Source organism: Capsicum annuum, chromosome 11 (assembly GCF_002878395.1).
Source record: "Capsicum annuum cultivar UCD-10X-F1 chromosome 11, UCD10Xv1.1, whole genome shotgun sequence".
Classification (NCBI taxonomy): domain Eukaryota; kingdom Viridiplantae; phylum Streptophyta; class Magnoliopsida; order Solanales; family Solanaceae; genus Capsicum; species Capsicum annuum.
Window position 1 is genome coordinate 144,124,620 of NC_061121.1, and position 67,227 is coordinate 144,191,846.

The 67,227-nt window shown below is 34.4% G+C and overlaps 1 protein-coding gene across 1 annotated transcript; it reads right to left on the bottom strand.

Moving 5' to 3' along the window:
- Positions 1-33,808: 33,808 nt before the first annotated feature.
- On the bottom strand, positions 33,809-36,151 carry LOC107848481 (blue copper protein). Its single transcript, XM_016693257.2, has 2 exons — positions 35,800-36,151; positions 33,809-34,443 (listed from the first exon to the last, which is right to left on the bottom strand). The coding sequence occupies exons 1-2, from the start codon at positions 35,999-36,001 to the stop codon at positions 33,938-33,940; spliced, it is 708 nt and encodes a 235-aa protein (XP_016548743.1). The 5' UTR covers positions 36,002-36,151; the 3' UTR covers positions 33,809-33,937.
- Between the last annotated feature and the right edge of the window lie 31,076 nt (positions 36,152-67,227).

Below are 67,227 nucleotides of genomic sequence, written 5' to 3' on the forward strand. Positions count from 1 at the left end.
AATAAATAGAAGGAATAAGTAAACTCATATTTGACTTGGAACCTAAAACCTTAAGAAAACAAAAACTTGGGAATTGAGATATTTTGGGGACTCAATGGATAGAAGAAATCCATTTATCAAATCCCACATACCTGGTGGTGGAAGCCTTGGAGAAATCCTTGGAATTTGAACTTGAAGTTGACAAACCCTAACTTGGTTTTGAAGAAGAAGAATCACCCTTTTCTTATTATTAATTAACTTTGTGACTTGATGGGGAATTTGGGGAATCTTAGGCTTAAATACGACCCTTGGGGAAGCCTAAACGATGTGGGTTAGGAGTTAAAAGAATGGTAAAAGACTAAAGAGCCCATTTTAAGATGTGCAGGAAAAAGTTGAAACCAGTCGTAATGAATTAGGTAACGACTCGTTAGGTCAGGTAACGAGTCATGTCCTGGAGTCATTCTCAGATGTTCTATAGCTTAGGCCCTTATTATTATGACAATGAATTTCTTTCTAATGACCCATTGGGTTTGATAATGGGTCGTTAGATGTAGTCAATGTCAGGGACTTGATTTATGGGTTTCTTTCTGGTGTGACGATGAGTCCACCTAATAGGAATGATAACGAATCACATGTTGGACTAATAACTACTGAGCAAAAATCTTAGATCCCTTACTATTGTGGTAACGACTACACATAACGACTACACATAATGACTTATTGTATCTAACAATGGTCGTAGCCAGATTCTTTGTCACTAGTAGTTGACATTCCCTTAGACAAATTTTCTAGAACTTCTTACTATGATATTGAATTGAGGTAAGACTAGTGGCATTAAAAAGATAATTCAATACCCTATACTTTGAGGGTCGAGAGCTTAAAAACTTGGGGTATTGTAGGCATTGAGATCTATTCCTCAAAAATTAAGGCAATCTAATAACTGCCTTCTCTAAAGAAAAAGAAAGAAGTCATGAGTTTCTTAGAAAGACTAAATTACAACAACAAGTTTATAGCCCAGTGAATGGTTATTTGTGACCTTATCCTTACGATATTAAAAAATTATGCGCTAAATGAATGGACCAAAGAATGTCAAAAAGCTTTTGAGAAGATCAAGGATTATCTATGTAATCCACTGGTACTAATTATTCCTAGAGAAGGATGTTTTCTGTTATTGTATTTATCGAACTTAGACAATGTATTTGGATGTGCCTTAGGTCAACACAATGAAACTTGAAAGAATTAAAGAGCAATTTATTACTTGAGTAAGAAGTTCACTCCACATGAGCCTTGTTACACGCTATTGTAAAGGACGTGTTGTGCATTGACCTGGGTATCCCAAAAGATAAGATATTAACTGATGTTATATGCATAGTATCTCATTTCTATAATGGATCCTTTGAGGTAGATATTCCAAAAGTCCATACCTATGGGGAAATTGGTAAAATAGCAAATATTGTTCAGTGAGTTTGACATTTTATACATGACTCAAAAAGTGATCAAAGGGCAAGCCCTAATAGATCATCTAGCAGAGAATCTAATTGTTGAAGAATATGAGCCACTCCAAACTTATTTCCCAAACAAAGAGGTATTGTTCGTAGGATAAGATATTGCTAAAGTATACTCTGGTTGGAGATGGTTCTTTGATGGGGCTATTAATTTCAAGGGTTCAAGAACTGGAGCGGTCTTAATATCAAAAATTGGTCGACATTATCTGGTTATCGCCAAACTGTGCTTTCCATGCACCAACAATATAGCTGAATACAAGGCTTGCATTCTCAAACTCAAATTTACTATTGATATGAATGTTCAGGAATTATTAGTCATTAGAGATTTTTATCTATTGGTTCACCAAGTTTGAGGGGAATGGGTCGTAAAAAACTCTAAAATTACCCTATATGTAGAATTAGTGTAGTAGTTATGCAAGAGATTCAAAGAAGTAGAGTTCAAGCATATTCCAAGGATACAAAATGAGTTCATCTCTGCTATGACCACTATATCCTCCATGATTCAACATCCAAATCAGAGTTATATTAATCCATTGGAAATAAGTTTATAGGATCAACCTACACATTATGCACAAGTTGAGGCAAAACCAGATGGAAAGCGGTGGTACTTTGATATCAAGAGGTATTTAGAAGTTGGGGCATACCCCGAAGATGCAACCATAAATCAGAAAAAATGATCCGTCGGATGGCCAACAATTTCTTTTTGAATGGGGAAGTCCTTTACATGAGGACCCCCAACAATTTTTTTTTAATAGGGAAGTCCTTTCCAGGAGGACCCCCAATTTGGGATTTCTATGATGTGTAGATTCCATTGAAACTACAAAGTTACTCAAAGAATTCCATTCCAAAATGTGTGGACCTCATATGAATGGGTTTACACTAGCCAAGAAGATCTTAAGAGCATGATATTTCTGAATGACCATGGAAAGTGACTGTAGCAAGATTTGTAAAAATGTCATAAGTATCAGATACACGGGGATCTAATTCGGGTGCCCTCACATGAACTTAATGTTATGAGCTTAACTTGGCCGTTTATAGCATGGAGCATAGATGTAATCAGCTCGATTAAGCCCCCAAATTCTAATGGACACAGATCCATCTTGGTTTCTATTAGTTATTTTATCAAGTAGGTGGAATCTATTTCATACAATGTTGTAACCAAGAAGGTAGTAGCAAATTTTGTCAAGAACAATTTTATTTGTGGATTTGGGATCCCCTAGTCAATCATCACAGACAATGGAGCAAACTTAAATAGTCATTTAATAAAAAAGATATGTGAACAATTCAAGATCACTCACTAGAATTCAACCGCATATCGCCCTCAAATGAATAGAGTGATAGAAGTTACCAATAAGAACATAAAGTAGATCTTAAGAAAGATGTTTGATAGTCAATGATTATGGCACGACAAGATGCCTTATGCATTGCTACGATATCACACAACAATCATAACTTTAACTAGGGAAACTCCTTATGTGTTAGTCTATGGGACAAAAGTGGTAATACCCACTAAAGTTGAAATACCATCTTTAAGAATCATCCAATAAGCAGGGTTGAGTAATGAATAATGGGTCTGCGTTCGAGCCAATCAATTTTGATGTAGTAAAGAAATACTATGTGTGATGTGGTCTTTATTTGTCCTTATTTCCTTGTAGCTATTTCCCATTCATTTGAAATAGCTTAAAAATTCCCGATCCTCTTGTACGAACTACGTTTTTGACCTAAATTTCTAAGAACAAGATTGATGAATGGTGATTTTGCCACTATTTTTCACTCAACATTCATGCATATTACCTTGTTTTGAGTGAATAAATGAGACATAATTGTGAATAAATACACTAATATCCATATTGTTCAAGCAAAGAGTTGATGAGATAAAAAGATGAGGATTAGAGCTTAAAATGATCAAAACAAAGCAAGAGAAGTGCAGTTAAAGACATGGAGCAGTTCAGCCTCAGTTACCATAATTACGGTTTATAGATCATGGTCACCATTAGTTAAGATGGTCAGGAGACCATGGCCATAAAGTGCAACTGTGGTTGTTTTGGCCACGATCATGGACACCCTCACGTATTCGCGACTAAGTAGGAATGATACCCAGGGCAATTTTGTAAATTCACATGGACGAATCCCAAACTTTATATAGGCAAAAAACTCTTTCTTCTTTAGGTATTGCTTACCTCATAGACATTTTTGAATTTAAAGCAAGAACCCTAATTTGGGCAAGATTGTAACTAATTTTGGAGAGATAAATTCTTGGTGTTTTGTGAAGAATGAATGCTTTAGATAATCCTTATGGTATATATCTTTTTGCTTTCTTCATGAGTATCTAAGTAATTTGGTTTTGTGATTATGTTGAACTAAAGTATATTTATGTGCGGGTGTTGATGGGTTTGCATGATTTTTAGTTGTTGATTATGGATTCCACCATTTCTTGAACTTAATAGTTGGAATTTGTGGGTAAAACCCCGAATCTCCAAATGGGTTTGATAGGTGAAAACTCCAAACTCTAGAAACCCTTTATCATTCTTGAAAGAGGGATACAGGTAAAGCTATGGGAACCCATAGCATCTTTGAAAGAGGACTATAGGGTGACAAGTCAATGGTTCACAATCAAGCCTATGGTTTACTACCTCTTGTAATCTTAGAAATAAGTGTGATTAGAATGTGAATCATGTCGAGGGCATCATATTAGAAATAGGGATACCCAATTGAGATTTTGGGTGATTATGAATTGCACACTTGTTAGGTGCTCGAAAGATCCAATGGGTGAAATCATTGGGGTTTAGTTGAAAGACTAACTACAAATACCTTCGACCTAGCCTATCTTTTACTCAACAACTAACTTCATGTTAAACTCTCAACAACCCATGCACTCCTTACCTTTAGGTAGACATAATCCCAAGATCTTCTCAAATCTTGATTCTAAATCAAAAGTGCTAAATTAGTGTGTTGTTAACCAAAGATTGTTGTAAACAAAGTTCAAATCGATTCTACCCACTTCATTAAACATGTGGTGTTTGTTAGCATTTTGGTAACCTTTTAGTTAGTAGAACAACCATAGGATTTGAAATTTATAATTCCCTCCTTATGGATTCAACCCCAAACGACCGCCTCACCCCTCAAACGTAGGAGTGAGTTAAGCGTTATCAAATTGGCGCCGCTGCCGGGGAGTGAAATATAGGTTTCACTTGTGCAATGTAATTCTTATTTGGGTGTACCCGGGGTGGTGTAATTTACTTTATTTGTTGTTTTTGAATTTTTTGTAAGTGATCGAAGTGTTAATGGAATGATGAGTGATAATGCAAGCAATATGAGCCCCTTTGATGGTCCCTTAGATGATGAGGGCCAACTAAATGAAGCGGGCCAAATAAGTGCAATCAGTATCCCCCCAACCAATAGAAACAGAGTCTTCCATATAACTAGCATCATGCTTCACATATTGCAAATGAAAGAGTTGTACGAGGGTCAAGCTTTTAAGGACCTGAATGTCCATTTGTAGAATTTTATGGAAGTGTGTGCATCACTCAATATAGTACACATTGCTCAGGAGTCCATCTGGTTTTGCCTTTTCCCATTCTCACTAAGGGACGAGGCGATTTTATGGCTCCGCTCTCTCCCACCCAGCTCATTACATCTTGGAAAGAGCTTAACATGGTGTTTCTTGATAGATACTTCCCACCATCTAAAATACTTCAAAAGTGGGATGAGATTGTGAATTTTCAGCAAATGAATGGAGAGTCATTGTTTGAAGCTTGGGAATGACTTAATGGAAAATTAGCCCAATGCCCAAATTATGAAGTCCCAGAGAAGATACTTCTTGAGATCTTCTACCAGGCACTTGATCTATTAAACAAAACAGTGGTGGATAATGTGGTGGGTGGCTCCATAGTGAAGATGCACCACCATGTGGCCTTTCTATTGATAGGAGAAGTGTCAAAGCAAAATTGGGGTTGCCATACTCGGGATACTGAATTTCCCAAGATCCCTTTCACTACTTCCATGGTTAATAATGAACAAAGAAAGCAGAATAAATAAAAGGAGGAGATCATGGAGAAAATGATAACCCAACTTTAACTCTTGACAAAGCATGTTATGGGAACACCCGCGAAATCGGTAAAAACCTTAGCATCAAAATCTTATGAAGATGATGAAGAAGCAAAGAATATGGATGAGGAAATCCGATATTTGGCTAACTATTTGGGGGTTTGCCGCCTCGCCTATCAAAGGTAAGGTAGGAATCAAGGTTAGATAGACCACGAGAGAGATAGAGATTGGAGTGATAGGAGGCGTGATTACTACCATTATGTTCCCCCTCATGATCGAGCTAAGACCAAAGAGTCAAGTGCCATCAACCCCAAAAAATTCAAGATCGAGGATGTGTTAGAAAAAATATTGAATAGAATGAAAGGTACAGACAAATTATCCGTGAGTTGAAAGGTGACTTCTCTCAACTCTCTCAAACTATGGAATCTCACACTATCAAGAAAGTGAATACCCAAATTAGGGAAATCTCCTTACAACTAAATGTTAGGCTTAGAGGTGGAATCCCCAGTGACATGATTGCTAATTCAAAGAATGATGCTCAAGTTCTAGCAATTGTCACAAGGAGTGGAAAAATACTTGATGAGCCCTTCAAAGGAGACTTGAGCGAGAAAATGCCCAAGGCTAAAGCAAAAGAGGTGTTACATCAAAGTTAAGAAGAAAATGATGAGAAAGAGACCGAGGAAAGTGGTGAAGAAGTGGTTAAGGTAAAGAAACCACAAAGTGAAGCTAGGCCCACAATCCAAGTTCTTCCACCATTCCCTCAACGATTCCATAAAAAAAAGAGGGTGACAAATTAAAGAAGTTCGTGGAAAAACTTAGCAATCTATTAATAAACATCCCATTGCTCGAGGTGATCCAAGAGATCCCAGTATACACTAAGTTACTGAAAAAGTTGATGTCCAAAAGAAGCTTATAGAAGGTGAAACCATTGAGGTCACTCATAGGTGTAGTTTTATCATGGATAGTAAGGTTGCAGAAAAGAAAAATGAACCCGAAGCGTTCACCATTCCTTGCACAATAGGGACTCATAAGTTTGCAAAATCTCTATGTGACCTTGGTTTGAGCATCTACTTAATACCTTTTGTCATCTATAAGAATCTTGGATTGGATGCCCCTACACTGACCTCTGTGCAACTCTTAATGGCGGAACGGTCTATTAAAAGTGCAGTAAGAATTTTTTTGATGTCCTTATTAAAGTGGAAAAGTTTATACTTCCAGCTGATTTTATGGTATTATATTGTAAAATAGAACAAGAGGTATCTATCATCCTTGGTTACCCTTTTTTGGCCATCGGAAGAGCCATTGTCAATTTAGATATGGGGAAAATAAAGTTTAGGGTACAAGAGGATGAGGTCTCTTTCAAAATCTTTGAAACTTCAAGTTGTGTCCGTGGTGGATATTGAGAGTGAGAAGACAAATAAAGAGGGGCTTAAGGACCCACCTTGAAAATAGAAGAAGGAAGACTTCGTACCACGATGTTAACTAAGGCGCTAGGTGGGAGGCAACCCACAAATGCCACGAAAGTGGCTTGTATCCTTTTTATTATATTTTTGTATCATAGATGTTAGGTATTGCATCTGAATAACTCATGCATTTATGGAACTATGGAGTGCATTGGATAAGCTTGGAAAGAGGGGAGTGTGCAAATTTGCATTGAAAACTGTACAGAGAAAAAATCTATTAAAAACTAAGCAAAGAGTTGAACAGGGGAAAATAGAGAAACAGAAATGCTCTTAGTTACCACAATTCCAGTCCCTAGGTGTGATCACGGTCACCCGCGTGTCTGCAATCATAGCCACCTAATTGTGGTCACGATCACTTCATCCACTTAATCCCTAATTCACCCCCTCCCATTTCCCCTCACACTCTATTTTAAGTTTTATTTTCTAATTAGACCAAATTTTAGCCAAGCTTATGAGCTCTCCAACAGGATCCGAGCATCCTCCTTGCATCATAATTATGGTAAGTGTCATGAATCTATACTTTAAATCTTTGAAAATAGGCCTTAGAATGCATGATTTAAAGAGGGCCTAAAGCTTTGATTGTAATGCTTCCATGTTGTCATAATTGATATTAGTGTGGTTTTGGGTGTTTGATTAAGGTGTGCACACAAGTGGGAAAATCTTGAGTACCCAAAAATATTTGCAAAATATAGCCCAATGCAGTGTGTACACCAAGTATTTGATACATTGCCCAAATGAACTTTCAATAATGATTTTCTCTAATTGAAAGGTCGCATTCGAACACTTATTAGCATCATTCAATTGTTCTTCATGTAAATCCATATGGTAGAGCATGCTAGTGGCCTAAAACTTTGGAAGGGTTTTCAACATGAGAAGCTGATATGAAAACAGCCTCAGGTATCATAACCGCAATTATGATCCGCGATTGTGGCACCATGAACGCGGTCATGGCCTTCAATTGTGGTAACCGAGGCTATTTTCCAGCCATGCCAAAATTCCTACACTTTTAATTTTTATCCAAGCACCCATTCAAATGATCCTTAGTGAACAATGGTCATAGTTTGCATGTTAAATTGTCATTGATTTATATCATGTGTGCCTAGTGCTTTCAGGGTAACCTCATGGACAACTATGATCATATTCGATTCATGGTACCCAAGTACCACACTCTCTACTATAGTGATCTTCAAAGGACAAAGTTGCTCCCGAAAAGAGGAATTTTCTTGGAGAATGCATCGGAGAAGATACCGGCATTTTATGAAAAACTTAAAGCCATGGGGTGGAGGTACTTTACCCCAGATCCGTGCATTGAAAATGAATAATGGGTCCATAAATTTTATGCCAACATTAGTGAAGTGTCTTTATCTGACCCATTCGGTGTGACTATTAAGATGTGAGGAAAATTAATGAGAATTGAGGCAGAGAAAATTAACCATATTTATGGGTTTCAACATACAGACATGGGTGGTTTCAAATAAAAAAGGTGTAAACCAGGAAGTTGGTTGGCGCAATAGTTATGTCCCGAAAAGGAAGTCTCTTGGGAAAAGACTAAAAGCAATACTTCATGAACGACTTCACTTTCGAGGCTCAAATATGGTTGCACATTATTCATAGTTGAGTCTCTCCTTGTACCCATATGACAGCAGTCCCAGATCTGTGTGCTCGGATGGTTGCTTGCATTCTAAATGACATCCCTTTGGATGTTGACAGCTATTGGTCAATGAAAAAAATCATTTAAAGATCCAAGGTGGTACATATTTCTTATTCCCCTCTTTAATTACTGAGCTTTGTAGGAGAGCAGGGGTTAAAGAGTATACTAGTGATACCTAGGAGCGCCCGGGTGCCCCTATCTACCCCTTGAGGATTCAAGAAAAGGGCGCACCTGGCAAAGGTAAGAAGAGAAAGATCGACTTGGGAAAGTTGGCATGTATTGAGCCTGAGTATCATAGACCATCCACCACCGGACCTCTTAAGAAGATTGGAGTTGATATTGCAGCTATCAGGGATCTTGTATCTAGTTTACCCCGAGGACCGAAAGAGCCCCCCACCATTCATCATTCATATGTGTCACGGTCTGATTATGAGAAGTATAGGGATGACCAAAAAAAGCAGGAAGCTACCATTGATAGGCTTGAGAAATCCTACTCCTCTTGGCAGAGTCATATAGAGACCTCCGGAGCACGCATGAAAAGATGGTCATAAGGGAAAAAAAGAGGGATGAGTTCTTTATCAAGATGTGGAAGGAGGTGAAGGGCCTATGGAAGGTCCTAAAACCCTGAGATCGAATTTTTTTCTCTTGGGTGGAGAGTGATGATGAAGCCCCAGTGGAGTGGTCAAACCTAAAGGAAAGTAATGATGATGTAGAGTCTACGAGTGATAGCAGCCTTTGATGCAATTTTAGGGAGCACCGTTATCTCTTTTATACTTGATTATTTATGTAATGGGGAAATTGCTACCTTTTTTATTGGGGGTGTGTAATACCCCAGGAAATTTTTCATTGAAATTTTGGGCGTAAACGTGTTGGGTTATATCGTCTAGAATGAATTATAAATTTTTCGTGCGAAATGTCTTATATTATGACCCACCATTGGGTAGAGTATCAAATAATCTTTCCAACGATATGTGTATCAATCAAAATTAACACCCGAGCAACGAGTTATGAATATTCTGATCGAACCATGAATAGTAGTGAACAGTAAAACGTGCAGGAAAAAGTACTGAGGCCAGGCGTATTTTTGCTCCAACTTTAAACGATCATAACTCCTTGTACATAATGATCTGGGTGATCTACTATATATCAACGGAAATTTTTTCTAGTCCTCTTTCCAATGAAATTGGTTTCATCCAATTTGTCTATCATAGCAAAAATTTATGGTCGATCTACTTCAGCCTATCAAAATTGAATTTTTGGGTTAACTTCAAATGATCATAACTCCTCGTACATAATGATCTGGGTGAGATGCTATATATCAACGGAAATATGTGAGAGTCCTTTCTAATGAAATTGGTTTCATCCAATTTGAATATCGGAGTAAAACGTTATGGTTGATCTACTTCAGACTATTAAAACAGTCCACCAAAGGATAGATTCGAGAATTTTTTTTATTTTTAGGGGCATTTTGGTCATTTCACCTCACCCAAAATCCATCCAAACCCTATATTAAATCCTATTAAAAGCATTATATGTTATATTTTATCAAACTCCCTCAAAAATAAAACCCTAAGCTCCTACATCCAACTTCAAGAACCTCCAAAGTTCACCATTAATTCTGCAAATTTATTCAAGATTCCAAGTTCCTAGTTCAAGAACTCAAGAACCATCATTCAAAGGCACGATTAACATCTCAAAAACGAGTATCGATTTAAAGTTCATCATTCAAGGTATCTGGGTTTTTTAACAAGAACTCTCTTTTGTTCTTGTGCCCAAAAGTAATTTTCTTTACAAAGGCATGATTTTTATTTGATTTTTATGAATTTAAAGCATGAACCCATATCTTATGATGATTATTATGAAATCTTGATATTTATAATTTTGAAAGATGAATTTACATGTGTGGTGATATAAAGTATGAATCTTGAACGATATTTATCATGATTTTGATATTTGGGTCGTGAATCCCCATTGCAAATTGTGTTTTTTTAGAAAGTATGTGTTATAAGCACGTTGATGTTGAATATTTGAGATATTTTGAATGATTTGACCTTTTGTTCTTAATGGAGTTGTTTTGAACTCGAGTGTGAAAGAAATCCACAACGTGGTTGATTTTGATAGATGGAAAGCATGATGGCTCCCGATGTATATTTATATATTACTGAAATTGTTTTGTTGTGGATTGTCTTTGAAATGATCTGAGCTACTTGTAGCCTTAAGCACCGTGTGACGCTCCGGGACCCATTTTCTGGGGCGTTACAGGGTGTCTCCATATTCATTTGATTTGGGCCTGTATTATTGATATTTTTGCATACTTTTTGCTCTTTTGGATGATTCTTATTTATTTGGGCACTCTGATGGTGCCCACATTTGCATGGATTAGTTGTTTTGTTCTCAGTTTGTTACTTTATTTTAGTTCAATTTGATGATTTTTTCCCTACGATAGACTGGGTGACGATATTTCTTTAGGAGAAAGGTCGTGATTGGGTTTTTAGCTATGGATGTAGGGTAAGTCTGAGTGCTCATGGCATCATGGTCAATGTAAGGAAAGTCTAATTACCTGTGGCATTGATGATTTGAGATAGCATTCATATCTATTGGTGAAGTCTGAGTAGCCATATGGGTGGTTCGCCCGCATTAGAGTCATAATGTGAGACAATAGCTTGGGTTGTTGCCATGATTAGCAAATTACGCATGTTGCGGATACAAAGAAAACACCCCCTTCCGTCTAAAAACTTTTGCAAAATTTGAGGGAATGGACGTGAGCAACCTTGTAACAAAACTTTGCCTCTTTTTGAGCCTATGGACTTTTCCTTGGCAAACACATTACAATCCATGACCCTTCTATTTTTTCTCTTTTGAACCCTACCCTCCTTGAACATAAAAATACAAATTGAGGCTAAAAGCCCAAGTTGGGGGTGGTGGAAATTGAAAAGGTATAGTTGGGCCATGAAATCATAAGAAAGTGCCTATAAGCTTAAGCTAATAAATAAAAATGATTACAAAAAATAAAATCTCAAACAAATGAAAGAAAGTCATGATTTATGCACACAAAAAAGAGAGAGAAAAGTTGGAAAACCAAGAAAAGGAAAAGTACGCTAAATAGTGAAGGGAAAGAAGTGGACTAATAGCAAAAAGTAAAAAGAGTGTGATGTATAAATTCAAGGAGGGTTTATCCTTACTGTCCTAAGTTGGTATCCTACCCAACCCCATCCTACATTACAAGCTCAAAAAGTCCTTTGTAATTCCCAACCAAGTGTAGTCATTGTAGTGGAGATTGAAAGTAGGGGCAAGCCTATGGCATGGTACTTGTTTAACATGGAGATTGTATTAAGAGAGAGAGTGTGTGTTTGCACTTCAATTTATTATTGAATGATTAACGACTTGGTGTGTGAAAATTTTCTTTCTTGTGAGGAGGCATGTGAACAGGTTGAGCTGGATGCTTTTGTCATCTTCTAAAAAATGAGACAAATGGAGTATAATATGATAAAAGTTTAAATGTGAGCCATTATAAAGTGTTAATAGTTGTCCATGGTTGCTCCTCAAAGTCTATTGCATCCTTCGTTATTCTATTTTTACGTTGAGGGGAATTGTTAAAATCATTTTGCCGATGTGTGAAGAGATTTTGTGGTAGTAATCAAGTTGGAGTCATCATGATCATTGCGTGATAAAGTATGGCCATACATGTTAATTTGTCTCATAGTAAGGGGGTGGTATTTCTTGAGGACAAGCAAGATTCTAAGTTGGTGGTGTTGATGAGTGGTTATTTTGACACTATTTCACACTCAACATTCATTCACATTGCCTTGTTTTAAGTGAATAAATGAGACATAATTATGATTAAATGCACTAATAGCCACATTGTGCAAGCATAGAGTTGATGAGATAGAAAGATGAGGATTAGAGCTTAAAATGATCAAAACAAAGCAAGAGAAGTGCAGTTGAAGACATGGAGCAGTTCAGCCTCAGTTACCATAATTGCGGTTCACAGACCGCAGTCGCGATCAGTCAAGATGGTCAGGAGACCTTGGTCGTGAAGCACAACTGTGGTCATATTGGCCGCGATCGCGGACACCCTCACACATTCGCGGCTAAGTGGAAATGATTCCCATGGAAGTTTTATAAATTCACATGGACAAATCCCAAACTTTATATAGTTAAAAACCCTTTATTCTTTGGTTATTGGTTACCTCATAGACATTTTTGAATTTTAAGCAAGAACCCTAATTTGGTCAAGATTGTAACTAATTTTGGAGAGCTGAATTCTTGGTGTTTTGTGAAGAATGAATTCTTTGGATAATACTTATTGTATATATCTCCTTGCTTTCTTCATGAGTATCTAAGCAATTTAGTCTTGGGATTATATTGAACTTAAGTGTATTTGTGTGTAGGTGTTGATGGGTTTGCATGATTTTTACTTTGTTGATTATGGATTCTACCATTGCTTGAGCTTAATAGTTGGAATTTGTGGGTACAAAATCCGAATCTACAAATGGGTTTGATGGGTGAAAATGTCAAACTCTAGAAACCCTTCATCATCCTTGAAAGAGGGATAAAGGTGAAGTTATGGGAACCCATAGCATCTTTGATAGAGGGCTATAGGGTGACAAGGAAATGGCAGACAATCAAGCCTATAGTTTACTACCTCTTTCAATCTTAGAAATAAGTGTGATTGGAATGTGAATCATGTCGAGGGCATTATCTTAGAAATAGGGATGCCCAATTGGGGTTTTGGGTGATTATGAATTGCACACTTGTTAGGTGCTCGAAAGAGCCAATGGGTGAAATACTTGTGGTTTTGTTGAAAGACTAACTACAAAGACCTTCGACCTATCCTATCTTTTACTCAACAACTAAGTTTCATGTTAAACTCTCAACAACCCATGCACTCTTTATGTTTAGGTAGACATTATTCCAAGATCTTCTCAAATCTTGATTCTAAATAATAAGTGCTAAATTAGTGTGTTGTTAACCAAAGATTGTAGCAAACAAAGTTCAAATCAATTCCCCCCACTTAAATATACATTTTGCATTTGTTAGCATTCCGAGTAACCTTTTAGTAAGTAGAACACCTATAGGATTTGAAATTTATAATTCGCTCCTTGTGGATTCGATCCCAACGCGAGTTAGGTTATTGACAACAACTGCCTTACCTATCAAACATGGGAATTAGTTGAGTGTTATCAGGGATACGTAGGCAACCTATGTCGACATCGGTCAATCCCTTAGGAAATTTTATTTATAATATCTTGAACTACATGATGACCTGAATTCCCAAGGATGGGATACGTAGGTGGCCTTTGTCGGCTCGGTTCACTTTTATAATTATATCTTTGTTCTCTTTTATATTATGGGAACTATGTTTGACCAAATTCCTATTCAAGGGAAATATAGGCTCCACAACAGCTCGGTCATATCGCCCCAGAAAATGGAAACCAGGGAAGAATTTCTGAGGAAGAATTTCAAAAATTCAAATGAAGAAAATCATCCTCTTGCAATCTAAATGAAAATCACACAGGGATATAGTAAGAGAGAATTCATAGGGAAATAGCAGTAACTGGGATAGAGATTTTGAGGAAGACCTTACAATTTCCACCATACTATATTAAAGAGTTCAGAGACATAGCATAAAAACTTCATCTGAGCCAAAAAAGCAGAGTCAACTTTATGGACCTTCAACAACAAAGGATTATATTCAAAACTCCTCATCCATAATACTAAAAGATATCCAAAGTTCACAGATAGAATGACAGATGCATCAATGTATCGAGACAAAGTTATTCATTAAAGCTAATACATGACATGACTTAATTGACAGAGACCCCTCTCATTCTTATAAAAAGATTTTTGAAAAATCAATTATTTGCAAAAGTACTTGCTGTAAAATAATTTATGCTATGATTTTGACTCACATCAACCAACCATAGAAGTTGAAGCAAGATTCAGAAAATGACAGACACCTGAAGAAGATGAGAACCCGATGATGATAATAGGAGCTGAAAACCAAAGAGGTCAACACAGATCAGTTTTGCCAAAAAACTAACAACTTTTCTATGGATGTAGGACATTCTAAAACCAACAAATATAACCAAAAAAAGCACCGGTTATTCAACATATTCCTTTGGTTTAAAGGAATACAATAAATCCAAATATGCAAAGGCTAATAAGAAAGGGATAGGATGGTCAGAAAACTGAAAGTAGTTGAGTTTTCAAGAACTAACAAGTTTTTTCTGGTTACAAGTATCATATAATGTGGAAATAGAAATGACAGCTTACTCAAATTCCCCGCAAATCAGGGATTATAGAGATCATGTAATGTTTGAAATAGTAATTGCAAAAGGTTTAATATGCTAATGGATGGTCAAGGTGATATTTTCTACAAATGTTGCATATTTACTTACATTCATCTTTCTCTTCCTACTATGCCATATCATGTTGAGAGGGCTATATCAAGAGGTTCATGCCGAGAGGGTCATGCCATAAAGGCCAGGCCATGCCAAAAGGGTCATGTCATAAAGGCCATGTCGAGAGGGTCATGCCATATGGTCCATGCCAAGAGGACCATACCAAGCAGTCCATGCCAAGATGGCCATGCCAAAAAGGCCATGGTAAGAGGGACACTCCAAAAGGGTCATGACAAAAGGGCCATGCCATAAGGTTCATGCCGTAAGGGTCGTGTCCCAAAGACCATGTTGCCCTCTCTGACTAGTTTCGAAGAAATAATAATCCAAGGAAATATCTAAATTGAATTTTATGCCCAAGATTGATTTAAGGTATTCTAAATCCATTAATCAAACAAAGGTGAAGGAGTGCAGTATTGAAGGATAATTTGAAGCATTTCTATATATATCTATTAATCATGCAAAGACAGAAGAGTCTGGCATTGAAGGATATATTGAAGCACTCTAATTTGATCAAATCATGAAAAGGAAAAGTATTCTAGTGTTGAGAGATATTCATCATCTTCAAGTTCATCAAATACCAAAGATCAAATGGAACTCACTGCTAGAGCTTAAGAAACACATGGTTCGAAAGATGTTTATAATTCGTTATACAAAAATGTACGACGTGCTACATCTTTTCAAAAATTAACAGTCCTAAGGTCATCTATAAGTCATAACAATTGAGATAGAATAGTATGCGGGATTACCTGTGAGATAATAATCAATAGATCATCCATAAAATGTAACAACATCCTAATCAAATAGTATGCAGGGTTGCCTAAAAATCAATTGTTCGAGGGTTATCCATAAGTCACCACTAAATCCTTATCATAGAGTATGTGAGATTACCAAGTTGGTCGGTCTAAAAGATCTTTATAAGCCATGTCATATCCAAGATTGATTATGCATGAAATTACCTAAAGACTAACAATTTAAGAGATGTATATAAGTCATATTATATCCAAGGTTAGGTGTTGTGCAGGAGTACCCGAGAGCTAGCGATCTAAGGGATATCGATAATTCATATCTTATCCAAAGCTAACAACTAAAATAATATTCATAAGTTATCTCTTATATAACATCAAATGGTGCGCAAGATTATCCAAATATTGATAATTTGAGGGATATCTATAAGTTGTATCGATATGAAAGCTGTGCAGGACTCACCCAAGGTCACATACAATAATAATAGGTGACCAAAAGGGTTGTCATATAAGCATAGGATTATACGATTGTAGGGACCATTCTATACAAAGTGTGATCGATGCCCAACAAGGTCACCCCATTTGAAGAAATTTTTTAATTGTCAAAACAACTATTTTATTTAATAACCAAGAGGGTTGTAGTGTCTGTTATTGTAAGAATTATCGCCCTCCAAACAAGCACATGAGAGGACATATTTATCATATAACAACTCACTCAGAGATATGGTAAAACACTATAGACTCCTTAGTGAATTATGTTTATCACTAACAATTTTATTTGAGATATAGTCAAGAGCATCCAAAAATAATGAAAATATCAAACCAAAACCATAGGTACGGACGACTCCAAAAAAAGATGCAGCACAATGTGTAACTTTTTCTTAGCAGCAAACTAGGACATACTTCAAAGAAGAATATCAAACTCTTTGAATGAGAGCTAAAAGATGAATTCCACCACCATCAAACCACGTCCCTACTAGAAGGTATGTGGGTGTTTTGGGATTTTTGTTTCAGTTTCACTTTTGAAGTACTTCTGAACTCACACCAGAAGTAACCTTTCATTTCATCAAATTTAGGGGACGTACACCTAGAGCTTTAGAGGTTATGACCACATAGCCCATAATTATATTTGTGAGGGATACATATTTTTTAAGTGAGATAATTACAAGCCTCTGGTCCTTATCTCAATTGTTTATCTCTCATCCTGAGCCAAAGGTCGTCTTATCATAAAAGACTACTTTATGCACCGATCGAGTCAAACTACAGGCAGTCTAATTTCCCAATTCCCAGGGATATGTAGGCTAATCTCTATATGGAAAACTCGAATGCATTCCAACCTCTCCCAATCCACTTATTCCCCTAGCTTTTTAGTTTTGCTAAAATTCAAAAATAGGGATAGCTTGTGAATTCGTTGAAATCATGCTTAAAATCAAGATTTATGAACTATAAGTGACCTGAATTCTCATATAACATGAGATACGTATGAAACCAAATACCAGAGTCCAACAATAAGTCCACAAAACTCGTGTGGAAACCAACCTTTTTCGAGAAATGGATTTGTGGTAGGATAAAAATTAGAAACGCCAAACTCCCTTTACCCAGGGTTACTTGCGATCACCCTTTCCAAACGAAAGGGGGAAGTTGTTGACACATAATTTTTTCCCTCCAAGACTAAGTTTAGTTCTGAGTTTTTTTATTTTAAATAAAAATTACAACATTTATTTTATCCAGAGAAAAAGCTTTTCCAAAATATTTATCTAGGTAATTTAATCATTTTAAGTAGTAATTATATATTTTTGTATTCACATATAAGAAATCATATAATTTTTTTACTTAAATAATTAATTTACTAAAAGATCAAATTGTAATAAAGGATTATCTCAAAAGTTAACTCAGATGGGTAAAATCTTGATTTAAATATAATTTATTCTCAAAAATAATTTATTTAAAAAAATATTTGTTTGATTTTATTAAACCAAGAAGCTCGAAATTAGATCGATTGTTAATTCGTATCGAGTTACAATTCAATATAGTAAATTTATTAAATATAGTCGTAATCAAAATTGAAGTGGCGTAATTGCAACACAATTGGCCAGTTGATGTTCAATTTAGTTAAAATTTGAATAAAATTGACTAAGACCCTAATTTATTGGCTATTAAATAAATATCCTAAATCTAAATTCTTTTTCCTAATTAAATCTATCCATTCCCTTTTCTAATTTTTTGCCAACCTGAGCCCATTTTTGCAAATAGGCCCAACTTCTAATATACTTTCTTTTCCCCTCATTTTTTTAGTAACAAACAGTAGCCCATTTCATACTGAAGTTTCCTGCACCAACCCACTCCACCAATACACCGACCCAACCAACCCTCTTTCGCCTTCGACAACGTAAAAAAATAGCTACAATAACATACAAACAATGATCAGCATAATAATGCAGCTCCAACAACATCAACAAACCGTAGCTACACTTTATTAATGTTTTATCCCCTCTCCCCTTTCCCATATAGGCCAAGAATGGCTAGAATTTCATCAACTTTTATCTTTTTCATACCATGTTCGATCATTTTTTGTAAGAAGCCAATAGATACATCATATCCACTGATTTTTTGTTACAAGTCCATTAATGGTCTTTGTCTCACTGTGGATTATAAAAAAAAATAGAAAAATGAACTCAAAATATGAATTTGAAATACAAAGCCCTAAATTTCCTCCCTAATTTCCCCTATAAATAGGAAGTGAGGGATAAAGGTGAAGAAAAGGATTTTTGTGGGGAAACCGAGGATTCTAGAGGAGTATTTCTCTAATCTCACGTAACCAAAGAATTCAAGAAAAAATTCTATCAAAAAAGTTAATTTCGATGAAAAGCTGAAACTCCAACAAGTAGATATTGAAACTCTAATGTAAACAACATAAATTCTGATAGAAGTTACATCATGCTAAACTCGTTACCCAAGTTTGTTGCTCCAAAAAAGGTGAACGATTCATCCTTTCGCATCTTCTCTTTTGCCTTTTAATCATTATGATGTGAAATCTCATTACTCGTGATGAAAATTTATTTTTGTTGAGGTATTTGTTGTGTTAGGATTCTGTAAAATCTTTCAATCCGTTTTTCTTTTTATGAGGATTCTAGGATTAAGGGTTAAAGTTATTCACGTGGAATTATTTGAAATGAAATTTACTTATTTTTCTAAATATGATCAAATTTTTGGAGTGTTTAATCTGCGACTTAGTAATTCCCGCCTATGAACAGTAGCTAAATTGGATAATAGATTTCATTGTTTGAGATTTGTTGGAAGTTCTGAGTGTTTTGAGTAGCTAGCATTATAGTTGAATGAGTTATTAGCTAAAGGATTCTCTGAGGATCTTTCTTTATCTTAGAGAGGGGATGAAGTCATTTAATATTTCTCAGAATAAATATCCCATTTTTCCATCATTTGGTATTTTTGGGTGTGATTTATAAACTTATAAACATATTCATCCATTCTCAGTCCTTTTCTCTTGACACTGCATATGGTTGAAAACATAAAGTAGTCCACTTATGTTTATTTTGATATTGAAAACAAGTCCAATAGTTTGTTGTATATTGTATTAACTTTACGAATAGATGATGGACTATTTTCCTTAAAGGTTTTAGTATTGTATCATTGTTATCCAATATGTTCGGTGTCGACTTTCTTTTGCACATGTTTGATATGTTCGATGTCGACTTTGTCTGGACATGTTTGATGTAGATTATGTAATATTGTTGAAAAAAATTGTTATCTAAACTATGTTGCATAAAGAATCAAATGCCAAATCTGTGATTAAATATTTTGAGTATTTTCTGCCTACATGTTTATTAATCATGTTTGATCCTTAGGGGAAAATGACTTAATTTATGGGTTTCCAGTAATGCAATTAGCATGAATAGGTAATAATTTTAAATAAAATGCCAAGGAAATGTGACTCATTTACTTGGCTTCATTGGACATGGAATGAATTAGATGGCTAAAGTTAGTATTTGCTTACTATGTATCCAGCCTTTAAGTTCATGTTTTTTCGGAGTTAAAGCTCTATTGGAAGGGAAAAGATGAGAATTGGTGTTCTTTATTCAATTAATTTCATTGTGTTAGCTCATAGAACTATAAATCGATACTCATGTTTTTTTCCTTTTTTTTTGATACATGTGAATTCATCGAAGTTTGATTGAACTCCATACCCCGCATTCTCTTTAGGTCAAGCCCAAATTCGAGTCAATCCTCATCAAAGTCTAAAATTGGACTGCTATACATGGGATAATACTAGTATACAGGATGGTATACACATATAATAGCTGATACACACTGGAAAGCAGTTGATAATGGTGTATATTAAAAGTAAAAGCAAACATGCTAATTTCTACACTGATATACTGAGTATATGTAGCATATACTGAAAAACACATGGAAAATAGTTGTGATATATAGCAGATATACAAGAATAAAAATAGATCCAAAGTCCATAAAATTTGCAGCCCAAAGTATGGGCATCTTGTTGATGGACCAAAGAAGGGGCCCAACTCTAACTCGTATCTTTAATTTCTTGTAGTTTATAATCTATTCGTGTTTATTTGTATTAAATCAAACTTTAATTAATTAATCTAGTGGTCCCCTATATTTTGGTCATTCTATTTTATCTTGACTTTCTTACTTAATCTATAATTTTTTTTTCTCACCTAATTTATGTTGTCTAAAATGAATTAAATTTATTCCTTCGATTTTTTCTCCTTAAACACAAATCTCCTTAAAATAAGCATTTCATATTAAGATGACATTTATTTTATTCATATGACTAATAGTTTTTTTTGTTATTTTTACCTCCAATCTGTGAATACAGATAAATGCAAACGACAGTAAATGAAACATACAAATAATGTTTGTCTATCTCTATGGTATACTAAGACTGCTCTAAGATGGCTCATGTGACTTGTTTAACTTTCTTCTTCAAAAACTTGGCATACCTAGTTTGTCTAGCTGAAAATAGCCTGCAACCTCTGAGGAAAGCTGACAACAATGGAAATAATGTTGAGGTTGATCTGACAAATGACTGACTTTGGATAAAGCATCATCTACAAAGTTGGCTTCCCTGCAAACATATCTTCAGATGCATAATTCAAACTGTGCAATGATATTAAACAAGGACTCAATTAGAGGTTACAGTTTCCATGGGATTGGTATCTACACTCTTATCCACCTGACCAAGAGTTTAGAACCCACTTCCAATATAACCTGTTGAATGTTATTCCTCAAACACCAAGATAATCCCCAAATAACAGCCTCCACTTCTGCTTGATTGTTGGTCCCCTGGCCTAAAGGTGTAGCATAGGCATAAATGAGATCACTATTGTAATCTCTAATGACCACCCTGCTCCAATCCTTCTAGGATTAATGAGAGAACTGCCATCACAATTCAACTTAATCATATTAACCTATGGTTTAGACCAATACACAGTTGTTACTTTGGTCTCTTATCTACATTTCTCAACATATGTCATCAAGTAAGACCATCCAGTAGTCCAGGGAATGTAAGGGAAGGCAGTATGCAATAATTGATAGATGTCCCTATAGATGAGAAATTTAACTCTGGACAATTGAGGTTGTTTTCCACCATGCTTGACAGCACATCTATATTTCCATAAATTCTAGCAGATATAATAGGAAAAGCCTGCATCACCAACTTGTGAGCACTATTATTGGCCTTAGAACTCTACCATATCATTAGCAAATTTCTGAGTGAAGTTTTATCCTAAATCATCCCCAAAGAGAAAGAAAAATAATGCCAGATGAGCTTAGAAAAGGGTCCATTAAAAAAGGTATGTGGGATGGTATCCCATCCAGAAGTAGAACAACAACCACAGGTAGCATGAGCAATACCAAATTGACTGAGTCTGTTATTTGTAGGCAATTTTCTTATCAGAACTCTCCAAAGAAGGAAGGAACATTTAAAGGGGATCAACTTGTTTTAAGTATAAGTATTCATCATGGTGTTTTCTCTTTGCTCTCTACTTAGCCCCTAGGTAGAAGAACAACTAAATTCTCCACTTGCAGTCAGTGTCCAAATTGGAAAATCAGTTGTTCCTTCTTTGAAATTAAATAAGACTTTAAGGAAAACTTGTAGCAGTTGTGGAGGAAGAATTGTGGTTAATTTTTGCACATTCCATGAACCCTCAGCTATGAATGTTGTAACCTTAACATTGTTTGATCTATTGCCATCAGCTCTGTAATTATGTAGAGATCCCAGACTAGACCAATTATCCTACCAAAAGAAACATGTATATAATCTAATTCTCCAAAATATATTATTTTTAGCTTCCTTCTTATTTTTCATCATGGCCTTCCATATCAGGGATTGCCCATTGTATCCTTTCCTAGCCATAGCATTAACTCTCTGACAGTATTTGGCTAGTAAGAAGTTTCCCCAAAGAGTGTTTTTGGTCCTGAAGATCCACCATTGCTTCAACTGCAGTGATCTACATGTATCAGAAATGTGCCTAATACCAATTCCTCCCTCATTAGTAGGATAGAAAAGAGTTCTCCAAGATGCCCAATGATACTTCTTCTTATTGTATTTCCATCCCCAGAAGAAATCAGCAAACATGCTCACAAGGTTTTTAAGAATAGTCTTGGGGATTATACATGCTGAAAAGATATGGATGGGAATTGATCGTAAGACATATTTCACTAAGATCATTTTACCACCATAACTAAGCAATCTGGAGTGCCAACCTAATATTTTAGAAGTAATTTTATTGACCAACCCAGCATAATGACTGATTCTTTGTCTACCAATATATATTGGGCGTCCAAGGTATATGATGGGGATGTGTTTCTGCTGAAAATCAGTTTCATCTTTAACCCTTGTAACTGTGGAGGGAAAATCTTGATCTGGAAAAAAAAGTGACTTTTTTCCTTATTGATCATTTGGCCTGATACCACTTTATAAGATGTCAGGGTACTCAAAAGTAGTCTCAGGGGTTTGTCTTCTGCCAGTAGTGAATATGATTATGTCATCAGCAAAACTGAGATAATTAATCTGAGGGCTATGTATTACCATATGAAAACCATAATACTGAGGATGATGGTGCAGTATGTTTAGGGCTCTTGATAGAATTTCAGCCCCAAAAATGAATAGAGCAGGGAAGAGGGGGTCACCTTACTTCAATCCCCTGGTAGAATGGAAGAAACCATGTTTGGTACCATTCACCAGCACAGAATACCTATTTTTTTATAGAATCCTCTAAATTATGTCAATAAGATTCTCACCAAATCTCCTCAGAACAAGGCAAGTATAAGACCAAGATATCCTGTCATAGGCCTTGGCCATGTCAAGTTTAATAACCATATTTCCACCTATCACTGGCTTCTTTATTCCACTGATGATTTTCTGGACAAGCATAATGTTCTCAGCTATATTCCTACCTCTCACAAAGCTAGACTAGTTATCAGATATAAGAGAAGGTAGGGTGGGGACAATTCTGAGATAGATAAGTTTAGAAATTACCTTGTTAGTAAAGTTACTCAGGCTAATAGGTCTATATTCAGAGAGTTTTTTGGGGTAAGTAACTTTAGAAAGTAAGACTAAACAGGTGTGAGAGAAATATTTAGGCATAGTATGACCACAAAAGAAAGCTATCACTACCTATAGAAGATCCTCCCCTATGATGTACCAACAAGACTGAAAAAAATTCTAATTCATACCATCAGGACCAGCTACTGAGTGAGCACTCATTGAAAACACAACATTTTTCAATTCTTCTAGAGTATGGAATGCCTGCAGAGTATCATTTTGATCCTCTGATATCAGTTTAGGAATATTGACCAACATCTCTTTTTGTACATGTTCAGCCTTCCTAGTAAATATGTCTTGGAAATTTTACATGCAGCAATAGCAATATCAGCATCACCTTGAATCCATTCCCCTTCCTCATTTTTTATTTTGTGAATAAATATTATTATTCTTCTCCCCCTGATAAGAGCATAAAAGTATCTAGAATTTGCATCTCCAAATTTGAACCAATGCAATTGAGATTTCTGTCTATGACTAATAGTCTATTTGGATTAAAGTAATTTTCTTCAAACTCAAAAAATTATTTTTCTTGAAAATTCTAACTTTCGTAATTAGTTATGAATTAAGTAAAATATTTCTCATGTAAGATATTACTCAAGTAGAATTAAATAGAATATTTTTCAAGTGAATTAAGAAAAATATTTCTCAAGTAGAATTTAGTAGAATATTTCTCAAGTGAATTACGCAAAAAATTTCTCAAGTAGAATTAAGTAGGACCTTTCTCAAATAAAATGTCCGTAATTTTTTCTCAAATTCTAACTTTTCATAATTAATTACAAATTAAGTAGAATATTTCATAACCTTTCTTTAATTCAAGTAGAATATTTATCCTTTGAATAAATAAATGTCATGCAAATAAATAATTTTTATATAAATTCAACTTTATTACAAAGTTAGCCACCCTTTTTTAGTCAGTCAAAAATGATTTTTGGTGAACCGTTTTTAAACAAACGCTCCTAAGAGCCTTAAAAACCTTCTTAGAGCGTTAATTGAACCCTTACCCATTTTTCTAATTTTATAAAAGTTTTTTTATGTTTTTGAACCTTACAAACTCTTTGAAGTTTTTTTAAATTTTTCTATAAAAATTAAGTGGTGACTCTGTAATTTTCTTAAGATTATTTTAAAATTTTCTCGAATCTTTTGAAGTAGTTTAAGAAGGTAAAATCATTTTCTTCTAAATGAAATCCAAAAACTATAAAACACCTAGCCATCACTACTCGGAGCAGTAAGGCTACTATTAATCCACCTATGCTTGTGGTTGAGAATGTAAGGAATGAGAGTTATGTTAATGATGCACTTGAAGTCAAACCAGTCTTGAAGCCTATTCCGCGACCTTGTCCTTCTTTTTCTCAAAGGTTAGAGAAAAAAGCTGAAAAAGAAAAGTATAAGAAGTTTATTGTTATACTGAAGGAGTTGAGTGTGAACATACCTCTTCTTGAAGCTCTTGAGAATATATCTGTCTATGCAAAATTTATGTAGGATTTGGTATCGAAGAAGTGAACTGTCGGTCATGAGGATGAAGATAGCTTGCATCACTGTATTGTGATTACATCTCAACCTCTTAAGAAAAAGAAAGGTAACCCCGGTGCCTTTACAATTCTTGTATGATTGGGTTATCTAGACTTGTCAGGGTTTTGTATGACTTAGGTGTAAGCATTAACTTGATGTCGCTGATAGTTTTAATCAATTGGGTTTGAGACCCCCTGAACCCACAACAATGCAGTTTTTTATGGAAGGTCATACAGTTAAGAAGCTTGTGGGCATATCACTTGATGTCTTAGTCAAAGTGGACAACTTCATCTTTTCGGTCAACTTTGTTATTTTAGATTGTGAGGTTGATTTTGAGATGCCCATAATTTAGAGAGATCATTTTAGCCATGGTTGGTTGAGCTTAAGTTCAGACTGAATAATGAGGAATTAACTTTTAATGTGCGCAGAGCTATGTAGCAGCCAACTTACATGAGGATGGTTTTAATAATAAACAGTGTTGATGGCCTTAGAGAACAACCCTAACCTTGATGAAGTTTAAGTAATCAAGGTCCCTACATCATGCCGCAATGTTAAATCAGGTGTTGCTTAGGAGGCAACCAAGGAGTTTGTTATTTTTACATTTATGATAATTTGTGTTATTTATGATTGATATCATATCTACGCACCTAAGGTACCACAAGTATGTTCCTAGCTCTCTTGCTTTAGAGTGGCCCAATGCATTGGGGACAATGTATACTTATTTGATGGGTATAGGGCTATTTGTGGGTCTAAATTTCCTCTTAGGATTTTTATTGCCATGCCTCTTTTCTCTAGAGTATGTTCTTAGTAGAGCCAACATGTTTAGATTTTTTGTTATGTGTTGTTTATGTTTAATTAGAAGAAAAATAAGGAATTTAAGTGTAGTTGACATGATTTCTTTTGTGTTTTTAAGTGTTTGAAAAAAAATTACACAGCCTAAAAAAAATTATGAACTGTGTGATGTAAATATATATGTGACTATTGTTTGAGTCTTGTCATGACATTAGTATTAGGGACAAAATAATCAAAGCTTAACAATGGATGAACTAGATAGGTAGTAGTTGATAATATAACCTTGTACTATGTGTATGTGAGGCATTTACCTGGTTCACTTTGTACATTTAATTCAGAACTTGTCTAGTTAGTCTTGCCAAGGTTGTAGGATAGCTGGTTAGGACATGATCATAGGTCATTTTTAATAGTCCATTCTTAGCCTAAAAAACTATCCAAATGTGAATAAGTATTCCTCTCTGTTTTGAGCCTAAGTTGACCTATTTTCTTATTTTAACCATTTTATCTTCTTATTTAATTATAATGAATCTATTTTGTGCCTCGTACCTTCTTGGACACTGAGCACCTAAACACAAGCAAATCGCCTAAGTTGAGGATGGCTATCATAGGGGTGCATAGTTAAAACTAGGTACACAGAAAGATGTTGAATAAAAGAAAAAACAAGTAGGGTTAGGTGTGCTAGATAAGTGTGAAAACAAAAGAAGAAGAAATTTAAAAAAATAGAAAAAAAAATTTTAAAAAGTTAATAAATGAAAAGCAAGAAGAAAATCACACCCAAACTGAATAATCAATAAAGGAGAAAAGAGAGAAACAAAAGAAGAATAGTTGAGAAGTGGACTAAAAAATGTAAGTATAGTGTCAAGGAGGGTAAGTCATTATATTCCAAATGTACCATACCTATCCCCAAGCCTACATTACAAGCCTAGTGAAGTCCTATAGTGATCTTAGTCCAACTGTCCGAAAAACTAAGGTATAGAAAATAAGAGCAAGCCTATGGTATTTTATGCACAATGTTGAAACTTATTTTCTGAGTGTAAGTTTCTTGATATAGTCCCTTGTATCGACATACATGATGTTACTGTGAGATTTGAGACTCTTTGATATGTGGGTGCATGGGTTGTGCTATTAATTGCTTATCTGTATGGGTAGTGTAAATGGCAAAAATGCATGATTGTTTGTTGCTAAGGTAATTCCATTACTTGATTTCGTTATGTTATACTGTTGTGCTACCTGAATCCATACAGTGATTTTGAAAAGTTAGAAATAGAAGGGGGTAAGAGTTTTGAGCTAAATTTAGTTGACCGTCGTAGGTGCCTTAGGTTTCTTCTAGTAAAGTATCATGTTTTTATGTTATGTGTTAGTTGCGTGAGAACATGCAAACGTTCTAAGTTGAGGGTGTTGATGTTTCATGATTTCATGGCACTTTTGATGCTTAAAACAAGAAAATTATGCAAGTATTTAGGTCTTTTTATTAGATGTGATATGTTTTTATGTTGGTTTTGTAAGAAAATGGGGTTTTGAGTAGAGAAAGAGAAAAAAGTGATGAACTAAAGTAGAAAGGCTATCTACAGACCTTACATACAAGTTGTAGGTGCTACCTATGGGCTCGTTGGTGGCCCACACGTAGGTAGTAGAGTTCAAGTTCTACAAGTTGATTCTCAAATTTAGCTCTTACGGGTCCTATCTATGAGGCATAGGTACTACTCATGGCACCATAGGTACCCCTCGTAGGTAGGGGTTCGGAAGGCTAAAGATACCTCTGATTCTTACAAACCCACCTAGGGCCTTGAGTTACTACCTGCAGCCTGTAAGTGCGGTCGTAGGTTGGTGTTGACCTTATTTTTCTACTTTGTGCAGGATAGTTTTTTAGGGTTTCTGATGTAACTATAAATAACTCTTGGATGTTCCATTAGTAGGTTACGCATTTTATGCACTTTACATATTTATTACATTATTTTGAGTTCTAAGATACATTTTTTGTCTTCAAATTCTTGTTCTTGATTTTTAGGGCTTGATATAAAGTTGAGATTTTGATTTTCATTTGTAATTATTTGTGAGATCATTTATATACTTTCAATTATGAATTATATGTGTGTTCTTACGATCATGAGCAGCTAAACCCCATAACTAAGGTTGTGGAAACCCTGATAGATTAATGAATTAAAAAAAATGTAAAAGTCATTCTTGATTGGTGTTCTTGTATGTATTGTGGTTTTCTTCATATTAATTATTTTATTAACAACTGCAGACTTTAAAAACCTGTCTGTATTTGATACTAAATTGATAGAGAGGTTGAGATTAAGAAAAGAAGATCACAACAGTAATTTGAAGCTACCAACCTTCATCTAATTAACTTGAGACTGGGAGGTGATAGTTAATCTGAGATCCAGGACAAGGGTTAGTAATGGGACACTCTAAGACCGAGAGGAGATGAGTTAAATTTACCCACACCAAGATCGAGAGATGGTTAGGTGATACATAACTTGTTAGATTCTGTATGCAAGGCAACAATATAGTTTGACGAGCACAATAAGTCTACGGAGTTAAGAAGTCAGGGGGGACAGAATCCTAGTAATCGTCTCATACTGATAACAACCTTGTTTGACATTTGTTAATATTACTACTATCTTACGAAAATTCCTATTTACTTTCTATATTTTTCAGCTACATCAGTAATCTTCTGACTGATTTTCATCCTATCCCTTGTGGATCGACCCTAACCTTGTTGGGTCTATATTTGACAAGTACCTGCGTTATACTTTTTAGGAGGCGTAATTGTGTGACATCACCTACCAGTACATAGTATTTGTACTGATACCACTCATGTGTTCTTTTCCCTGAATGTAGACTGTGTTCTAGAGAATTTGACGTGACTTCATATCTAGAGATTTCAGTTAATCGATTTGGGGGTGAGCTACGCATATTCAAAATGCCACGGATCTTCATAGTTACATTTTTTTTTTCGAAAAAAGTGTTCATTAAATATTTTAAGATTATTCTAAACTTATTTTATTTAGTGTCCTCTGTACAAGGACTTTAAAATTTGGGATTGTAGTAGCTAGACTTCAGTATTTTTTATTATTAATTTTAGATTTGTAATTATTTTATTTTTGTATTGTGTTAAAAGAATTGGTTAAGTATTGGGTTAGAGAGTTCTCCCACAGGAGGGTTTATGTGGTGTCACTCATGGCCATTTGGATCGTGATAGCAGTATAATTACATATTGTTACATGCTCTCTAAGTTAACTTATCTTTTCTCTAGCTTATACGGTATCACCCTCGTGGAAGGCCCTTCCTCTAACTAAGAACACTTTCTAAGGCCTCGCTTGGCATATCTGTTTGCTATTTTTACTCTGTTTTTCTTTCTTAACATTTTACACATATTTTTATTATCTTTCTATACATAAACAACTCATCGCTGGTAGCAAATGTAAATATGGTTAGATTTAATGAACGCTCTCTAAGTTAACTTATCTTTTCTGTAGTTTATACGATATTACCCTTGTGGAAGGCCCTTCTGCTAACTAGATTTTGCCCTTGTGGAAGGCCCTTTCGCTAACTAAGAACACTTTCTAAGGCCTCGTTTGGTATATGATGAGCTTAGGAAGCAAGTAGTAGAGGTTAAGAGGGTCAATGATAGAATGATGTCAATTAAGGTAGTTATTGAAGGGTCTTCTTGGAATATTATTAGTGCGTATACACCCCGTGTAGTCTTGGATGAGGAAAAGAAGAAGAAATTTTGGAAGGATTTGGACGAGATGGTGAGCAATGTCCCAGTAATGAGAAGATTTTCATAGGAGGGGATTTCAACGGGCACATAGGGTCTGCTTCGAAAGGTTACAATGATATTCATGAAGGACATGGTTTTGGTGTTAGGAATGTTAAAAGAGTGGCACTTCTGGATTTTTCTCGGGCATTTGGATTGGTGGTAGTTAATTCAAAATTTCCCAAGAAGGAGGTTCACTTGGTTACCTTATGTAGTTTGGTGGCCAAAACTTAAATTGACTTATTGCTTCTTAGAAAAGGGAATAGGGGTATTTATAGGGATTGTAAGGTTTTATCGAGTGAGAGTCTTTCGATCCAGCATAGGCTTTTAGTAATGTACTTGGCAATTAAAAAGGAGCGGAGGAGAAGAGACATAGAGGATAAGCTAAGAATTAGATAGGGCAGTCTGACTTTGGCTAATGCAATGGATATAGCGGATAAGTTGATGGTGAGGAAGGCTTGGGAGAGTGGAGGGGATATAAATAGTATGTGGGACTAGACTGCAAACTGCATCAGAGAGACAACTAGAGAGGTGTTGGGGGTCTTGAGTGGTCGTTCAGGAAAGCACCAAGGGGATTAGTAGTGGAACGAAGAAATGAAAGGAAAGGTAGAGGCCAAGAAAAAAGTGTATACAAAGTTGGCGGAGAGTAAGGATGAAGAAAATAAATGGAATAATAGGGAAGAGTATAAGATTGCTAAGCGGGAGGCAAGTTAGCGGTCACGAGGGCTAAGGATGTTGTTTTTGAAAGTTTATACTTAGCGTTAGACAGTAAAGATGGGAATAAAAAGTTGTACAGGCTTGCCAAGGTTAGGAAGAGGAGGACTCGAGACCTGGATCAGGTGAATTGTATTAAGGATGTGGACGAAAAAGTTTTAGTGGAAGAGGGTCATATTAGGAAGAGATGGAAATTGTACTTTCATAAGCTCCTAAATGATGGAAAGGATACTAGCATTGTGTTGGGAGATTTGGAGCATTCTGAGAGATTTTGAGATTATGGCTATTTTAGGCGCATTAAGTTTGAGAGGGTTAAGGGGGTTATTCATAGGATGCGTAGAGGTAGAGCAATGGGGCCAGATGAGATTATGGTGGATTTTTTAAAGTGCACAGGAGAGGCAGGTATGGAGTGGTTGACTCGGTTGGTTAACATAATTTTCAAGACGGCAAAGATGCCTGAAGCTTGGAGGTGGACTACGATGATTTCGTTGTATAAGAATAAGGGCGACATTCAGGATTACAATAATTATAGGGGTATCAAGTTGTTGAGTCACACTATGAAGGTTTGGGAGAGGGTGGTAAAGTTGAGATTGCGGAGGATTATTACTATCTCTAAAAATTAGTTTGAATTTATGCTAGGACGCTCGACTATAAAAGCCATCCATCCCGTCAAGAGACTAGTGGAGCAGTATAGGGAAAGGAAGAAGGATCTGCACATGATGTTTATCGACTTAGAGAAGACCTATGATAGGGTTCCCAAGGAGGTTCTTTGGAGGTGTTTGGAGGCCAGAGGTGTACCTATAGTTTATGTTAGGGCTATTAAGGACATGTATGATGGAGCCAAGACTCAAGTTAGGACTGGGGTGGGGACTCGGAGCACTTTCCCATCTTGATGGGTTATATCAAGGATCGACGCTTAGTTCGTTTCTTTTTGTTGTGGTGGTGGATGTTTTGACGCGGAACATTCAGGATGAGGTGCCTTATTGTTTGCTTTTTGCGAATGATGTAGTCTTGATTGATGAGACTCGTAGTGGAGTTAATGCTAAGTTGGAGGTTTGGAGGCAAACTCTTGAGTCTAAAGGGTTTAGGTTGAGTAGGTCCAAGATGGAATATTTGGAGTGTAAGTTCAGAGAGGTGTCTCATGAGTCCGACGTGGTTGTTAAGCTTAACACTCATTCTATCAATCAGAGAGATAGGTTCAAGTATCTGGGGTTGATGATTTAGGAGAATAGAGATATTAACGAGGATGTCACTCATTGGATCGGGGTTGGGTGGATGAAATGGAGGCTCGCTTTTGGTATCTTGTGTGACAAAAAGGTACCTCTCAAGCTTAAAGAAAAGTTCTACAGAGTGGTGGTTAGACCGGCTTTGTTGTATGGGGAGGAGTGTTGGCCTGTTAAGAAGACCCACATCCAAAAGATGAAGGTGGCGGAGATGAGAATGCTTCGATGATAAGTGGATGTACTAGAAAAAATAGGATTAGAAATAAGGTTATTCGAGATAAGGTGGGGGTGGCTTCGGTGGAATCCAAGATAAGGAAAGCGAGGTTGAGATGGTTCGGTCATGTGATGCGGAGGAGCATGGATACCCCAGGGCAAAGGTGTGAGAGGTTAGCTATGAATGGTTTCAAGCGAGGTAAAGGTAGATCGAAGAAATATTGGAGGGAGGTGATTAGACATGATATGGAGCAGTTTCAGCTTACCGAGGACATGACCTTGGATAGGAAGTTGTGGAGGAGGAGAATTAGGGTGGAAGGTTAGTCTGGGTAAGGATGTTGTATGTTTTGGTGTATACTTGGAGTATCTTGCTTTTGGTATTATTGTATATGTTAATTTCAATTGTATCTTGTTCTATTACTATTCCTTATCTTATATTAGATTGCTCTATTTTAAGCCGAGGGTCTATCGGAAACAGTCTCTCTATCTCATATTTGAGATAGTGGTATAGACTGCATACACTTACCATTTCAAACCCCACTTGGTGGGAATATACTGGATATGCTGTTATGTTATTGTTGTTGTTATACATTATTTTTATTATCTTTCAATACGTAAACAATTCATCGCTGGTAACGAATGTAAATATAGTTTGGTTTAATGCACGTGCTCTTGACCTTATATAGAAATTCAGCTATATGATTTTCAATATAAACAGTTACTCCATAAAGTTAGTTGATTGGGTTTACCTTGGAAGAAGATAAAAATAGTGTCTTTTATTTTCATAAAACAGTAAGAATTATTGATAAAAGATTTAAATATCCGTACATATATCTCTTGAAAAATAACAATATTAATTGAAAAGAAATATGAAAAAAATTGAAGGATCATATGCTTTGACTTTCATACTTGAAAAATGAGATCTTTTTCTTTCTATTTTACTTTTTGAAATAAAGGTCGTTATTTAATGAATAAAGTTGTTCCAACAAGAAGCCTGAGAGGTAGTGAGAACCACCCCCAACAAAAGGACTTGTTACCCAACCTTTTCACATGCATTTGTTCTGCGGTTGACTCGTTGGGCAATCATTCAACCAAATAATGAAATTAACATGATTATAAGAAGCTGGAAATTTTACCAAAAAGAAAAACAAACCAAAAATAAAATACTAAATGTAAGAATTCTTTCTGCATTACCTTTACTCTCTGTTAAAATAATGTATATATATGGGGTCGTTGGTCTACCCTCTACCACAATAACCAACATAATGGCGGCATGAATTGAATCTTCGTGTAAGTAAGAATAATTTGTTAAGCCACATAAGAAATAAAAAAAAACTCTCACATTCATTTGTACAAAAAAAAAATTGAAATGATTTTTTTTTTCTATTCGTTTGCAAATGGTCAAAAGATCTTATTTCTCCTAATATTTGGTTAGTTAAGTTGTTTATGAAAATGTAATCCCCGCATAGCTTAATACATAATTCGATTGGTCTCATTAAATTTCATATTGCGAAGCCCAGTACTCAGTCGCACGCGTAAGATAAGCTACAATTTGTGATTATTTGATGCTAGATAGAATGTAGAATACGGTTATTATTAGTAACACACTAAGAAGAATAACTAGATACTCCCTCCGAGTCATTTTACTCGTCTCAAATTTTCTAATCTGGTGTCCCATTTTACTTGTTCTTTTTTATTTATCAAGATAAGACAATTTTTTTTTCATATTTTACCCTTTGTATTAATTATTTTTTCTTTAAATTAAAATATAAACATCATTTAATAGGAATACTATGGTAAACTAGCCATGTTATTTATTATTTTTCTTAATAGTTGTGTCATCTCAATTTGAGACAAGTAAAATAAGATGGAGGGATTGTTAAACAAATCTCTTAAAGTAAGTTGTTGCCGTATATCAGTAAATTACCATAAATGACCAAGCGTTTTGTCCATGAAAATAAAATATTCAGACAAAACTGCTTGTGTATAGGAGACAAAAGACATAGTAATGCAGTAGGGGAATCCAATTATTATCCACCACATAATTATCATACAATATTATTTACTGTATTAAAAATCTTCGTACTATTATAATTCATGCATAACTTTGTCCCAAAACCAAACGAATCCCAAAATAGTAATAAATTACAAAACAACGAGAAGGAAAACGCGGAAAAATAAGGGAAAAAAGAGAACATAGAGCTAACAATAGAAAGAAAGAAACGGTAATATTACACAATCAGTATAATGCCAAAACCTCCAATATTGCTGTAGCTATGTACTATAGGCATGAATTCGAAGGATAAATAAAAACCAACAATTAAAATTGAAGTCCTATAATCAACAAATACCAAAAGCTAGCGCAAACACAACGGATATCCAATTTAATTGAATGCCTAAACACTGAGAAAATATAGATAGTGAAATCGAATTTGAAGGTTCAGGACTATCATCAGTACTCACATCACGAGGATGATCAAAAGAAGAAGGAACTAATGTATCAGGTGCCGATTCTTCATCACCAGAAATTGGACTAATCGGAGCTAGTGAGTCATCATCCGACGGATCCCTGAGGCTTCGAGGCAACCCTTGACCGTACATCACGTTTATTTTAAAATGTTGGCCATTTTGGCACTGCTCGCCGTCGTAGTCGCTGGAGAAAAAATAAGTAGTTCCAACTTTTCGAAGAGGCACTGCCATTGAAACGGGAAAAGTTGAAGTTGAAGATGAATCTGCCGATGACCATTGCACGGTGTCGTTGTCTAAAGCATTGTCGTAGTCACAGCTCTTGTACGTGGTAAAGTTGTAAGTCTGAATGACTGAATGGTTATTATCCGTATTAAAAACTGCAAAATTAAACATACAAAAGAAAAAGAAGAAGAATTTATTTATACTTATGATGATATTCAGAAGCAAAAGGGTGGACTTGTGATAAAAGGCAAAGATAAATTTTGCAGTTAGTGAGTTTTAAATGAATTAAGTTTTACATATATTAAATGAATTATTCTAAGATAAATATAAACTTTTACTCAAAATTATTGGATTAGCCCGAACTTGTACCTTTGGTCTTTAGCTCTGCCCTGCCTATGACAGAGAATGATGAAATGGCTGCTTTGTAACATGTGCAAGCATATGCTCCCTACATGTTACCACTTACCGGTACAATACCTTATCATAACACACACTTCTAGCTAACTTATCAAACTGTAAATAATGCCAACACATACAGCTGTTTGGGATAATAAAAAACTCCAAACCATCATAATCAACTGAGGAACTGGCAGTTTCAAAAAATATTAAGTACAAAGATCAATGCATTTGGTACCGTAGTTTGTAAATCATCCATCACTTTTATAAATTCAATTTTGGAACTAATGCTTATTAAGCATGATGTGTAGTCATGAAACAAAAGAATAAGATTAAAAAGAAAGAAAAACACAACCAGAATCAACCAGAATATCAATCAAGACAATAAATCTATTCAGATCCATCATATTATTTTCTGAAATAACTCTCTAAGAATTCACAAACATATGTAATCATAAGCAGAAGAAAAAAATATCAAAATCCATTAACGGTTTGCAATCAAGATTGTCCCATGCTTTAATTTTATGACACATTCAGATACAGAGTTATCTAATGATGCCCCCTACCCACCCAAAAAGAGAGAAGAAAATTTATGGACAACAATAATTGGCATACACTCAAAAAGTTTAAACCAAATCATCTCGTAATAATTAAGTGGAATTATTAACCACATGATAGTTTTGGAAGAATTTAGTAACTTTGATTCAAGTCCTGTAAAAAAAAAAAATAAGGGTAGTTCGGTACACTAAATCTCCTGCTATGCACGAGATCCAAGCAAGCAGACCACGATGGTCTACAGTAATCCGTCTTAGTATTTCTGTCGGCTCCCGCTATGCACGAGATCTGAGCAAGCGAACCACAGTGGGTCTATAGTACTCACTGTTAGCATTTATGTCAGGAACGTTTTCAACCCTGTATTTGTATTAAATGTTTTGTTTTAAAATGTACAAATAATCTATCCAGAGTCCAATAAGAAAAACTAGTTGCGACCCAAAACTCATTAACCAAAAATTTTGTTTCTGCCTCCGGTTAATTATACAGATCGTGTTTACACTATCACTGTATATAAGTTAGATATCTAATTACCAAGAAGTGGTTTGATGAAGAAAACTTACTCAGAAAATCACCAAGGCTGAATTTTTTGTCAGCAACCCATTTGTCATAGTTAATCTTAGGCTTCTCAAGTTTATCAAACCAACCCAAAGAATCACCCACTGTGTAATTCTTGTAAGCATCAACTGATCCTGAAAAGGAAATCAAAATAAGGACGAGAAGAAGAAGCCATGAATATCTACTGTTAAAAATACTTTGTTCCATTATCTAAATTTGTTTGGGAGATGAAGGAGGAGGAGGAAGAATAAAGGCAAAGATTTGAGTATTAGTAAGAAAAGTGGTGACACAGTGGCAATAGCCTATTGTGCTTTTATATAGAGGACAGGTTGTTTAGATTGATTTTTCTTTTTAAGTGCCTTTAACTTTTAGTATTTTTTTTATTTTAGGAGGTGTTTAACAAGGATAAAATATATTTTTAACCACTTTATTTTAGCCTAAAAAAATATAAAAAGCCAAAAATAAGTTAACTACTTTTGACTTTTAACTTTTAACTTTTTAAACCAGTTAAAAAAACTCATTCAAACACCCCTGTTCCTTTTTTAAATTTACTAAAATAGTTCTCTTCTTTATTCCACCTCAATTTTCTTCTAAAATAATTCTCTTCTTTATTCCACCTCTATTTTCTTCTTGATTGCAGATTTTTCCCAATTAGAAGCATTGCTTATGTTGCCTTGTTTATGTTTAGTCTTTCACAACAACTGCTGCATTTTAATGTAGTGTTGGTCTACTTTGGCGTACCTTGATTGCTCTATTAAATATTTATTATCATTATGATGCCAAATAATTTATATTCAGTTTCTTTGTGATGGCAATAAATATACATGTTGACTAATGTCTATCATAAAATACTGAACTCCATGATTTAACCTATTTTATTCACTGCTTGGCTAGATTGTGTTGTTTTTTCCCTTCAAATTTCTTCTTTATTGTATAAAGTATTAGTGTATGTTTGGTTTGAAGCAAATTATTTCCATACAAATGTTTTCTTTATAAAGTAGGTTGATTTCTTACTTATTTTCTTTTGTTTGATAAGTGTAGACAACGAAATTTTATTAAATTAAAATCCGTACGAAATTCGGGTTATATTAAATTCAAAATATATTAATCTCAAATAAATATTACGGATTAATATGATTGAATTAATTATTTAAGTCCAAATATGTATGAATTTAATTAAAGTTCAATTTTTATTGGGCTACAGATGATGAATCCATTTTGCTAAGCCTAAGATGTTATCTTATTCTAGAGGCTCAATTTGGTTCCGCGTGTCAAATGATGTAGCATACCAAGTCAAGTGAAGGAGCCAATATGACCATGCCACATATCACAATGATGCAACAGGCCCAATGAAATAAAAAGTCCATCAAATGTGTCATGTCACTTAAATTTGATTGGCCGAAAAAAGTCCATCTTCATCATAAACCCTTCCTTCCTACTACTATAAATAGGGGTCTTATAATTCAGAAAAGAGGACCAAGAACTCTAACAAGAAGCAAGAGAAAGTTCATGGATCAAACACCGCAATTTGTCTACAAAGCTTAAGCATTCAAGTCCAGTTCATCAAGATTTTGAATCAAGACCGCCAGATTCAAGAACAAGCCCAAAAGCCCTTGAATTCAAGCACAAGTCAAGATCAAGTCCGTCAAATCAACAAATCAAGTTCAATTCAAGATCAAGCTTTAAGCCGGTGAATTTATATTTGAAAAGGCGAATCAGAGGATTCATAGAGAATGTAGCACTTACATTGAAATTAATAAATTGATTGTTGCAATATTTTTCTTATCTCGATTATTATTTTTCAGTCTTGAAAATTTATTGTCCAACAAATTCTGGCACGCCCAGTGGGACAATCTCTACATCTCATCTCAACTTTTCTAACTTTAAAGATTAAGAACGCCGAAATGGCTTCTAAGAAGATCAATTCTCAATCAACTGTTTCTAAGGTTGTTGATTCAAAGTTCTCTGCTAAAGTAGAAAGCATCCTTGGTGTTACTTTCAGAAGCTTAGAAATTGTCACAAGGAGAAAGGCCAACATGCTAGGACAACAAACACATCCAGTATCGTCCGTGCCAACTCCAATTTTTTTTATCTTCAACTCCAAAAGGAATGAAGTCCAATACAAGTGCTTCAGAAGAAGAAAGCAACGTGGCAGAAACACCTAAGAAGACTCTTTCTCTACTTGAGCACTTTGGATCGAAATACTCTGGTGCGAAGAGCGTTGGTCGTTCAACAAACGCATCATATCCACTTACACCGCATAAGTTGAGCACTTCGAAGATCAACTTATGCGATAATTCATGTTACTCTCCAACGTCTCCAGTGACCATGCAAGCAATGGTAACTGATTTCTCGTCTATGGAGGAGCATCTTGCGAATCCGACAAAGGCAATTGAAGGTCTGACCAAATACATTCAGAATCAAGATACTTGAATTGATAAGTTGGTGGATAGGATGGATGGTCTATCAGTCTATTCATGCACCTGGAAAAGCTCCAGAGGGTCACGAGACAAAACATCCTGTGAAACAAACATCACCAACTAAAGAGGTATAAGTTTCTTCTGAGGAAATGATCTCAATTGATCAATTAAAGTAATTTATTTAAGGGACCCTCAAAGACAAATATGATGTCACTACCAAGTCTTCCTTGACATATGCCAAGTCTAATACTGCAAGGATTGATAGCTTAAAAATGCCTACAGACTATCAACCCCTCAAATTTTAACAGATTGAGGGAAAAGGGAACCCAAAATAATATGTCACACACGTTGTTGAGATATGTAAAAATGCTGGAACTTACAGTGACTATCCTGTCAAACAGTTTATTCATTCCCTAAAGGAAAATGTCTTTTATTGGTATACAGACCTTGAGCCTAACTCCATCGATAGTTAGGAGCAATTGAAGTAGGATTTTTAAATGGATTTTATAGCACAAGGTGTACAGTGAGCATGATAGATCTCACAAATACTCGGCAAAGAAAAGACAAACTCGTCATTGACTGCATCAATCGAAGGAGAAATTTGAGTCTAAACTGCAAAGACAGGTTTAGTAAAAACTCTGCAATAAAGATGTGCATCCAAGGAATGCACTGGGAGCTTTTCTATATCTTGCAAAGAATTAAGCCTAAATCCTTTAAAGAGTTAGCTACTCATGCTCATGACATAGAGTTGAGCATGTCTTCTGCTGGAAAAGGAGTAGCGCCTATCCATGACCCTCGAAGGAAAAATAATAAGAAAGAACCCAATGATGGGGAAAGTTTATCCCCAAAAGTGATAACAAGAAATCCATGAATAATATTGACGTATATCCTGTGAAGGTCACCACGAAGGTAAGTGCGAAGACGACTTCTGGAGCACATCCAAATCAAAAGTTAACTTTAAAGGAGATGCAAGAAAAGGAATATCCCTTCCTTGATTCTGATGTTGCTGAGATTTTCAATGAACTTCTTGAGCATAAGCTCATTGAACTCTAGGAGATGAAGCGGCCCGATGAAGCTGAAAGGACCAATGACCCAAATTATTGCAAGTATCATAGGTTGTGAGTCACCCTCTGGAAAAGTGTTTTATCTTTAAGGAAAAAGTCATGCAATTGGAAAAATCAAAGAAGATTTTCTTTGATGATGAGACGACAAGTTCTCATCAAATCTCTTTCACTTTTGGCTCACTCGATCCAGTCCAAATATGTGTTGAAGAGCATAATGAGAAACTATTAGATCATGATAGGTCTTCAGTTGACGAAGGTGATGATGAAGGTTAGACTCTAGTAACTAAGCACAAACACAAGAAGATGAACTATGAAAGAAGTCGTCCGAGGATCCAACTAGAAGAAAGATGGTGAAGAAAGCAAAGAAACAGAGACTGGTTGAGCATCAGAAAAAAATGAGGGTAATGGATCTTTACCACCAGAAACCACGACGTTCAGTGACTTTGGAAAAATTCTTACCAAGTTGGTTCCATGCAAAAACTGTGCAAGTTAACCTTGAGGAGTCATGTTTTATTACTGGCAAAGAGGGAGCAAAGGGTGAAAACCCACCCATGGAAGTTCCTCCATCTTTTGAAAAGCATACTGAGCCACTCATCCAAGAGGCACATGTATGTGATACAAAAATCACATTTACAAGTAACGATCTCCTACTTGGAGAAACCTTACACAACCGTCCCTTGTACATGGTGGGTTAAGTTCTAGAAAAGAAAATAAATAGAATATTGATTGATGAGGGATCCAGAGTCAAAATCCTTCCTATCCGCATAATAAAAGAACTTGGCATCACTACTGATGAACTGACCAAAAGACATTTGATGATCCAAGGCTTCAACCAAGGGGGCCAGAGGGCCATGGGAGTTATCAAGTTGGGGATTCATATGGATAATTTTTCATCAAATGCATTGTGCATGTGATCAATGCTAAAACTTCATACAATATATTTCTTGACAGACCTTGGGTACACAAGAACAAAATTATCTCATCCTCTTATTATCAATACTTGAATTACCTCGAATACAGAGTAGAAAGAAAGATAGTTGCCGATGATACGCCATTCACTGGAGCTAAGTCACACTTTGCCGATGCAAAATTCTACTTAAATAATTATGTTGTGAATGAGAAAAAGGTTGAAGATTTCACCAAGACTAAGTGTGATGATCTTGCATCTAAGAAGGTCGTGGTGACTGTCTAAAATGTTGTCACCAAGAAGCCCTTCTTCACTTCGAATAAAGAAAGCGTCGCATCCATGAAAAAAAAGCAACTCCTGTTCTCCGCTATATACCAAAGGAAAAGAAAGAGAAAATCACCCATCTGATGCCTAATATAATATGCTAAAGGGGATAACTTTACCTATCAGGAGGATTGACACAATAAACCCATCCTCAAGGATACTTGGAGAATTTGTGGCTCAAAATCCGCCACAAGCTATGACACTCCCTACGAAGCATACAAAAAAAGGCTTTGATCTAAATGCATACAAGCAATTTGTAAAGGTTGGATATAATCCTAATAATCCATCAAGGTTGGATAAACTTTCGTTGGAAGGTACAACCAGGCAGGCGCGTGAAGGCCTAGGATACACGCAGCCACCTCCAATTTTTACCTCTTTAAGAAGGGCGGTTAGTAACCACATCACTGTAGAACAAAAGTCTATTACATCCAACAAAAGGTCTTCTGTCTTTGACCTACTTAGAGAATAAACCATAAGAACTTCAGTGTTTGAGAGGTTGGGTCCTCTAAATAAGAAGAGAAGTAACAAGCGTCGAAGAAGTCATCGAAGTATGACAATACACTCTTCACCTAAGATCTAAAAGGATTTGTAAAGTTTGATTCCTTCTAGAATGAGAAGGCAGATGAAACTGGTGGTTTTATGCAATAAGGTGTTAAAAGTTAAGGCTCATACTGTGGTTTACACTAAGAAGCGTGAGAAAGACGAAGAAAGTGTTGGCTCCTTATATCCTATTACAACCCAAAATAAGAATGATATCCCATTCTAAATGAAGGTTAACAAAGAAATGGAAGATACTTTTTGGTTTTACCACGCATCCATCAATAACGATGATTCTCAAGAGGAGAAAGATGTTGGAGATGCTCTATCACAACTTAAAGAAGAAGTGAAAGCCACAACAGATCCTTTAAAGGAAGTTAATCTTGGAACCAATGAAGACCCAAGACTAACTTACCTGAGTGCATTTCTAGAAATGGATGAGAAAATTACTTATATGGATATACTCAAAGAATATGTGGATGTATTTTCTTGGATTTATAAGGAAATGCCTGTCTTAAATCCAAAAGTAGCAGTCCATCAGTTGGCGGTTAAGAATGGAGCTCGTCCTATTAAGATAGCCCAAAGGCGCTTTAGGCCAGATTTTATTCCATTGATAAAAAATGAGGTCAATAAAATCATCGAAGCTAGATTTATTCATAAAGTTAAATACTCCACGTGGATTTCAAGTATCATTCCAGTACGAAAGAAGAATGGCCAAATTTAAGTTTGTGTCGACTTTTGAAATCTCAACAATGTATGCCATAAGGATGATTTTCCAATCCCCATACCAGAGTTAATGATTGATGCCACTACAGGTTATGAGGCAATTTCCTTCATGGATAGTTTATTCGGCTATAACCAAATCCACTTGGCTCTAAAAAATAAAGATCTCACTGTATTTCGTACGCCCAAAGGTATTTATTGCTACAAGGTGATGCCTTTTGATTTGAAGAACATGGGTGCCACTTATCAAAGGGCTATGTAAAATGCCTTTGATGACCTACTCCATAAAAATATTGAGTGTTATGTGGATGACTTAGTGGTAAAGTCAAGAAAAAGGGAAGACCACTTAAAAGACCTAAGAATGGTATTCAAATTGCTTTGACGATATCAACTTGGGATGAATCCATTAAAATGTACATTTAGAGTTACTTCTGGAAAGTTCCTTGGCTTCATCGTATGACACCGAGGAATTAGAATTGATCAGGCTAAGGTCGATATAATTTTAAAAATGCCCGAGCCTCGAAACATTCATGAGTTAAAAAGCCTTCAAGGAAGGCTAGCATATTTAAGGAGGTTCATCTCAAACCTGGCTGGAAAATGTCAATCATTTAGCCGTCTCATAAAGAAGGACACTCTCTTTGAATGGGACCAAGCTTGTGGTAATGTTTTTAAAAGTATCAAATGATACTTAATCAAGCCACCAGTTCTTGCAGCACCCATACTTGGGAAACCGTTGATACTCTACATCGCGGAGTAAGAGAGGTCAGTTGGAACGCTACTAGCTTAAGAAAATAGTAAAGGCGAAAAAAACTCTCTTTACTATCTGAGAAGAATGATACCACCAAATGATCTAAAGTATTCTCCAATTGAAAAGTGTTGTTTGGCATTAGCCTTCTCAATTCAAAAGATGAAACACTAATTTCAAGCTCATGTTGTCCGTCGTGCGTCTAGGGAAAATCCCATCAAGCTTGTAATGTTGAAACCAGTCCTTAGTGACCGACTTGTAAGATGGTACCTTCAATTTCAACAGTTTGAGACAATACACGTTCCCCAAAAGGTTGTAAAGGGACAGGCATTGGTTGACTTCTTGGCAAACCACCCAATACTTGATGACTGGGAACTGAGCGATGAACTACTGGATGAAGATACAATGGTTATTGAAGCCATACCCCTGTGAAAGATGTACTTTGATGGTGCCGCACATTGAGATGGAGTTGGTCCTGGTGTGGTATTCGTCACCTCATAAGGAGGGTCATCCCATACTCTTTTACCCTAACAAATCGATGCTCTAATAATGTTACTAAATATCAGGCGTTAATACTTGGACTTGAGATAACAGTTGATATAAAAAAACTATAATTACAAGTCTTTGGTGACTCCCAATTAGTGATCAAGCAACTTTTGGGAAGCTATGAAGTCAGAAAACCTGAGCTACGACTATATCATCTTTATGCGCAGAAGTTGATGGGTGGCTTGGAGAAGTGACACTCCAGCACGTACCAAGAAAATAAAATAATCAAGTTGATCTCTTAGCATCTTTGACCTCCACCTTAACTCTACCGAATCAGGCATGAGCTACTATCCGCCAAAAATGGGTAGTACCGCCGCTGAGTGAGAGTGAAGATGTAGAAAATAAAGTTAAGCACCTTATCGCCGTTTCTGAAGCTATAAATAAAGATTGGCTACAAGTTATCATTGACTACTTATGTTATGAGATACTTTCAGAGGATCCAAAAAGAAGGACTGATATTCATCGTCGTGCACCTTGCTTTCTTTACTACAAAGACACATTATAACAAATATCATTTGAAGGAGTACTCTTACAGTGTTTGGGAGAGGAAGAAGTAATTTAAGCTTTTTAAGAAGCGTACTCGAGAGTTTGTGGATCGCATCAGTCTGGATCGAAGCTTTATTTTCATATTAAAAGAATGGGTATTATTGGCGATAGTGAAAGATTGCTTGGACTATTCTAGAAGATGCAAAGCTTGTCAATTCCATACAAATTTCATATATCAACCTCCTGAAGTATTACACCCAACTGTAGCATCCTGGTCATTTAATTCTTTGGGAATGGATGTTGTTGGGCCACTACCAAAATCTTCTAGTGGACACTTGTACATCTTGGATGCAATAGATTACTTCTCAAAATGGGCCAAAGTTGTTTCTCTCAAATAAGTAAAGAAGAAGAATATTATGAATTTCATTCGATTGAATATCATCTACCGCTTTGGAATCCCTCAATACACAATAACTGACAATGGCAAGCCATTTGATAACAAGTTGAAGAACAAAATTTATGATCTCTTTCGTTTTAAGCATCATAAATCTTCTATGTACCATGTTGCCGCCAATGGTCTAGCTGAAGTATTTAATAAAACTTTATGCAACTTATTAAAGAAAGTCGTCTCTAAATCTAAATGAGACTAGCATGAGCGAATGGAAGAAACTTTATGGGCATATAAAATGACTTACCTCACACCGACGCAAGCAACCCCATATTCACTTGTGTTTGGAGTTGAAGCAGTCCTGCAACTTGAGTGTCAAATACCTTCTTTGAGACTGGCTATTTAAGAAGGGCTCACCGATGAAGAAAATGCTAAGTTGTATCATATGGAGTTAGAATCTCTTGATGAGAAGAGACTAGAGGCTCAACAAAATCTTGAATGTTACTAATCTCATCTATCTTATTCTTTCAATAAAAGAGTTTGGTTGAGGTGCTTCTAAGTTGGAGATCAAGTTCTTACAGTAAGAAAGCCCATTATTACTTCTCATAAGTCTGGAGGCAAATTTACCCCAAAGTGTGATGGTCCATATATCATGTAAGAAGTATATTCAAATGGTGCTTACAAGCTCATCGATGCAGATGGCGTGAAAATTGGTCTTATCAATTCCAAGTTCTTAAAGAAGTACTATCCTTGAAGGAAGATGCCACACTCCTTAAGGCACGAGTATAAACAGCATGTCCACTCCTGGCCCACAAGAGTATAAACTGTGTGTAACTAAAAACAAATATCCACTAGGTTGAAAACCTTGAAAGAGGCTACCTAGGCAAAAGTTAGGATACAAATAAAAACAAAAAAAAAACTCACCCCAAAACTACATTGTGACTTGATCCTCGTTATTGAGGTACGTAGGCGCTTATAATTTCATTTTGAGTTCAGTTGTATGAGTGTAAAAAAAATATGTTCCTGCAGTATCCGCAATATGGAGACCAAGTATGAAAATATTCTAATTAAATCTTGGACTCACTCCAAGTATTGGTGGCTCAATGGGGATAAAATCCAATGAAATATGAGCTTCGTTCACATAATATGAAGTCTCCAAACTCCCTAAATTTGGAAGTTGAACTGCTCAAAATGCCAAATTTGGGAGTAAAATTTGACAAAATCTTTAAATCAAGGTATCTTTCGTGGAATTATTCATAAAATAATCCCAAAATTTCCATGTCTTAAGATGGACAAGATTTATCCCTTTGCACCTTAAGCTGACCTCTCACGGGTTTATCCTCAAAAGAATCTCAAAATTTCCATGCCTTAAGGTGGACAAATTTGTCCCTTTGCACCTTAAGCTGGCCCATCCTTAAGAGGATCTCAAAATTTCCATGCCTTAAGGTGGACAAGATTTGCCCCTTTGCACCTTAAGCTGGCCTCTCATGAGCTTATCCTTAAAGGGATCTTAAAATTTCCATGCATTAAGGTGGACAAGATTTGCCCCTTTGTATCTTATGCTGGCATTTGAACAGATTTTTTATAGGACCATACTTGAAGCCGAACTTGTCAGGTCTCAAGGTAACGGAGGCAAAGTTAACTCTCACACCTTAAGCTGACAATTGAAAAAGGCCCATACTTAAAGAAGACCATTGTATAAGCACATTAATTAAAGGGCTCATACTTAAAGAAAACCATTGTATAAGCGCATTAATTAAAGGGCTCGTACTTAAAGAAGACCATTGCATAAGTGCATCGGTGAAAGGGCTCATACTTAAAAAAGATCATTGCATAAGTGCATCGGTGAAAGGGCCCATACTTAAAGAAGACCACTACATAAGCGCATCAATGAAAGGGCCCATACTTAAAGAATACCATTGCATGAGTGCATTAATAAAAGGGTCCATACTGAAAAAAAATCATTGCATCTTGAAGCAAAACTGGACGGGTCTTAAGGTGATGGAGGCGAAGTAAAACTCTTACACCTTAAGCCAATGTCCATCATCTTCAAGCAAAATTGGTCGGGTCTTAAGGTGACGGAGGCAAAGTTAAAATCTCACAAATTAAGCCGGTGTACACTGTCTTCAAGAAAAATTGGTCAAGTCTTAAGGTGACGGAGGTAAAATTAAGCTCTCGTACCTTAAGACGATGTCCACCGTCTTCAAGTAAAATTGGTTGGGTCTTAAGGTGACGGAGGTAGAGTTAAACTCTCACACCTTAAGTCGATGTCCATCATCTTTAAGTAAAATTGGAGTTAAACTCTCGTACCTTAAGTTGATATCCATTGTCTTCAAGCAAAATTGGTCGGGTTTTAAGGTAATGGAGGCAAAGTTAAGCTCTTGTACCTTAAGCCGATTGTTGTATATTGATATTTGTTTCAACCCTAAAAAAAAAGAGATAAAAGTGATAAAATAAATCACTTATCAGTCAGCGACAACTACGCAGGACCTTCGGCTCGGACCAATACAAGTTGTTGCAACGGATTGTAAATATCAATAGGTCATCATGTGTATTTATAGGGTGACGAGTTGGTGGTTGCACCCTATTTCAAGTAAAATTAAGAAAGCATAGCAACAAAAATATGGCCATGTTGTTAGAATTTTAACAGGTAAAGGAAAAAAAGTAGCCGACCCACAAGCTTGAGAACAAAGCTACTGCAAAATTTTATTTTAAAGCAAGTATAAAACAAAAAGGAAAAAAGTAGTGCATGCACATGGACTTGTAAAAATTAAAGAAAAGAAAAAAATGGAATACCCAGCTTGTCCTTATGTGACATGACATACATAGGTCCATAATTTTTTTTGAATATTATAGCCAGAAACATTAAATTATTACTTCAAGTCTAGTCTCCAAGAAATTAAATATTCCGACAAGTCTTGAAGTAGGGGGCATTTTGTGGACAGTGAAATTTTATTAAATTAAAATCAGTACAAAAGTCGGGTTATATTAAATTCAAAATATACTAGTCCCAAATAAATATTACAGATTAATATAATTGAATTAATTATTTAAGTTCAAACATGTAAAATTTTTATTGGGCTAGTCTATTGATTTTGGCTACAAATGATGAGTCCACTTTGCTAAGCCCAAGATGTTAGCTTATTCTAGAGGCACAATTTTGTGTCACGTGTCAAATGATGAGGCATGTCAAGTCAAGTGAAGGAGCCAATAGGACCATGCCACATATCACAATGATGCAGCAGGCCCAATGAAATAAAAAGTCCATCAAATGTGTCATGTCACTTAAAGATGATTGTCCAAAAGAAGTTCATCTTCATCATGACTCCTTCCTTCCTACAACTATAAATAGGGGTCTCATAACTCAGAAAATAAGACCAAGAACTCTAACAAAAAGCAAGAGAAAGTTTGTGGATCAAACACCGTAATTTGTCTACAAAGCTTAAGCATTTAAGTCCAGTTCATCAAAATTTTGAATCAAGACCGCCAGATTCAAGAACAAGCCCAAAAGCCCTTGAATTCAAGCACAAGTCAAGATCAAGTCCGTCAAATCAACAAATCAAGTTCAAATTCAAGATCAAGCTTTAATCCTTTGAATTTATATTTGAAAAGGCAAATCAGAGGATTCATAGAGATTGTAACACTCACATTGAAATTAATAAATTGATTGTTGCAATATTTTTCTTGTCTCGATTATTATTTTTTGGTCTTAAAATTTTATTGTCCAACAATAAGTAAGAAAAAAAAAAGGGCGTCTCAAGAATAAATTATATGTAATCTAGCAATTTAAAAAAAAAGTTATATGTAATCTAGAAAGAAAAAATATGGAGGTTGTGAAGGAGGTGGGGTGGATCCTGGGGAGTGGTGGGGTGAGGATAGTTAAGGGTAAAGGTTAGGAGTGTTAGATGGGTGTGAAAAATATAATACACATAGAATATCACTTATAAAGCATATTTTATAGACTTATATTAAGAAATCATTTTCCTCATTTTTAAGGAATTTATTTTCCTAAAAAAAAGATCTTTCAAAGATTTTGTACAAGCAAATGTGAAGAAATAAGAAAATATTTTTCAAAAAGTATTTTTCTCCCTACCAAACACACCTTGAAATAAAGATGACTGAGTTGATGTGGATTAAAATTCAATGAAATATTCATGTATTTTTATGAGGCTCGTGCTAAACCCGATCCCAAATTTAATTTAAAAAAATATAATTTTTATCGCAATTTTTAAAGTTATAATAGATATAATTTAGCAGCAGTTAGTCATGTCTTATTCACAAATCTTCATAATAAAAGTAGCCACATAATTAGGTACTTCTTTAAAAAAAATTATACAATAGAAAGAAAAATTGTCAGGGAAATTAGTAATACCAAAATAAAGAGATATAAGTAATTTGGTATCCTGTAACGTAATATGGTTTGAACTTTAAAGTGTGTAAAATAGTTACAACTCGATGAAGATCAATTAATGTACTTTTGTCATCCCATCACATTTTTGCTAAATTCTGTTAGATTAATTTTATATTTTAAATTAAAATTTAAATATTCAAAACTATATGAAAAATACTATAAATATCGATTCTTCCGTTAATCTAGTGAGAGCTTAAAATATTAAATTAAAATTTATGTGATTTAATACTCAAAAAGTGAAACATAATAGAAAATATTTCAATGAAAAATTTAAAAAAAAAATTAAACGAGGAGTACAAAAGATTTTTAAAAAATTGTTATATAAATAAATCACAAAAGCACATACAGGAATCCTTTAAAAAAAAAAAGAGAAAACTTTCAGAAATAGCATACATATAGGAAAAAATAGGTGTGCAAAGCTCTGTTTCAAAAATTACAATCCGTAGCCCGTGTACCTATTCTATTTGTATCAACTGTTATCAACTATATTTGTATCAGCAAATACAAAATACAAAAAATTTGATACTTAATTTCATTATACACAAAATATAATATACAAATACTATGATTAAACTATAGATACTATATAACCGTATAAATACAAACTAAAGAAAATACAAAAAATACAATCACATGAAGGTGGTCATAAAAATATAATACAGTTGATAAAAATACAGTAATATACGATAAGATTGGGAGAGACAGGAGGAGAGTGGCAAGAGAGAGGGGACAATATAGTTAAGGTATGAATTTTAATTAATTAAAACTTAGTTGAGTGGGTTAGTTAGGTGCTTATATTTGCTAAGTCATGCAGTTTTCCTAAAGAAAAGCTGACCCACTTGAGGGATGTATCTAAGAACTACAAAATTTTTTATGCATAAAGCATTAAACATGATGCCTAAAAATTAAATCATGTCAATGAATGTCTATTAAATTTAGAAAATAAAGGATTAAAATAAATAAGGCCTTCAAAATAACAAGGTAAAAAAACTTTTGAAAAGTAAACTACAAAAAATAAATTTGACTTTAAAAGATAAGATCATGATATAAAAGTAATTAATTGAAAAGATTAAAATTAAGTTAGAAACTTTTGTGAGGACTATCATAATCCTTTAATTTTCTCTTATATATAATAAGTAAAGAAAAAATACGCAAATGTACTACTCACCTGCAATTAATATTAAGACGTAATCAATTCCTCACCTTTATATAATTTAGGATAAATTACACAAAAATACAAACTTAAGAAGCATAAATACATAAAATACCTTAGCTTCTAAAACATTTCATAAAATATCATATTTCTTTTTTTTTCCTCTTGATACATTTTAAATAAGAAAGTAACAGATTTGCATTTATTTTGGAAGAGTAAATAATGAGAGAAAATCTCTTAAATATCTAAAAAAGAAATTAAATTTAAAAAATTTCATCAGATCTTATCATTACAATTTACAATTTGGTTCAATATTTTCAATCTCTCTTAATCTTTTTCTTCTTACAATTTTAAAAAATCTACTTTGTGCTTCATGTTGACAAACATTCATATTCTTTTGAAAGATCTTCATACTGTAGAAGCTAAAAAATCTCATAGTTTTCAGCGGAATCATGACAATGATGATGACCACTGCAATGTTTCGCAAAATTAAATATCGAATTTAACGTTGATACATAAATTTTTAGTTAATGCGCTTGATACATATATAATATTATTAATTTCTCGATATATTTTTGTAATATAAACAGTGATACATTTGTTGTCAGAATAATAGTGATACCTATGGTATATACTTTTTGATAGTGATTTATATTTTTGATTTATTTATAAATGTTTGATACATTTAACATTTGTTTAACATATGAAAACTATTTATTTTTGTGTGAGATTGAATTTTGAATGTGTATTAAGTAATTTTACCATATGTATCATTGTGATACATCAAAAACCAGATGTATCATTGTTATACATATGAAACTAGATATATTATTGTGATACATCTGGAACTAGATGTATTGATGTCACGCCAGATATAGATACATCCGGAATCAGATGTATATATGCCATGATTTGCGCGTGATTTACTTCCGGAATAATTGAAAATCAGTTACTTCCTTATTTAACTAACCACTCAGTTACAAATGTATCACAATGCATATGTATCAAGGCTAAAGATATGTATCACAAAAATCAAAATCTAGGATATCTAATTTAACAAAGTTATGGTAAAAAGTGTTACGACTCATTACAAATCTGAAATTTATGTAAGTTATCCTATTATTTAATAGATATTGAAAGGCCCGTTTATGGGCTCAATAGTGTCATTTTAAGAGAAATAAATGATTATAATTTGCTATTTAATTATTACTCGTAAAAATATTATACTTAATTATCATTTTTAGTTAGGAAAATTTCAAAAGTAGCAACTTAACAGCTATAATTATAACTTTTACAGCAACTGTTCATAATTACGAAAAATAGCAAGTTGTATTTTGTATTTAAGTAAAATTTTGCTATATAAATACATATACAATTGAATAGTAATGCTTATTTTAAATTCCATCAGTTAGAGTTAAATAAGGGAAGTAATGCTTCCTTAATTCATGCTACATTTAATTATAAAGATTTTTTTCCTTATATGACTCTTCTTGTAACGACCTAAAAATTTGATAAAATATGTAAAATTTATGAGTTTATGTGATTTGATTATTTTACCCTTCCCCGTAGTTGCATTATGATATTTTTAGAGTGTGGGAGCGATTGACATAATTTTTGATGCATTTTGGTATTATTTATGTAATATTGTGGTTTTTGATGGCTTAGATAGTCTTATTTTAAACTTATGTGGATATCTTTTGATCCGTAAAATGGATGGCCGAACGGACTGTACCAGCAGCTCCGAAATATCGATTTTAGGCTGGATAGAACTTTGGTTCGGGTCTTGGTACACCCGAGCTCATTTCGACCTATTGATCGGAAAGTTTAAAATTAGAAATATGGGTGTGGAACCCACATTTGATCTAAATGACCTCGGATAGAAAATCCGACTTCTCCAGCAGATTCGAAGTGTCGATTTTAGAGTGTTAGCATATTTGGTATTATTTTATGACTTTTAAATCTCATTTCGACCCTTGATTTGGAAAATTATAATTTTGGGTTTCGAGGGTCAACTTTATAAAAGCGAAGTTTTTTTGAAAATTTGATATCGCCAACGCGTCCGAAACATCAAATTTAGTATGGTTGCATAGTTCGTTTGCATGTATCAGACTCCGAACGAATCCCGGGCACCCTATCAAAGTCTGAATTGGACTTAAAATAGAAAATTTGCAGCTTTTTGCCCACATCTGCACTACTTAAATAGTTTTTGGGTCCATTTTACTCATTTTTCACTTTGCCTCTCGATAGTTAAACCTTAAATAGTTTGGAAGCTTAAAATAAAGTTTGTGAAAGCTTGGGAAGCTAGATTAACACCTTTTTCTTGGTTTTATTACGGATTAAAGGTAAGAATTCACTATTTTCTTAGTAATTTCTTGATTAATTTCTCAAAATCCCAAAAATCTTAGGCATGATTTTAAACTCAAATTTCAATACTTTTCACTTGAATAATATTTTTATCTTATAATTACTAGTTTTCATCAATTTAACCTTCAAAACAACTTTGATTCTTGATTTTAACCCGGAGTTTAAAGATTTTACCCGGTAAAGCTCAAAAATATTTTTTCTTCCCTTTGAACCTCATTTTTTACTCCATTTAACTTGAGTTTTAATATGTAAGTTCCTAAAAATATGGGTAATATATTTTTAAAGTAAAATTCCAATTTTATCCTTCTTTTTCGAAAATCTAATTTGGGGGTCCGTTTTGACTCCGGACCAAAATTAGTCATTATGGGTGTTGGTGGTGTTGTCTTGACGCGTAGATTTCATATTTGATGTTTTTAGTGGAGTTATAGATTATTTATGAAAAGTAAGGTCGCGAGTTTAAGTGTGGCGAACTAGTTTCGGCTTTCGAGGTAGGTTATGGCTTAACTCTTTCAGACTAGATTGGGTAGTAAATAATGATACAAAATATATGTTAAGGGTGGGAACTAATCATGAAAAATGGCTATTTGTGTGTTGTGCTTGTTTGGGGGCCTATATGTTATGTAATTATTAAAATTGAGTTATTATGTGATATGTGTGACCGTGTGGGGTCCTATGTGATATTGATAGCCTGGAATACATGTGAATAATCGTATTATGTTGTTAAAACGCTTAATATGGTACCATTGGTGTGTTGTGATTATATTCAGACCTTATTGGCTTATGAAACATGTGGAAATTCATGCATGAAACAAAAATAATGAGTGGATATTGGCTCATGTGGTTGTGGAAATATATCATTGTGGTTGGTTGTGGAAATATATCATGTGATTGGTTGTGGAAATACTCATTGTGATTGGTTATGAGCATTATATATTCATATCATACTCATTCATAAAATATTGGTACCGTCGTAGCAACATCTGAGAAACACTGGCAAAACCTTTTTAAAAGATATTGTAACACCTTATAAAACCCTTTTTCGAGAGGTCTATCAAAAAGGAGATATGAGATATGTGGGTTGTATACGGGTTGACAAACCCCCCATGGGTCTTGCGTTAGGAGGCTTGCCTCCTTAGGTGTATACGGGAATTATGCAATAATCCCAGAGGTTATACGATGACCTCGGGCATCATCATCATATACATTGGACTTACTTTATTATGTTTATGTTGTGTTGTATTGCCTTGTTGACTTATCATCTATGTATTTGTCTTACCGCCCTTTTCTTGTATTTGATGATCTTGTATCTATATTTTCTCTCTTATTCTATTTATATGTGACATAATGTATACTTGTGTTTTATATCTTGGTGTGTTGTTGTAATAGATGTGATATATATTAGAACTGTTAGTGCAAGCAGTGTGGGCTATCGTTGTGGGATATTTTCTGATTGCAGGTGACTTGCCCTTATAGTATATTTTTTTTGCTTTATTTACTACTTTTCTTGGTCATCCTATGATACCTATTGAGTATAAGTGGACCGTACTCATGCCTACTGCGCCTTTTCGGTGCTGGTCCTAGCTCAAGTGTGCCTCAGCTTGCTTAACTCGGGTGATTGTTGGAGCTTCTAAGGTAGCGGTTGGATATTCATGTGTCTGAAATTCACCTCTATATTTCTATTGTAGTTATGTCTTTATTAGTATTCAGAGACATATATTATTCCTTTGTGGTTATTTTTCTGATGTATTTGACTCCTAGATTGTATTAGTTGTTCTTACACTATTGACACCTGGTTTTAGGCATGATTGGTATTTTGGATAAATTCTTTCCGTATTGTTATGATTACTTATATGGTTCATCTTTGTTCTAGAAGTCTTACCTTGGAATATTTTTATCTTTTCCTCCTTTCGTATCAGTTTGGGTAATAGGCTTACTTGTCAAGGTATGTCGCGACAAGTGCCATCATGACCCTCATTTTTGGGTCGTGACGAATTGGTATCAAAACAGTCAGGTTTCATTGGTCTCAATAGTGTAAGAAGATGATGTCTAATAAAGTATCATGGATCGATACGTAGATATCTGTATCTATCTTCGAGAGGCTATAGGACGTCTTTAGGAAACTTTTCTCATTTCATTCTTTATTGTGCGAAGTTCTTTCGTACCTTGTGTTCTTAGTTGTGTTTCACTCTTTCTATGTTAATGGAGTTGCTTATACATCTTATCAGTTGAGAGATACGAAGAGATATTGGTGAAGGTCGTTTGTCAGTTGTAAACCCCGTGATTCTCGTAAGATGACTTAGAATCAGTTCATCGCGGCTTTTCTAGAGAGATTTATGCCTTTCAGCTTGATAAATCGTATGTGAGACGAGTTTGATTATTTGGAGCAGGGCTCTATGCCCTATCTAGATATTCCTATAATAGTATTTCCATCGAGTCTGGGAAGATTTAAAAGTTCGTGAAGGGTTTGGATGTTTTTCTTTAGTTATCTATATCTCAGAGAGTTGTGTTTGGGGTTTGTTTTCAAGGTATAGTGGATCATGCTAAGATGATAAAGGATATTCTTAGTGCATCTCAAGGAGGCACCAAGAAGGCTCGACGTTTTAGGTGAGTTCAAGAGTCAGACCTCTTGAGGCAGATATTTTAGAGGTTCTCGTGGAGACCATAGTAGGCCAGTGCAGGTGATTTTATAGAGTTCAACAGGTGGATCTTCTAGTTCAGTAGTTCAGGGTAGTCGTTCATGCTCAGTTGTACTTTCTCTTATTCAGACTGGTTATAGATGTTACAATGCGTGTGATGAGATTGACCATATGGCCAAGGACTGTTCTCGCCTTGTGATTAGAGCTATTCCTATTTTAGCTGTGAGAGGTAGGGGTTCTACCAAAGATCCAAGAGGTAGAGATGGTAGAGCCAGTGTTGGTGGTCATGAGGCCACTCAGCCAGTTGGTAGTCATGGATAGTGTTATGTTATACCAGCCAGACCTGAGGCAGTGGCTTCTGATGTTGTGATTACAGGTACCTTCCTCATTTATTTTAGACCTGTATTTGTATTATTTGATCCTCGATGGACTTTTTTCTATGTGTCTGTGTATTTTGCTTTGGGTTTTAATTATATTATTGAGCCTATTTCCATGTCTATTCATGTATCTACCATGGTAGGTGATTATTTAGTGGTGGATCGAGAGTACCGATCTTGTGTGTGACTTTTGTCGAGCGTAAGATTTTGGTAGACTTGCTTCTTTTAGACATGGTCAATTTTGATGTTATTTTGGGTATTGATTGGTTGGCTTTTTCTCATGCCGTCTTTAATTGTTATGTCGGGACTATGACTTTAGCTTTATCGGATGTGCCAAGGATAGCTTGGAAGGGTACACTTCATTCGGGTCCTAAGAGGGTCATATCTTATGTTCAGGCTCATAAATTGGTTGAGAGGAGATGTTTTTCTTACTTGGCCCATATTCGTGACAGGAGTGTTATTTCATCTCCTTTCTTGGATTCTGTATGTGAGTTTATGGAGGTGTTCCCTATGGACTTGCCTTGTATGCCTTCAGATCGAGATATTAATTTTATTATTGATGTTGAGCCGGGGACCAAGCCTATTTCTATTCCTCTTTATAGGATGTCCCCAGCAAAGTTGAAGAAACTGAAGGATCAATTGCAGGAGTTATTGGATAAGGGATTTATCCGACCTAGTGTTTCACCTTATGGTGCGTCTATCTTATTTGTGAAGAAAAAATATGGGTCTATGCAGATGTGTATTGATTATCGGCTATTGAATAAGGTGACAATTAAGAATAAGTATCCTCTTCCTCACATCAATGATTTGTTTGATCAGCTTCAGGGTGCTGCAGTATTTTTGAAGATTAATTTGCGGTTCGCTCATCACCAATTGAGGATTAGAGCTTTAAATATTCCAAAGATAGCTTTTCAGACTTGATATGGTCATTCTGAGTTCTTGGTCATATCCTTTGGGTTGACCAATGCCTCTGCCACGTTCATGGAGTTTATTAACCGAGTGTTTCAATCATATCTTGACTCTTTTATTATCGTATTTATAGATGATATCTTGGTTTATTCCAAGAGTGATGTTGAGCATGAGGAGCATTTGTGGATTGTGATTTAGAGATTGAGGGATGAGAAGTTGTATGCCAACTTTTCTAAGTTTGAGTTTTGTTTCTTTCTTGGGTTATGTGGTGATTCAAGAAGGTATTATGGTTGATTCATCCCAGGTTGTAGTGGTTTGTGATTGGGCTAAACCTACTTCGCCATTGAGATTCAGAGATTTATTGTCTTAACAAGTTATTATTGGTGTTTTGTTGAGGGTTTTTCACCCATTGCAGCTCCTTTGACTAAGTTGACTCAGAAAAAAATTTTCATCTAGTGGTCTGATGCTTGTGAGGCGAGCTTCCAAAAACTCAAGGACATGTTGATTCAGCTCTTATATTGGCTTTATCCAAGTAGGGTGTGTGCTTTACTATGTTTTGTGATGTTTTTTATATTGGATTAGGTGTTGTGTTGATACAAAAGAACAAGGTAATTATGTATGCATCTCGTTAGTTGAAGCCTCATGAGAGAATCATCCTACCCACGATTTGGAGTAGTGCGCAATTATATTTTCTTTGAAGTTATGGAGATACTACTTTTATGGAGTCCATTGTGAGATCTTTTCAGATCATCGTAGCCTTCAGTATTTCTTCACCCAGTGAGATCTTCATATGAGGTAGCGCCATTGGCTTGAGTTACTTAAGGATTATGACTTGACTATTCTCTACCATCCAGGAAAGGCTAATGTAGTTGTGGATGCATTGATCCGAAAGTCGACTAGCATGGGTAGCTTCGTATCTTTTGACCCAGGAGAGGCCCTTGGCCTTAGAGGTTCAGTATTTAGCTCACAAGATTGTTAGACTTGGTATTTCGATACCGGAGCATGTTTTGGCATTTATGGAGGCTAGATCTTCTTTGATAGAGCAGATTCAAACTTATCAGTTTGATGATGTTGGATTGAGGTTAATTTGAGATAAGGTGTTGAGTGAGGAGGTTAAGAAAGCCTCACTTGATTCACATGGAGTTTTTAGGATTGAGGGCTGAGTTTGTGTGCTGAGATTGGTAATCAGATTAGGTTAATCTTGGAGAAGGCCCATTGTTCTAAATATTTTATCCATCCAGGTGTCACTAACATATATCATGATTTGAGGCAGCACTGCTGGTGGGGTGGTATGAGGCGAGATATAGCAGATTTTATAGCTCATTGCCTATGTTTTCAGCGGGTGAAGACCGAGCATATGAGACCTAGTGGTATTCTTCAGAGGTTACCCATTCCCGAGTGGAAGTGGGAACAGATCACTATAGACTTTGTGGCTGGGTTGCTTTGTACATCTTGTGGTTCAGATAGTGTTTGGATCATCGTGGATTGATTGACCAAGTCAGCTCATTTTATTCTGATTTAGGTATTATTCAGTGTTGAGAGGTTAGCCCATATCTTTATTCATGAGATTATGCGTCTACATGGTGCGTCGGTGTTCATTATTTTAGATCGAGGTTTTTTGTTCACATCTCACTTTTGGAAAACTCTTTAGGATGAGTTGGGTACTTGGGTTGATCTTAGCACAGCGTTTCACGCCCAGATTGATGCCAGTCAGAGCGAACTATGCAGGTTTTGGAGGATATGCTCCGCACATGCATGATGGATTTTTATGGCCAGTGGGAACAACATTTGGATTTAGCAGAGTTTGTATATAATAATAGCTACCATTTTAATATTGATATAGCTCCTTTTGAGGCATCAAATGGTAGGAGTTATCGCTCCCCAGTGGGTTGGTTTAAAGTTTCAGAGGTAAGACCTCGAGGTACGGACTTACTTCGTGAGTCTTTGAATAGAATTCGGGTCATTCAGGATAGACCTAGAGCGGCTCAAGTAGGCAGAAGTGCTATGCTGATTGTAGACTTCGTACCTTGAGATTTGGTGTTGTTGATCATGTTTCCTTCGACTTTCACCCATGAAGGGTGTGATGAGGTTTGGGAAAAAAGGCAAGCTTAGCCCTAGGTATATTGGTCCATTTGAGATTCTTCGAACTGTTGGTGATGTGGATTATGAGTTGGCTTTGCCCCTTGATCTATCAGTTGTTCATCCAGTTTTTATGTTTCTATGCTTCGTTGCTATATTCTTGATGAATCTCATGTCATTCATTGGGAGTCAGTTCAATTAGATGAGCGGTTGTCCTTTGTTGAGGAGCCAGTTTCCATTTTGGCTAGGAATGTTAGGCATTTGCACTCTAGAGTGATCCTTGTGGTTAAGGTCCAGTAGCGACATCAACCTGTAGATGAGGCTACTTAGGAGGTTGAGTCTGATACGCATAGTTCTTATCCTCAGCTCTTTATTGATTCAGATATTTCTTTGCCTCAATTCAAGGACAAACTAGATTTTTAGTGGTAGATGATGTAATAACTTAAAAAATTGATGAAATATGTGAAATTTGTGATTTTATGTGATTTGACTGTTTTACCCCTTCCTGTAGTTGCATTATGATATTTCTGGGGTGTGGGAGTGATTGACATTATTTTCGATGCATTTTGGAATCATTTATGCAATATTGTAGTTTTTGATGGTTTTGATAGCCTTATTTTGGACTTATGTGGATATCTTTTGATTCGTGCGACGGATGGCCGAACGAACTCTGCCAGCAGCTCCGAAAGATTGATTTAAGGCTAGATAGACCTTTGGTTCAGGTCCCGGTACATCCGAGCTCATTTCGACCTATTGGTCGGAAAGTTGGAAAATTGGAAATATGGGTGTGGGACCCACATTTGATCGAAACAACCTCGGATGGAAAATTTGACTTCGCTAGCAGATCCAAAATATCGATTTTAGAGTGTTAGCATTTTTGGTATGATTTTATGGTTTTAAATCTCATTTCGACCCTCGGTTTAGAAAATTATAATTTTGAATTTCCTGGGTCAAATTTGTGAAAATGATAATTTTTTTTGAAAATCTGAGATCGTCAACGCGTCCGGAACGTCGAATTTAGTATCGTTGCATAATTCGTTTGCATGTATCGGACTCCGAACGAATCTTGGGCACCCCATCGAATTCCGAATTGGACTTAAAATAGAAAATCTGCAGCTTTTTGCCCATTTAGTGCAGATTTTCTGCACTATTTAAATAGTTTTTGGGTCCATTTTGCTCATTTTTCAATTTGCCTCTTAAAAGTTAAACCTTAAATAGTTTAGGAGCTTAAAAATAAAGTTTGTGAGAACATTGGAAGCTAGATTAACACTTTTTTCTTGGTTTTATTACGAATTAAAGGTAAGAATTCACTATTTTCTTAGTAATTTCTTGATTAATTTCTCAAAACCCCAAAAATCTTAGGCATGATTTTAAACCAAATTTCACTCCTTTTCACTTGAATAATATTTTTATCTTATAATTACTAGTTTTTCATCAATTTAACCTCCAAAACAACTCTGATTCTTGATTTTAACCCGAATTTTAAAGATTTTACCCGATAAAGCTCCAAAATAGTTTTTCTTCGATTTGAACCCCATTTTTTACTCAATTTAACTTGGGTTTTCAGGTGTAAGTTCCTAAAAATATGGGTAACATATTTTTGAAGTAAAGTTTCGATTTTACTCTTCCTTTTTGGAAACTCATTTTGGGGGTCCGTTTTGACCCCGAACCAAAAGTAGTCAATACGGTGTCGTTGGTTTATCTTGACGCGTAGATTTTATATTTGATGTTTTTAGTGGAGTTTGAGATTGTTCGTGAAAAGAAAGGTCGCGAGTTCAAGTGTAGCGGATTGATTTCGGCTTTCGAGGTAGGTTATGACTTAACTCTTTCACACTAGGTTGGGTAGTAAATGATAATACAAAATGCATGTTAAGGTTGGGAACTAATCTTAAAAATGAATATTTGTGTGTTGTGCTCGTGTGGGGGCCTATATGTTATGTAATTGTTGAAATTGAGTTATTATGTGATATGTGTGACCGTGTGGGGTCCTATGTGATATTGATAGCTTTGAATACATGTGAATAATCGTATTATGTTGTTAAAATGCTTAATGTGGTACCATTGGTGCATTGTGATTATATTCATACCTTATTGGCATATGAAACATGTGGAAATTCATGGATGAAACAAAAATAATGAGTGGATATTGGCTCATGTGGTTGTGGAAATGTGTCATTGTGGTTGGTTGTGGAAATATATCATGTGGTTGGTTGTGGAAATACTCATTGTGATTGGTTGTGAGCATTATATCTTCATATCATACTGATTCATGAAACGTTGGTACCACCATGGCAACATCTAAGAAACACTGGCAACACCTTTTTAAAAGATATTGTAACACCTTATAAAATTCTTTCCGAGAGATGTACTGGAAAGGAGATATGAGATATGTGGATAGTATACGAGTTAACGAACCCCCCATGGGCCCTACGCTGGGGCTTGCCTCCGTAGGTGTATACGGGGATTGTGCAATGATCCTGGAGGTTATGCAACGACCTTGTGCATAATCATCATCATCATATACATTGCACTTACTTTATTGTGTTGTATTGCGTTATTGACTTGTCATCTATGTATTTGTCTTACCTTTCTTTACTTGTATTTGATGATCTGGAATCTGCATGTTCTCTCACTTGTTCTATTTATATGTAACATAATGTATACTTGTGTTCTATTTCTTGGTGTGTTATTATAATATATGTGAGATATATTAGAACTGTTAGTACAAGCGGTGTGGGCTACCGTTATGGGACATTTTCTGATTGCGGGTGATGTGCCCTTAGAGTATATTTTATTTGCTTTATTTACTACTTTGCTTAGCAGGTCTATGATACCTATTGAGTACAAGTGGACCGTAGTCATGCCTAGGGGTGGGCATATTTTGATTTAAAGTGAAAAAATTGAAAAACCAAACCAAAACTTAATTTTGGTTTTGGTTTTTCGGATCGGATTCGGTTTGTAATTTAGAATTTTGGTTTTTCAGTTCGGTTTTCGGTTTTTTCAAAAAAAATTCGGTTAAACCGAAAAACCAAAATTTTATAAATACATAAATAAATAATATATATATATATATATTATTATATATATATATATATATATAAAATATAGTAATTTACATTCACAATTAACATTTAACAGAAAATACGCATACGCCGCAGGCTGTTTATGGATTATTTTAGTGACTCAAATATTTTATGGACTATTTTGGTGACGTTGGACTATTTTATGGACTATTTATGCAAGATTATGTTTTATGTAATGATTAATGACGTTATGTATTATGTTAAGCTTGCGATTATTTTAGTTCGTTTCATCTATGTTGAGTTATTTATAGTTATTTATATTTGGGAATGAAAAACAAGTTTGAAAAAAATATTTTTCAAAAAAAATCCATCAATTTTAAATGCTTAGTTATGAAAAAGAGTGGCTAACTACCCTAATATTTCAAATCAAAATAAAAATTCAAAATAACCGAACCGAATTTGTAAAAATCGAACCAAATCGAATTTATTTTGATTTGGTTATAGATATCATTTTTGTTAATCCAAAAACCGATAAACCAAATCGATACCAAACAATCAGACCGAACCGATCGAACGCCCACCCTTAGTCATACCTACTGCACCCTTTCAGTACAGGTCCTAGCTCGAATGCGCCTCAGCATGCTTGACTCGGGCGATTGTTGGAGCTTCCAAGGTAGCGATTGGATATTCATCCGTCCGAAGTTCACCTCTATCTTTCTATATTAGTTATGTCTTTATTAGTATCCGGAGATATATATTATTCCTTTGTGGTTATTTTCCTGATGTATTTGACTCCTGGATTATATTAGTAGTTCTTACACTATTGACACCTGGTTTTGGACATGATTGGTATTTTGGATAAGTCCTTTTCGCATTATTATGATTACTTATATGGTTTGGTTTCGTTCTAGAAGCGTTACCTTGGGATATTTCTGTCTTTTCCTCCTTTCGTATCAGTTTGAGTGATAGGCTTACTTGTCAAGGTACGCCGCGACAAGTGCCTTCATGACCCTCATTTTTGGGTCGTGACACTTCTATTTCTCCTCTTATTTTTTAATCCTTTCTCGTTTTTTTCTTTTTTTTTCTTATTTTTCATTTTCTTCTTTTTTTCTTTCTCTTATTTTTCTTTTTCTTTACCTATCTTAGTTTTTTTTATCATTTTTTTTATTTTGATTTCTTTTTCTTTTCCTTTTTTTTCTTTCCACTTTATTTTCACTCTTCTATTTCTCTTCTTTTTTATTCTTTTTCATTTTTTTCTATTTTTTTTTTATTTTCTGTTTTCTTTTTTTTCCTTTCTCATATTTTTCTTTTTCTTTTCGTATCTTCGTTTTCTTCTTCTTTTTTCTATTTTTATTTTCTTATTTCTTTTGTATTTAAGTAAAATGTTGCTATATAAATACATATACAAATTGAATAGTAGTTCCTATTTTAATTTTCATCAGTTAGAGTTAAATTAGAGAACTAACCGTACAGTAATTCATGCTACTTTTAATTATAAAGATTCCTTTTCCTTGTATGACTCTTTTATTTCTCTTTTTTTTTCATCCTTTTTCGTTTCTTTTCCTTTTTATTTTCATTTTCTTTTTTTTCTTTCTCATATTTTTCTTTTTCTTTTCCTATTTTCGTTTTTTTTTATTGTGATTTCTTTTTCTTTTCCTTTTTTTTTTCACATTATTTTCACTCTTCTATTTCTCTTCTTTTTTATTCTTTTTCGGTTTTTCTTTATTTTTTTCTTTTCCGTTTTCTTATTTCTTTCCTTTCTCATATTTTTCTTTTTCTTTTCCAATTTTCGTTTTCTTCTTCTTTTTTCTATTTTTATTTTTTTATATCTTTTCTTTTTGCTTTTATTATTACACTTATATTTCTATCTTTTATTTCTCTTTCTTTTTTTCACTTTTTTTTCTTTGGATTTTTCTTCTTTTTTTCTATTTTTTTTCATTTTTTTACTCTTCTATCTTTGACTTTTATTTTTAAAAGACATATATCTATATAACATATACATATTCAAAAAATATACAAAATACATAGACATACAGATCTGAGTATATATTTACAGTACAAAACATACATATATATCTGCATATGTATTTACAGAAATATATATCTGACTCATATGTATATATAAATATATAAGACACAAAATCTCTATAACAAAAAGTGACATAATACATTTGCCTAATTGCGCCTGAACTACACATTTCTCCTTCATGATGTAGATATAAAAAATATTCTTATGACGAAAATATACATGTGTATTATTTGTAAAAGAGAAACATATGCATTTATGGAAAATACATATGCATTAGTCATAAAAACATATTCACACTGGAAAACTACGTATGTATTATTCATAAACATATATGCATCATAAATACATGTGTATCTATGTATGCATAACTAGAAAATGCATATGTATTATTCAAAAATATATATGCATATCTGAAAAATACATATTCATTAGTAATAAATACACATGCAATCTGGTAAAATACATATGTGTTATGCATAAATCTATATGCATAACTGAAAAATTCATATGCATTACTCAAAAATACATATGTATTATTCGTACATCTATATGCGTAACTAGAAAATACATATGTAGTACCCATAAATATATATATATACAAAACTAAAAAATACGTATACATAATGACATATAGCTAACAGTTACCTAAACTAACACAAAAAATTATAGTTTAGAAGATTGAACATCAATAATCTAAATATAATAGAAAATAAACATTAACATATCAACTTTCAACATTAAAGTAACAAATGAAACTTAAGAAATATTCAACTATATCTTTGTCCGCCTAAAGTTAACCATTGTCAAATACAATAAATTAAAAATACACGTCAAATTTCAAGAATTTCAGTATCTTTTGTTATTTCAATTCCCCTAGGAGGCCTCATTGGTACTTCATCATTACTTTGTGCCTTCTCTTCTTCTTTCATCGTACCATAATGCCACAAAAGTGAAGCATATATATCTGAGTCAAAGTCAACATATGGAATACCTTCACCAAAAGTAAGACACTCGGCATATGTCACCATATATAAACCACAACCCCTGCAAACAAATTTATCAATAAATAAGTATCTATTATAAAATGAATAAATACATATATACATGTAATATGTATATTCAGTTTTTATCTAAACATGTAATTACATATATACATGTAATATAAATCTTAGCAGTAGCAAATACAAATATATATCTAAACAGCAACAAATACATTTCATATAGTTCCAAAATAAATATCTTAAAAGTAACAAATAAATATCTTCACAATAGCAACTGCAATTCCATATCAATGCCTAAACATTGCCACATGTGAATTTACAAAATACATCTTCAAGTTACATTACAATATATAAACATAAATCATAACATATGTATTTTATGAATACATGACTGGTTCAAATTCAAGTTATCAACAGTAAAAATACATACCATAGTCATAATCTAATGAATAACAAATACACCTGAACATCAAATGCAAATCTTAGCAGTAACAAATATAAATACATATGTAAACAGTAATAAATACATTTAAAAGTAACAAATACATACCTAACCTTGTAGCAAATACAATTCCATATCTTAATAGTAACTCAAAAATAAGTATAGACCTTATCAAATGTATATATAAAATACGTATATGAACATATTCTCCATAAACTATAAAAATACAAATACAAAAACACCTCCTACACTTTCTCTTCTTCAGATTTATAATTAGATGAAGTAGGACTTGTAATTTTCCTAGATTCTCCTTTTTCGACTGACTTTCTCTTCTTCTTTTTTTTATAGATTTTGAACTTTTGTGGATTTTGGAGATGAAGATTTTCTCAATGCTTTTCGTTTTGTGATTTTCAAAATCTTTTTTGGATCGTTATGCTGCTTCGATCTCACCTTTTTATGCTAACACCTCTCTTCGACTGAATATTAGTATAAATTAAGTTAATGTCTTCATCTTGTGTTAAACCAAGCCTAAAAATGGTAGTTCATCGGAAACTAAATTCACTGTGGAATACTTCTAATTGAACTACTACGATGTGCATGTTCTGTCATTATAGCACAACTCCAGAAATTTCAACACAAAAAAAAATCCCAAAACAATAAAAAACACAGAAGAAAGTTGAAGAAAAAACCCAAAAAAATTGAATATATTAATTATATGGAAAATATAACATGCAATGACTGTAAAATCAACTTACCTTATTTGACGGGGATCTATGTTTACATGAAATTGAGAGAAAAATTCAAAATTTGAATAAAAAAAAAGCCAAAAGATACATTATATGGTAGGGAATTTAAATAGTGAAGTGAAAATAGGAAAAGGTAAAAAAAAATGGATGAAATCCACACGTTTTTTAATAAAATTATTAAATAATTCTACTTTGGCTATAACTAATAATTTTGAGAAAGTGTTGCTATATATTGTAATTAAGGCCTTAAGTATGATAGTTTGTGTAATTTTTCCTTAGTTAATATATCCAATTGTTCGTTATCAATTGTTTTCATTCATTCAATGAATATAATTCGTATTTGTTCACTTGGAGCTGTATATATGTATACATAACTATAAAAATATAGTTAAACATGACTATATCCATAAGAATTTAATTAAGAAAAAATTTCACAAACTAGCATACTTAAGACCTTAATTATAATATATAGCAACACTTTCTCAAAATTATAAGTTGTTGCAAAAATAACATTATTTTAATAATTTTATTGAAAAGCGTGTGGGTTTCATCCATTTTTTTTTACCTTTTACTATTTTCACTCCACTATTTCAATTTTCTCCCATATAACGTATCTTCTAGCTTTTTTTTTTTTAAATTCCAAAATTTTCTCTTAATTTTGTGATAAACATTGTTCTCCATCAAATAAGGTAAGTTGATTTTACAATTATTGCATGTTATATTTTTCATATAATTCATATATTCAATTTTTTTGTTCTTTTTTCGATTTTCTTCAGCGTTTTTGATTGTTTTGAGTTTTTTTGTGTATTGACACTTCTGGAGTTCTGCTATAATGGAAGAACATGCACATCGTAGTAGTTCAATTAGAAGTATTTCACCGGTGAATTTAGTTTCTGATGAATTATCCTCTTTTAGTCTTGGTTTAAGACAAGATGAAGATATTAACTTAATTTATACTAATATTCAATCGAAGAGACATATTAGCATAAAAAAGATAAGATCGAAGCAGCATAACTATCTGGAGAAGATTGTGGAAATCATGAAACAGAAAGCATTGAGAAAATCTTCATCTCCAAAATCCACAAAAGTTCCAAAATCTGTGAAAAAGAAAAAGTCAGTTGATAAAGAAGAATCTAGGAAAATTGCAAGTCCTGTTTCATCTGATTATGAATCCGAAGAAAAGAAAGTGGAGAAGGTATTTTTGTATTTGTATTTTTATAGTTTATGGAGAATATGTTCATATATGTATTTTATATATACATTTGATAAGGTCTGTACTTATTTTTGAGTTATTGTTAAGATTTTGAATTGTATTTCCTACAAGGTCAGACATGCATTTGTTACTTTTAAATATATTTATTACTGTTTACATATGTATTTGTATTTGTTACTATAAGATTTGTATTTATTGTTCAGGTGTATTTGTTATTCATTGGACTATGACTATGATATATATTTTTATTGTTGATAACTTAAATTTGGACTAGTCATATATTCATAAAATACATATGTAATGATTTATGTTTATATGTTGTAATGTAACTTGAAGATGTATTTTGTTACTACACACGTGGCAATGTTTAGGCATTGATATGGAATTGTAGTTGCTATTGTGAAGATATTTATTTGTTACTTTTAAGATATGTATTTTGGAATTATATGAAATATATTTGTTGCTGTTTAGATATATATTTGTATTTATTACTTCTAAGATTTGTATTACATGTATCTATGTATTTACATGTTTAGATAAGTACTGAATATACATATTATATGTATATATGTATTTATTCATTTTATAGCAGATTCTTATTTTTTGATAAATTTATTTGCAGGGATTGTGGTTTATATATGGTGACATAGGTCGAGTGCCTTACTTTTGGTGAAGGTATTCCATATGTTGACTTTGACCTAGATCTTCTTCGCATGATATATATATGCTTCACTTTTGTGGCATTATGGTACTAGGATAGAAGAAGAGAAGGCACAAAGTGATGATGAAGCACCAATGAGGCCTCCTAGGAAAATTGGGATAACAGAAGACACTGAAACTCTTGAAATTTGATGTGTATTTATAATTTGCTGTATTTGACAACAGTTAACTTTAGGTGTACAAAGATGTA

Coding starts and splice junctions, on each gene's coding strand:
- LOC107848481 (XM_016693257.2), bottom strand. CDS start 36,001: ATGGAACAAAGTATTTTTAACAGTAGATATTCATGGCTTCTTCTTCTC. Junction 34,444..35,799: donor CAGCCTTGGTGATTTTCTGA/GTAAGTTTTCTT, acceptor TTAATTTTGCAG/TTTTTAATACGGATAATAAC.